The sequence below is a fragment of the Aegilops tauschii genome, chromosome 1 (assembly GCF_002575655.3).
Source record: "Aegilops tauschii subsp. strangulata cultivar AL8/78 chromosome 1, Aet v6.0, whole genome shotgun sequence".
NCBI lineage: Eukaryota > Viridiplantae > Streptophyta > Magnoliopsida > Poales > Poaceae > Aegilops > Aegilops tauschii.
In genome coordinates this window covers 363654247-363726009 of record NC_053035.3, presented here as the reverse complement: position 1 = coordinate 363726009, position 71763 = coordinate 363654247, and the positions used below count along the sequence as shown (strand labels likewise).

The 71763-nt window shown below is 46.1% G+C and overlaps 3 protein-coding genes across 4 annotated transcripts; 1 reads left to right on the top strand and 2 right to left on the bottom strand.

Annotated features, from left to right (window-relative positions):
* Positions 1 to 5232: 5232 nt before the first annotated feature.
* LOC109779325 (beta-hexosaminidase 3) lies at positions 5233 to 10517 on the bottom strand. Of its 2 annotated transcripts, XM_020337930.4 has the most exons (15): positions 10231 to 10517; positions 9734 to 10077; positions 9553 to 9627; positions 9000 to 9035; positions 8789 to 8900; positions 8152 to 8222; positions 7789 to 7919; positions 7435 to 7500; positions 7123 to 7223; positions 6880 to 6939; positions 6761 to 6794; positions 6562 to 6660; positions 6427 to 6486; positions 6072 to 6322; positions 5233 to 5569 (listed from the first exon to the last, which is right to left on the bottom strand). In XM_020337930.4, the coding sequence occupies exons 2-15, from the start codon at positions 10046 to 10048 to the stop codon at positions 5403 to 5405; spliced, it is 1578 nt and encodes a 525-aa protein (XP_020193519.1). In that variant the 5' UTR covers positions 10049 to 10077; positions 10231 to 10517; the 3' UTR covers positions 5233 to 5402. The 2 variants fall into 2 exon arrangements, with proteins under 2 accessions (XP_020193519.1, XP_040242915.1); XM_040386981.2 differs by lacking the exon at positions 10231 to 10517 and having other exon boundaries at positions 9000 to 9111; positions 9734 to 10022.
* Positions 10518 to 24880: 14363 nt separating this feature from the next.
* On the top strand, positions 24881 to 27134 carry LOC109779324 (uncharacterized). The gene is made up of 3 exons (XM_020337929.4): positions 24881 to 25240; positions 25339 to 25398; positions 26739 to 27134. The coding sequence occupies exons 1-3, from the start codon at positions 24953 to 24955 to the stop codon at positions 26913 to 26915; spliced, it is 525 nt and encodes a 174-aa protein (XP_020193518.1). The 5' UTR covers positions 24881 to 24952; the 3' UTR covers positions 26916 to 27134.
* A 17588-nt stretch (positions 27135 to 44722) lies between these two features.
* LOC109779322 (uncharacterized) lies at positions 44723 to 45915 on the bottom strand. Its single transcript, XM_020337926.1, has 3 exons — positions 45838 to 45915; positions 45492 to 45641; positions 44723 to 44953 (listed from the first exon to the last, which is right to left on the bottom strand). The coding sequence occupies exons 1-3, from the start codon at positions 45913 to 45915 to the stop codon at positions 44723 to 44725; spliced, it is 459 nt and encodes a 152-aa protein (XP_020193515.1).
* Positions 45916 to 71763: the final 25848 nt, after the last annotated feature.

Here is a 71763-nt window from a genome sequence, read left to right as displayed (position 1 = left end):
TTCAAAACGTCGTTGAAATCCCGGTTCTAAGCTGTAAAGCATGGCACACTGAACTATCGAGTAGTCATCAGCTTTGCTCTGCCAGGCGTTCACAACGTCTGGTGTTGCTCCTGCAGCGGGTCTTGCACCTAGCGGTGCTTCCAGGACGTAACTCTTCTGTGCCGCAATGAGGATAATCCTCAAGTTACGGACCCAGTCCGTGTAGTTGCTACCATCATCTTTCAACTTAGCTTTCTCTAGGAACGCATTAAAATTCAAAGGAACAGTAGCACGGGCCATTTATTTACAACAACATCGACATACAAAATACTATCAGGTACTAAGTTCATGATAAAAATTAAAGTTCAATTAATCATATTACTTAAGAACTCCCACTTAGATAGACATCCCTCTAATCATCTAAGTGATCATGTGATCCGTATCAACTAAACCATGTCCGATCATCACGTGAGATGGAGTAGTTTACAATGGTGAACATCACTATGTTGATCATATCTACTATATGATTCACGCTCGACCTTTTGGTCTCAGTGTTCCGAGGCCATATCTGCATATGCTAGGCTCGTCAAGTTTAACCCGAGTATTCTGCGTGTGCAAAACTGGCTTGCACCCGTTGTATGTGAACGTAGAGCTTATCACACCCGATCATCACGTGGTGTCTCGGCACGACGAACTGTAGCAACGGTGCATACTCGGGGAGAACACTTGTACCTTGAAATTTAGTGAGATATCATCTTATAATGATACCGTCGTACTAAGCAAAATAAGATGCATAAAAAGATAAACATCACATGCAATCAAATAAGTGATATGATATGGCCATCATCATCTTGTGCCTTTGATCTCCATCTCCAAAGCACCGTCATGATCACCATCGTCACCGGCTTGACACCTTGATCTCCATCGAAGCATCGTTGTCCTCTCGCCAACTATTGCTTCTACGACTATCGCTCCCGCTTAGTGATAAAGTAAAGCAATTACATGGCGATTGCATTTCATACAATAAAGCGGCAACCATATGGCTCCTGTCAGTTGCCTATAACTATTACAAAACATGATCGTTTCATACAACAATTTATATATCATCACGTCTTGACCATATCACATCACAACAAGCCCTGCAAAAACAAGTTAGACGTCCTCTACTTTGTTGTTGCAAGTTTTACGTGGCTGCTATGGGCTTCTAGCAAGAACCGTTCTTACCTACGCATCAAAACCACAACGATTTTTTGTCAAGTGTGCTGTTTTAACCTTCAACAAGGACCGGGCGTAGTCAAACTCGATTCAACTAAAGTTGGAGAAATAGACACCCACTAGCCACTTGTGTGCAAAGCACGCGGTAGAACTAGTCTCATGAATGTGGTCATGTAATGTCGATCTGGGCCGCTTCATCCAACAATACCGACGAATCAAAGTATGACATGCTGGTAAGCAGTATGACTATTATCGCCCACAACTCTTTGTGTTCTACTCATGCATATAACATCTACGCATAGACCTGGCTCGGATGCCACTGTTGGGGAACGTAGTATTTCAAAAAAAATTGCCTACGATCACGCAAGATCTATCTAGGAGAAGCATAGCAACGAGCGGGGAGAGTGTGTCTATGTACCCTCGTAGACCGAAAGCGGAAGCGTTTAGTAACACGGTTGATGTATTCGAACGTCTTCGCGATCCAACCGATCCAAGTACCGAACATACGGCACCTCCGCGATCAGCACACGTTCAGCTCGGTGACGTCCCTCGAACTCTTGATCCAGTTGAGGCCGAGGGAAAGTTCCGTCAGCACGACGGCGTGGCGACGGTGATGATGAAGTTACCGTCACACGGCTAAAAGATCAACTTGTGTGTCTATGGGGTGCCCCTGGCCACGTATATAAAGGAGGGGAGGGAAGAGGGGGCCGACCCTAGGGGGCGCGCCAGGTGTGGGGAATCCTACTAGGACTCCCCAGTCCAAGTAGGATCCCCCTCCTCTTTCCTATTCCTAGTAGGAGAAGGAGGAGGAGAGAAGGAAAGGCCCCCCCAACCCTAGTCCAATTCGGTTTGGGATAGGGGGGCGCGCGCCACTCCTTGGCCGGCCTCCTCTCTTCCACCACTAGGCCCATGAGGCCCAATAACTTCCGGGGGGGTCCGGTAACCCCCGGTACTCTAAAACTCATCCGAAACGACCCGAACCATTCCGGTGTCCGAATGTAACCTCGTCACGTCACGTCCGTGATCTCATACGGGACTCCGAAGAACCTTCGGTCATCAAATCACATAACTCATAATACATATCGTCATCGAATGTTAAGCGTGCGGACCCTACGGGTTCAAGAACTATGTAGACATGACCGAGACACATCTCCGTTCAATAACCAATAGCGGAACCTGGATGCTCATATTGGCTCCTACATATTCTACGAAGATCTTTATCATTCAAACCTCATAACAACATACGTTGTTCCCTTTGTCATCGGTATGTTACTTGCCCGAGATTCGATCGTCGGTATCATCATACCTAGTTCAATCTCGTTACCGGCAAGTCTCTTTACTCATTCCATAATGCATCATCCCGTAACTAACTCATTAGTCACATTGCTTGCAAGGCTTATGTGATGAGCATTACCGAGAGGGCCTAGAGATACCTCTCCGACACTCGGAGTGACAAATCCTAATCTCGATCTATCCCAACTCAACAAACACCATCGGAGACACCTGTAGAGCATCTTTATAATCATCCAGTTACGTTGTGACGTTTCATAGCACACTAAGTGTTCCTCCGGTATTCGGGAGTTGCATAATCTCATAGTCATAGGAACATGTATAAGTCATGAAGGAAGCAATAGCAATAAACTTAAACGATCATAGTGCTAAGCTAACGGATGGGTCTTGTCCATCACATTATTCTCTAATGATGTGATCCCCTTCATCAAATGACAACACATGTCTATGGTCAGAAAACTTGACCATCTTTTGATTAACGAGCTAGTCTAGTAGAGGCATACTAGGGACACTCTGTTTGTCTATGTATTCACACATGTACTAAGTTTCCGGTTAATACAATTCTAGCATGAATAATAAACATTTATCATGATATAAGGAAATATAAATAACAACTTTATTATTGCCTCTAGGGCATATTTCCTTCAATTGTCACCACAATGGACCACAAGCTTCAAGGATGATCTCTTCGTGATGCACCACTTGAACTTGCACACCGCAATATTGATGATGATCACCACTTGATGTCATCCTCCATGGGTTGTATGAGATATTCCTCTTGATGCGAACCCATGGAAACATATCTAACCCCACATAGAACTCACACGTATACCATGGGTTAGTACACAAAGTGTAATGGACAATGCTTACCATACCATGGGATCACTTGACCCCTCTCGCTACAACTTGTGCGCTTTGTGTGTTGATCAACTTGAATCACTCTATGTACTTAGTCTTGATCAACCTTGAATATTTCCAACTCTCTTCATTAGGATGATGTCTTGAAGGTAAACATTAATGTTCACACAATATTTTTCTTCAAGACATGCTTACAATAAGCTCAACTCTCACATGACCAATCTTTGGATAATTCCTTGAAAAGCACTTTGGCTATCTCATAAACTCCTTGAAACCAACACATGGTCTTCAAGAAAAGCCTATGGACAAATCCTTCAAATATAACTCAAGGCAACCATTAGTCCATAGAGATTGTCATCAATTACCAAAACCAAACATTGGGGCACCGCATGTTCTTTCTGTTGTCTTGAAGGACTTGCACATAATTTCTTATTCTTATAAGGGCATATTTATGTAATATATTTGGCATTGTGCCTTTTCCACAAATAAATGACGACGAAAAGCAAAAGGAGAAAACAACGAAATAACTAAAGGAAAATAAAAGATAGAAACATGCATATGGCCAGCCCACTTATACGGTTGCCTAAGGGTTTAGGTTTCCCGTTCCCACACCAAGTTTTGAAAAATCTTATTACCCCCATTCCCACCTCTGGTGCTGTTGGGCCGCCCAACGCGGGGTGTCAGTTTTCATTTTTGCTTTATTTTTTCAGGTTTCTTCTAGTTTTTTCGCCGGCTTAGTTCATCTCCCTTTATTTTCTTTCCTTTTTTCTGTCATTTTCTTCTTTATATTTTTAGTTTTGATTCTTGATTTATTGTTTTAATGCATATATTTTCTAAGTTTGAATATGGTTTCCTTTGATATCTGAACACATATTCACGTGTGTACGGTCAATTTTCATAATATACAAAAATTTAAGTACATAATTATTTTGATATATGAACATTTTTAAATGCGTGATGAACTTTTTTACAGATATGTGGTAACTATTTTTCCACATACGAGATGAATAATTTTAGAATTAAGACAAGTGTTGTCTAAGCAACCTTTCCTCCCACATATTTCAAAGAAATACTAAGTGAGAAAAAAAAACGTATCCTAAAGTGTTAAGTGATTGAGCATCACCGAAGACTTGATCGAAGCCCAACTTGGACTTGTTACTCTTGAGAATTCTGCAGTCTCTAAATGGTTAGGAGTCGTTCAAGAGCATCCAAGGTGTGGTATGCGACGAATATTTTTGAAGTAATGAACATTTAGTAATACATGATGGAACACTTTTTACATGCATGGTGCACATTTTTCAAACACACAATGGATAATTTTCAAATACACGATGATTTTTTCTAAATACAGGACAAACATCTATACGGACCGACATACCTTTTTTCAGTAATATTTTATCTCCGTTTTAAACCTTCTTATGTTTTTAAAATGCATGAATTAACAAATTGGGACAAACCGGCAACCCGTACTTGGGCCGCGGCCCACTGTGCCTGGGTGCGCGTCACCCTCCTATTCCGCGCCGTACCGCGCGGGTCTGGCGTGTTTTGGCGCCCGCGAGGTGCCCGGTCCTGCTGAAATCTATGGCCCTGTTGGCATCGTCTAACTGGAAACCCTCGCGGCGCGGTGAGGCGGCCGCCGCGGAAGCAGAGCTAGCACCGGATCTCCTGCTCGACGGGCCGCGGCGGCCGTGCCCGTCTAGCAGTAGATCCGGTGCGCGCTCCCCTTCGCGTAGCCGCGTGAACTGCTTCCAAGGATCTGCTTTATTTCATTGCGAGGCTGACCAAGGATCCTCCATCTGAAATTCTGAATGCCGTGGGCAATTCTTTATCCAGGCAGTTATTTGGGTGAATTTTCTTGAAACAGGAGCGCATATTGCAAACAGGATACAGTTACCAAGTTGAAAGAGGGACGCAATATCATTGAAACATCCCCTTGCATCACAGAACATCCTGAATCAGTACATTTTATCCGGGCTTCATTGCCCAGAACGGTGGAAAAAAGGATGCCTCGGCTGATGTTTATTCCTGTATGAATGGTATTTACCCCCATTATGAATATCCTACTGCCTTACACAGGATCCTGGCTCCGACGGAGCTGTGCGGCCATATCCAGCTAGCGGTGCCGCAGCGACCCCTCTTTCATTCAGCAAGCACCTGAAGTGTGCCAATCTTGCAGTGACCGCCGTTGTGTCCTTCGCGAGCTTCTCAACCGGAGTCCACAGCCGCTCTTCAAAACAATAAGATAACTGGTGAGTCAAAGCAACATGATGGAGAGGTAGCTTCGCGCGTTTATGCTATATGTTGACAATATTAAGTAGCATGCTTTATCATATAATTTCAGAATTCATAAGATCACACACCTATTATGTTCCTTTGATAACTTATAAAGCGATACACCACAAGCAACCAAAACTAAAATTTCCTCATGTACGTTATCGGCGCTCGACTCAAAAGATAGCATATTAATAGACTTGCATACTCATGATGCATTTGTGAGATGCTTAACTGTACGTTTATGGACTTACAAAATGCTATTGCCCTAGTTTTAGATGATGAACCATGACCACTACTTCATGTTATAATGTGTTGTGTGACTTGTGTCGTGGCATATAGATGTGAAATTTTTTGTAACTGCTACCCTGGTAGGCATAACTGCATGTCAAATGTCTGCTAAATATGTAATATTTTGACATAATTAGAAGCCTAAGAGAATATTATGCTTATTATACCTGCAGCTGCTGCAGCACGAGGCCAAATGGTTTGTTGAATGTCGGATGCATCTATGTGTTCGCCCCACATGCATACTTCTCCGCCAAGAATCAACTTCTGTTGTTCTGGGTTGTAGATATTTGTCAATGGCTCATTCATATAGAATCCTTCCCATGTAGCATCCAGGTGATCTAGGTACCACTTATCCTGGTTGCTCACAATGCATCTCAGACCAGCAGAAACCACTTTCTCTGCAACTCCACCTCCAAGCCTGATAGTTACGACAACAGAATATCAGTTTTCTGATGAACAAATGCTGGTTGTGCCTCTTAATTTTTTATATATAACTGAAGCCAATTGGCAGTTAGGAAATACCAGTTATGCACCACAGTTTTGCGGTCCAACTTGTCTCCAAAGTTGTTAAATGTTTCTTCCCTGCAAGCAAAGTGTTTATCAACAGCCAGTAGAAAGATCTGAATATGCAGAAACTGGCTATACCAGTCGCCCTACCAGTTTATTATCTCGTAGCCATGTGAAATTGCAATCTTTTGAGCCTTTAGGACAAAATATCTGTAGGCATCAGACTCATTCATACCATGTTGAACCAACCTGCACATCAGGAAAAAGACTTCCAAATGGATTAGATGACTGTAAATATTACCAAGGGTTATCACATCTTATTTTCCAAAAAACTCTCTAAAGCACATACCATGATTTAATGCGTGGTGTGGTAGTCCAGCAACCTGGAATCCATGGTAAAGAGTGAATAGGCTATTAACTTAACACATGTAGATTTTCTGCGCTACTGCGAGACATCTACAAACTTACTTGTATCGACTTCATCACCTCCCAAATGGACAAACTTGAACTTAAAAACCTTGCTAAAATCTGAATGGACAACAAAAAACAATATTACCACTGTATTATGTTCTGTTTAGCAAAATGCTCTATATTTATTCAGGCCATTCAACCATCTTTTGTTGTTGTTGCCAAGTTTAATATAAAATGTTGATTTTCTTCCTTTTTGCAATAACGAATTGAGATGGTGCAAGTTTAGAATTTGTGTATCACCTGAAAGAATTCCGTCGATCACTTTAAATGTAAAGTCGTTGCTGACATCAAGTGGTTGTTGACAGGTAGCTGATGGCCACAACGACGGATATCCAACACCCCTGAAGCAACAGAAATGTACCAAATGTTGAATTTTAGGCAGGGTTGATGTTATATATAAGTTAAATTCTTCTATGTGGTTTCAAACAATAATATTGTGAGTATCCAGTACAACAAGAACAACTCTATTTTGCATCAGTAAAACTTGTAGGTCACGGAGCATTACAGTTGCTGATGGCACAAATGCACAGGGGACAGAAGTAGATCTCTTACCATGAACCAGCATGGCCAGGGACATCAATCTCAGCCAAGACATTCACACCTCTTTTTTCAGCATATCTGCAAATTGTTGATAAACCATCTTAACATGGAATGTCAGACAGCATAGTGAAGTGATATCTACTCTGGACCGCATCAATCGCAGCTTTCTCAGGGAAAGTTAGCTGGTAGAAAATTATTGCTTATTTTCTGATTCCCTTTGCAATCTTATGTGGAAACTATTTTTCTCGCAAAAAAAGAAATGAAATGCATAGTTTTGCTGGAATACTCTCAGATTTTGGTACTGAATATTCTAGGTAATAACTGAAGAGAAGTACAACTAATATAATGACACAAGAGAAAACTCACTGCACAATGTGGATCGCATCATTGATTGTATATTTTTCTGAATAAGAGTATGCACCATTCGATAATTTTGGGTATGAAGGTATTTCAAGAGGAAATGACTGCTCATCCACAATGTGCCAATGAAGAACATTCTGCATGGTGAATGAGTAAACATATCATATGATGCAACTACTAACTTAAGGAGCATACATAGAAGTCCATTATGATGGAGGAAAGAAGTACTCCCTCTGTCCCAAAATAAGTGTCTCAACTATAGCACAAATTTGCATTAAAGTTAGTACAAAGTTAAGACACTTATTTTGGGACGGAGGGAGTAGCAGTTAGGATTAAAGAAGTGTTTTTGTGCAGAAAGGTCAAACATACCAACTTACTGTACACCATTGAATCGATTACACTTATGATTACCGGGACTGGAAGATAATGCCTTGCGGTATCTGCAACATACATTGCACAAGTAAATATCCAGAACTCTACTAATAGTGCAAGGGTAGAAATAAGGTATTTGTTCAAAACCTTAACATGAAAAATCAAGGTTTACTTGTAATATGCATCTATGGAGCATATTACATATTGGAAGTGTAACACATGTGCTAACCAAACTTGATATTACTTGGGATGTTGGTTGACTGGAAAAATGAATTATAGACTGAAAAGTTGTGCACAAGCAGAAATAGATTGAGAAATTTCAAGAGGTGTAAAAACAAGAGGACTACACTATGAAGGCACTTACTGTTGGACAATACATAGGTGATTATAGGAACAAAAGGGCAGTTGGAACCCATGGAAGTGGAGCTAAATTGACGAGTCTAATTTATAAGCTGTGTTACTCAACAAGTCTGAATTGTGAAGACACTCTTTCTAAAATGATAGTAAAATTCAGATTACATCTTACCAATAAGAAGCCATTGACGAGTCTAATTTATAAGCTGTGTTACTCAACAAGTCTGAATTGTGAAGACACTGTTTCTAAAATGATAGTAAAATTCAGATTACATCTTACCAATAAGAAGCCCTCGATAAGGAAATCTGGGCTTATCCACGATAGTCCAAGGAGCCCAATGTAGTCCAGTTACACCCAAAACAAAATCGAAGTAACACAATTGACTGAATGTCTGCAACAATACAAACGTATTGTCAGGTTATCTGAAATTAATATTGTGCCCACCTTTATCTAATGGTCCTGCATAATATCATAAATAATTTGATGTTACCTCTAAAGCATGAAGCGCTCCGAAAACTGTTTGGGCCTGCAAAATGTAGAAAACTGATTTGAACTGCGTGTCACAATTTGTATGGCGGAAAGTGTTTTGTGGTGGCCTGCACCTTTGTGACAAGAATGAGGTACTGTTATTGTCGCCGAACCTTCTTCAGACAGGTGGTGCAAAGTAAAAAATAAATATTGCAAGTCTTATTTTTCAGGTATTTACGCTGTTGTATGAAACACAAGATGCTGTTCTTATTCAGAAAAGCCAATGCTTAAGTAGTAATTTTGTATATGACGGATCCATCTGTTTGATGCTCAAGTACTTTTTATTTAGGAGTCCAGGTTCAGCAAAACGTCAGTATCGGCGAGGCAATGTCGGTGCCATATCATCTGGATACATACAGTCTTAACTAAATTTTGTGTGGCTCATACATTTTTGGCTCTGGTTCTCGCTAAAAATAGGATTTCGTCTCTCCTTTCTTCATGCATTCACAAAAGTAGAACATCTGCAGTCAAAAGAGTTGGTAGGCAGTGATTGAGCACAACATTTTTTTACTAACCTCAATTCGGGCATATATCGGATTCCCGGTTGCAGGCACGGTCAGCTTGTACGATTCGTCCACCCCGAACTTGAGCTGCAGCAGATCAAAATGCAGAGCATGTATAAAAACAAGGAGGCATCAAGAGCAATCAATCCTGCAGCACCGCCGCAGCTGAACAAACAGCACATAGTACACATACCTCGTCGTCCGGGGAACGGACGGCCACATTGACACCGGCGAGCACGGGCAGGCCGTGGTAGCTGCCGTTGATGGCGTGGTCGAGCTGGATGACGGCCACCATCCTCCTGAAGGCGTCGGCCAGGATGGCCTTCCCGTCCTTGTACCCGGTCCCGGCCGTGGACAGCCTGAGGTCCCTGGCGACGTAGAGCGTCCTGGCGCCGCGGGTCACGGACGCGGGCATTGGCCACAGGTCGACGCGGCCGCCGGGCTGCCCGGCGGCGCAGCAGCTCACCACCGCCAGCGCCAGCACCAGCCTCATCAGCGCCGGCGCCATCGTCTCCGCGGCGAAGCTGGTGGCGCTACCTGCACAGCACAGCCGGATTACGGGTGTGTGTGTGTGTGTGTGTGTGTCAGTCACCTCCGCTGCAGAACTAGACGAGTAGAATGAACGGGACGGCGGAATGCATGCAGATGGAGTTGCGGAGCGGGCGAGGGTGACGGGGATCCGGCACCTACCTGACGCAAGCCGCCGCCGCTAAATCCACCGGCGCCGGCCGCGCCGGAGCACGAGGCGCGTCCTCTTGCGTGGCGTGGGTTGGGAGTGGAGGCGAGACTAACAATAATGCGCGTACCAACCACTCGTAATAACAACGTAGTAATGATAAAGGATTGGCTCCACTTCACTGCCAACTTTTGGAGGAGAAGAAGCGATGGGTGATGATACTACTATCCTCTGCCCGCCTTTATGGGGTAGTAGGAGTAGGGCGAACGGGAGTGCGGAGGTTGACGAGCAGCACCAGCGCAGCGCACAAAGGCAGTTTTAGATGCGGTTCTTGGAGAGACGAGAGATCTGATCCGGGCTGGTGCAACTGCACGGAGATGGTGGTAGGGGTAGGCAATGTCTTGTCTGGTGAGTGGTGACTAGGGCAGAACAGGATGCTGGCGTGCCTCACTTTTGGAGTTCCCAGTTCGGGATGGCCAAATGCCAGGGGACGATTGATATATCTTGGAATCTGTGTTGCCTTGCGCGCTCGGGACGCGCACACGCACCTGCTCTAGGGGGATGGTATAAGATCGACCAAAACTCTGACGTATCATATGATTCTTGGCCGTGCGGTTATCGCCCACACTTTGTCGTGCGTGGAGGCGGAGCAGTTCCGATCTGCTACTACAAGAAGCAACGTTCGAAGAGGGGCATCCATTCCGAGGAGAAGGATCGGTCGCACCGATGCCAAAAGGGCAGTGCAGGAGCAATTTGCCTTGGTTTGGGGCTCACCGCTCACATGTGCTCGTCCTTTTCTCCCTGCTCCAGTATCTACCGGGTACCGGCACGTGTGTGTGATGGTCCTCTGCTCTGCCTCCATCGGATTATCTCGGTTTGCCTAACTCCCGCTCGCTCGAGAACAAAAGTGGCAGCGGAAAAGAAATGTTTAGCCTATCCATCCATGTGCAGCTGCGCCTGCATCCGCTTTCCTGCTGCAACCACCACTGTAATTTTCTGCTAATGCACACATGATTATGCTGCATTGGATCCATCGCAAAAAAAGGGGTTGAGCCTACGGTTTGGCAGGTCCCTTCTGTTCCTTGCTGACGCAGAGGCTTGACAGGATAACACGAGGACGGATCCTGGGAATCCTTAAATTAACAGCACGGCCTAAGCGCGGCCATTAGAGAATTCCGGGAAGCCAGATCTGGACGCTATGTAGAGTTATTTACCTAAAACCACCACATTTGTGCCAGGGCACACAAAACTACCAGGTTTGCGCATAACGAATAACGAAAAGCACTGATTGTCTGATTTGCTCATGAAAATAGCGGAACTGACACATTGGGCCCACCAGTCGGGCTGACGTGGCGAAGACCAAAAAGTTTGACCGACTGATGTGGCAAATGAACCGGGGGCCCCACCTGTCAATGACTAGAAAGTCATCTTCTTCACACCATTTTTTTTCTATGAAGCATTTCATCGAGCACCTTATGTGCGTTCATCCTCTGGCCAGTGAAGAAGTCACAACACGCCATGGCCACGCCGGAGCAGTGACCAAAGGAACGGCGGGAGTAGTGAGTAGAGGAACGCCTCCATCCCGTCCGCCAGCTCACGAAGCTGGCATACGCAGCGGCGCGGGCATGGTGCCGGTCGAGCCAAGTTGTGGCCACGCAGGGAAGGGGAGAGTGGCTCACCTTGAGCATGTATGCTTGCTCAGATGCGTCAACGCCATGCGTGAGCACGCATGCGTGAAGAAGAAGGTGAGCGCATATTTGTGTACAGGAAGAAGAAGGTGAGCGCAGACTCGGAAGCGAACGCCGTCGCGCCGCCCGACGGAGTCGCCGTGTCCAGGAAGCTCCGCGGGACCTGCGCCTCCTCGCTAGCCATGCCTGCAAGCCAGCAAGCCGACGCCATGCGTGAAGAAGAAGGCGAGGGCATACACGTCGTCGTCCATGGCGGATTCGCCAGCGAACTCCGTCGCGCCGCTCGACGCAGTCGCCGTGTACAGGAAGCTTCGCGGGATCTGTGCCTCCTCAATTGCCCTGCCCGCAGGCCAGCACGTCGACGCCAGGAGTAAGGTGGCCCTGCGCTAGCTTGAGCAGGGCTCGGCTGCCGCGGCCATGGTGGTCATGAAGCTCTCGGCTCGGCCGTCCATGCCGGCGGGGGCGGCGGCCAGATTCGATGGTTCATGGCGTGCAGGGAACAGGCTGAGGCGGCCCGGGCCTAGTTTGAGCAGGGGCTCGGCTGCCATGGCCATGGAGCTCTCGGCTCGGCCGCCCACAAGCTGCTCGATACAATGCTCCTAAGGAATAAAGATGGGATGAAGATGAACGCGTAGTCAATGACAGGCGGGGCCCGCATCTCATCTGCCACCTCACCTAGTCAACACATTTTTTTTGTACTTGGTCTTTGCCACGTCATTCCGACAAGCAGGTCCTACATGTCAGTTTGGCTGTTTTCGTGACCAAATCCTAGCATCAGTGCTCTGCGTTACATGTTAGGCGCAATTTCAATGGTTTTTTACCCTGGCGTAAATGTGGTATTAAGTTGTTACCCTAGCTCCAAGTGTGTGATGGTTTAGGATAAATAACTCCGCTACGTAGGGCACTGCCTGCGGCTGCGAGGACATTCAGTGGAGTGGAAATAATGCAAGCGGGGTTGCTCCCGAGCCATGGAGATCCTCCTGACTCCTGAGCATCGATTCGTGGTCTGACGGTGGGGCTAAGCTTGTGGTGGTGTCTGGCTATTTCCATGTGCAGCTACATCTCGTGCTAACAGGCCTGTCAGCCAGTACCGTATATAATAGTATTCGATATTTTCTCATATTTGTTATAGGGCAAAAGTATGATTCATATCCCCTTTTGGAACTGTATGATTTGGGGTGGTTAGTAAAAAAATCATCTCTGTCTGAAGTGAATTGCATAACTATTTTATTATCTTTTCTAGCAAAAAGTTGCAACTGTGCTTAGGTGTTTTTCTTTTTAGAAAGTGGGTATGATTTTACTAGTCCCCAATTCATTAACCCTTGAATATGATACTCTACTTGTAGCCCGTTTTGGTGGGTAAAAAGGCCCATTCTATGAGCTAGCTAGGCCTGAAAGTATTAGGAATAGGCATAAATAGTCTCCTTGTGCTTATCTTCTGCAGGGCCATGTTGGGTACTGCGGCGCCTCGAACACAGCAGTTTTCCCTCAAAAAAGAAGTTGCTAAAACAGCTATCTTTATTTTTTGGGGGGGTGCTAAAACAGCTATCTACTGTACTTGTGGTAAAAAAAAAGCGATCTACTGTGTTATAAAGTCTAAAAACATCTAATAAATTCCAAACAACAACAAAAAATGGAATGATAAAAGACTTTTCTAAGAAACAACGCAAGAATAAACCAAAGCGAGTCACATATGTAAGAGCAAACGAGTCACGTCGTATATGGTCTGTCAGCACAAATCGATTTATATTTAACTACAAGAAGGATAATTTCCATACCTTCCTATTCCTCTTTGATCCGTCCACCGGAGCCGTGTAAAATTTGTGTATGCAGCACTACTGAGTCTGGTCTGGTTCTCTCGGCCCCTATTCCATGACCCTTTTTATAGCAGCCGTGAGAAAGGCTTAACTGCAAGAATTTGAAACTGTTGAGTAAATAGGCAATTTCTCGATTAAATTAATCCACGAGTAAATCACTAGCATGGCATTGACATATATAATCGCATACTGATATTCAGTCAAACTAGCACATACTACGCTAATTGCAGAAAGATCTACGTATAACGCTAGCATGGCTAAAACAGAAAACAGTAGGAGCGGGATAAACGAGTTATACCCTCCAGTAGGCCATGCATAGGCCGCGGCTTTGGTGGCAGCAGCGGCGTCCTCGGCGGCCTTCTTGTCAGCTTCAGCTTTCTCGGCGGCGGCACGTTCGGCGGCGGTGGACATGGCGGTGATGAAGGCGACGCGGACGTAGAGGAAGTAGACGATCGGAAGTGAACAGTCGCGTAATCGCTGCCCAAAAACCTATTCGCCCCTCACCCCGTACAGGAACCAGAAGGGCGTGGTTTCAGAGACCTGCTCTCCCGTCGACCGTGTACGCGGCGGACGGGATGCAGTCACCGGCGGCAGCAGCAGCAAGGGAACCGGTGGGCGTGCGCGTGGAGCGGATGTGATCTGTTCATGGCGGCTAGGGTTAGGAGTGTTGGAAATATGCCCTAGAGGCAATAATAAAATCGTTATTATTATATTTCTTTGTTCATGATAATTGTCTATTGTTCATGCTATAATTATGTTATCCGAAAATCGTAATACATGTGTGAATACATAGACCACAACGTGTCCCTAGTAAGCCTCTAGTTGACTAGCTCGTTGATCAACAGATAGTCATGGTTTCCTGACTATGGACATTGGATGTCATTGATAACGGGATCACATCATTAGGAGAATGATGTGATGGACAAGACCCAATCCTAAGCATAGCTCAAAGATCGTGTAGTTCGTTTGCTAGAGCTTTTCCAATGTCAAGTATCTTTTCCTTAGACCATGAGATCGTGTAACTCCCGGATGCCGTAGGAGTGCTTTGGGTGTACCAAACGTCACAACGTAACTGGGTGACTATAAAGGTGCACTACAGGTATCTCTGTAAGTGTCTGTTGGGTTGACACGGATCGAGACTGGGATTTGTCACTCCGTATGACGGAGAGGTATCTGTGGGCCCACTCGGTAATGCATCATCATAATGAGCTCAAAGTGACCAAGTGGTTGGTCACGGGATCATGCATTATGGTACGAGTAAAGTGACTTGCCGGTAACGAGATTGAACAAGGTATTGGGATACCGACGATCAAATTTCGGGCAACTAACGTACCGATTGACAAAGGGAATTGTATACGGGATTGATTGAATCCTCGACATCGTGGTTCATCCGATGAGATCATCGTGGAACATGTGGGAGCCAACATGGGTATCCAGATCCCGCTATTGGTTATTGACCGGAGAGTCGTCTTGGTCATGTCTGCATGTCTCCTGAACCCGTAGGGTCTACACACTTAAGGTTCGGTGACGCTAGGGTTGTAGAGATATTAGTATGCGGAAACCCGAAAGTTGTTCGGAGTCCCGGATGAGATCCCGGACGTCATGAGGAGTTCCGGAATGGTCCGGAGGTGAAGAATTATATATAGGAAGTCCAGTTTCGGCCACCGGGAAAGTTTCGGGGGTTATCGGTATTGTACCGGGACCACCGGAAGGGTCCCGGGGGTCCACCGGGTGGGGCCACCTGTCCCGGAGGGCCCCATGGGCTGAAGTGGGGAGGGGAACCAGCCACTGGTGGGCTGGTGCGCCCCCCTTGGGCCTCCCCTGCGCCCAGGGTTGGAAACCCTGGGGGTGGGGGGGGGGCGCCCCACTTGGCTTGGGGGGCAAGCCCCCCCCTTGGCCGGCGCCCCCCCCCTCAGATGGGATCTCCAGGGGGCCGGCGCCCCCCCCCCAGGGCCCCTATAAATAGTGGGGGGAGGGAGGGCAGCCGCACCACAGCCCCTGGCGCCTCCCTCTCCCTCCCGTGACACCTCTCCTTCCCGCTTGTGCTTGGCGAAGCCCTGCCGGGATCCTCGCTACATCCACCACCACGCCGTCGTGCTGCTGGATCTCCATCAACCTCTCCTTCCCCCTTGCTGGATCAAGAAGGAGGAGGCGTCGCTGCTCCGTACGTGTGTTGAACACGGAGGTGCCGTCCGTTCGGCGCTCGGTCATCGGTGATTTGGATCACGGCGAGTACGACTCCATCAACCCCGTTCACTTGAACGCTTCCGCTCGCGATCTACAAGGGTATGTAGATGCACTCCTTCCCTCTCGTTGCTAGTAAACTCCATAGATGGATCTTGGTGATGCATAGAAAATTTTAAAATTCTGCAACGATCCCCAACAAGGAGACACCGCACACTTATCTCGGCTCAATCCCGCAGCCCGTGGCGCGTCGTGACGAGGCGTGGCGTGGCGAGGCGGGCGGTGGAGGAGGAGTGCGCGAGGGCCTCTTCTCTTCTCAAGCTCTAATAGCATGTAGAAGAGAAACCCTTATAAGGAGGTCCAACTCCTCTTCCACTTCCGGGGTGGGACTAAACTTCCCACTACACCTAGTGCCATATAACCCACATGGGCCCTTAGAGATTTTTCAGAAATTGCTATATGGGCCTAGAGCCCATCTCAAATTTCAGCAATCCCCCACCAGATCTCGAGGGCCCATTGTGTCCTCTGTTCCAATTACTGTTTCGATATACCAGTGTTTCAGTGAAGACCTGTTAAGGTTGAGCTTCACCTAGAGCAAGTAGCTACACTCCTTCACAACTGAACAATGGACTATGCCTTGAATTGTCAGTTTGGCGTAAAGAAGTTTCACCACATGTCTCACTAGTACTGGGCTGCCGAAGGCTGACCCCTCGGGTGGAGCATATAAGTCACACTCCTGGCCTATTCATGAGCTTACTAGAGATCACCCCAATCTCATAGAGTGTGACCAGCAGTCAGACTCATATAGGTGTGTTCCTCCAAAGATCGCTCTGTAGGATAGCATCTTGCTTATATAAGCTTCGGAACACATTAAGACAGTAGTCATCCTACCATACAGTATCGAGAGTATTGCATCTCCAACGGAGTGGGTTAGTATAGTTACTCTCCTGAGTTCACCACTGGCTTGTTTTCCCAGGTCCTAATTCACGGGATCTCCGATCACATAGGTTGGGTTACTACCATGGCAACTCATGTGGGTCTCATACCCATCTCCCTCGATGCATTATCTATCACAACACGTGATAGCCCTTTCGTAAAGGGATCTGCCAGATTCTTAGCCGTATGGACATAGTCCAACGCTATCACTCCGGAGTTTCTTAATTTTCTGACAGCTTTTAATCTCATTCTTATGTGTTTGGTGGACTTCATGTTGTCCTTTGAACTCTTCACCTTGGTGATGACAGTCTGATTGTCATAATTCATAAGGATAGCCGGAACCGGTTTATCAACCAATGGCAAGTCCATCAAAAGATTTCGAAGCCATCTCGCTTCAACACCAGATGTGTCTAATGCCGTTAATTCTGCTTCCATTGTCGATCTCGTTAAGATCGTTTGCTTGCAAGACTTCCAGGAAACAGCGCCACCTCCAAGAGTAAACATATACCCAGTTGTGGCCTTCATCTCATCAGCATCAGAGATCCAATTTGCATCACTATACCCTTCAAGTACCGACGGGTCTCCGGTATAGTGAAGTCCATAGTTCATAGTACCTTTCAGATAGCGCATAACTCGTTCAACAGCATGCCAATGTACATCACCCGGTTTGGAAACAAACCGGCTCAGTTTGCTCACAGCAAACGCGATGTTGGGCCTTGTTGCGCTTGCTAGGTACATCAGTGAACCAATGATTTGAGAGTATCTCAACTGATCTATAGCCGTGCCTTTGGACTTTCGAATCAACACGCTAGGATCATATGGTGTTTGAGATGGTGTGCAATCCGATGACTCAACACCTTCTCAACATAGTGGGATTGCAGAAGTGTAATCCCACCCTCATTATCTCTCAGTAGCTTGGTGTTCAAGATAACATCAGCCACACCAAGGTCTTTCATCTCAAAGTTCTGAGACAGAAACAACTTGACCTCCTCAATGACTTTGAGGTTGGTTCCGAATATCAGTATGTCATCAACATACAAGCACAGTATAACTCCTTCGCCCCCACCATGGCGATAGTATACACATTTGTCAGCCTCATTAACAACGAAACCAACATATGTCAGAGTTGTATTAAACTTATCAGGCCATTGCTTAGGTGCTTGCTTCAGGCCATATAAAGATTTCAGCAACCTACACACCTTTCTTTCCTGACCATCTATCACAAAGCCATCTGGCTGTTGCATGTAGATTTCCTCGTTTAGCTCTCCATTCAGAAAAGTCGTCTTAACATCCATCTGGTGGACGAGAAGACCATGCGAGGCTGCCAACGAGAGTAATACTCGAATGGTGGTCAGTCTAGCCACAGGTGAATAAGTGTCGAAGAAATCTTCCTCTTCTTTCTGGTCATAGCCCTTGGCCACAAGCCTAGCCTTGTACTTTTCCATCGTACCATCGGGCCTAAGCTTCTTCTTGAACACCCACTTACATCCTAATGGTTTGCAACCATAGGGACGTTCAGTGATCTCCCATGTCCCGTTAGCCATGATGGAATCCATCTCATTACGGACCGCATCCTTCCAGTAGTCAGCTTCTGGAGAGGCATACGCTTCTGAAATAGAAGTGGGAGTATCATCCACGAGGTACACGAAGAAATCATCACCAAAGGTCTTTGCAGTCCTTTGTCTCTTGCCCCTACCAAGGGTTTCCTCGTCATCCTCCTCAGGATTTTCATCATGTGTTTGTTCATAATATTCCATAGGGATGGCAGGTTCAGGAGTCTCCTCAGATTCCTGTCTAGAAGTGCTTTGCATATCTCTCATTTGAAAAATATCCTCGAAGAATGTAGCATCCTTAGACTCCATAATTGTACCGACCTTCTGGTCAGGTACCTCAGATTTCACTACTAGAAATCTATAGCCAACGCTGTTCTTAGCGTAGCCCAAATTAACACAGTCCACAGTCTTGGGTCCAAGCTTACGCTTTTTGGGGATCGGCACATTGACTTTCGCCAGACAGCCCCAAGTGCGCAAGTACGAGAGTGTTGTCCTTCTCTTTGCCCATTTCTCATAGGGAGTGATCTCATTATCCTTTGTCGGAACTTTATTCAGGACATGACATGCCGTCAATATAGCCTCCCCCACCATGCCTTGGATAAACCCGATGTATCTAACATGGCGTTAACCAAATCAGTTAGAGTACGGTTTTTCCGCTCGGCAACCCCGTTTGACTGGGGTGAATAGGGGGGCGTCCTCTCATGAATAATGCCGTGTTCCGCACAGAAGGAATCAAACTCACTCGAGAAGTACTCTCCACCACGATCTGACCGGACTCGTTTAATTTTCTTTTCAAGTTGATTCTCAACTTCTGCCTTATAGATTTTAAAGTAGTGTAGAGCCTCATCTTTAGTATTTAACAGATACACATAGCAATATCTAGTGGAATCATCTATCAATGTCATGAAGTATATCTTTCCACCTTTAGTCAACATACCATTCATCTCACAAAGATCAGAATGTATGAGTTCTAATGGTGCCAAGTGTCTCTCCTCCGCGGCATTGTGAGGCTTGCGAGGTTGCTTAGCTTGCACACATGAAAGGCACTTAGAGCCTTTGGCTAAAGTAAAACTCGGGATTAAATCCAACTTGGCTAGCCGCGTCATAACACCGAAACTAATGTGACAAAGACGTGAATGCCAAACTTTAGATTCATTAACATTCGAATGAACATGGTTCACGACTTTATTACAAAAATCTGCGAGGGAAAGGCGGAACATCCCTCCGCTCTCATAACCTTTTCCAACAAAGAGTCCATATTTCGTAACAACTAATTTATTAGACTCGAAAACCAACTTAAACCCTTCTCTACATAGAAGGGAGCCACTAACGAGGTTCTTCTTGATGGCGGGGACATGCTGCACGTTCTTCAGCTGCACGATCCTTCCCGAAGTAAACTTCAGATCGACCGTGCCAACACCATGAACAGAAGCACTCGCGCCATTCCCCATCAATACGGACCCGTGGCCTGTGACCTGGTAAGAAGTGAACAATGACATGTCAGCACACACATGTACACCTGCACCTGTGTCCACCCACCAATCGGTGGGCTGAAACACTGAAAAAAACAGTAAATAAATTACCGTACCCAGGTGCACCATTCTCATTGTTGTCCACAATCATGTTGACGGACTTGGAGTCCTGTCCTGACTTCTTGTACTTGTTTGGGCACTTGTTGGCCCAATGTTCAATCGAACCACAAGTAAAGCAGCCCTCGTCCTTCTTGTTCTTCTTGAAGGTCTTCTCACCCTTCTTCTTAAAGTCGGTATTGTGTTGGACATCGTTCTTTCCCTTGGGCTTGTGGGAGTTGAAGTTCTTCTGGTTCACCATGTTGGCGACAGAAGTCCCTTTGGCCCCTTTTCCGTGCGAGTCCTTTGCCCTTGAATTCTGCTCAACACTCAGATGGCCAATGACATCCTCCACAGAGAATTCACGCCTCTGATGTTTCAGAGTGGTGGCAAAGTTCCTCCAGGAATTAGGGAGCTTAGCGATTATGCAGCCCGCGACAAACTTGCCCGGTAACTCGCACTTAAGAAGTTCAAGCTCCTTAACAATGCATATTATCTCATGAGCTTGCTCCAATACAGGACGGTTTTCAACCATCTTGTAATCGTGGAACTGCTCTATAATATACATCTCGCTTCCAGCATCGGCTGCCCCGAACTTAGATTCGAGCGCCTCCCACAAGTCCTTGGAGACATGCACATGTAAATATGTGTCGACCAGTTTATCTCCGATCACGCTAAGAACTGCTCCGAGAAACACAACGGTAGCCTCCTTGAACGCCTTCTCCTGTTCAGGAGCAATCGTTCCCGTGGAGACACCGGTGACCCAGAACACGTTCATAGCCGTGAGCCATAACGTGGTCTTAGTCTGCCAACGCTTAAAGTATGTACCGGTAAACTTATCCGGTTTCAGTGCAGCGGCAAAGCCACTTGCCGAAAAATTCCTACACATAATAGGTTTTTGGATTGTTGAGTAAATAGGCAATTTCTCGATTAAATTAATCCACGAGTAAATCACTAGCATGACATTGACACATATAATCGCATACTGATATTCAGTCAAACTAGCACATACTACGCTAATTGCAGAAAGATCTACGTATAACGCTAGCATGGCTAAAACAGAAAACAGTAGGAGCGGGATATACGAGTTATACCCTCCAGTAGGCCATGCAGAGGCCGCGGCTTTGGTGGCAGCAGCGGCGTCCTCGATGGCCTTTTTGTCAGCTTCAGCTTTCTCGGCGGCAGCACGTTCGGCGTCGGTGGACATGGTGGTGATGAAGGCGACGCGGACGTAGAGGAAGTAGACGATCGGAAGTGAGCAGTCGCGTAATCGCTGCCCAAAAACCTATTCGCCCCTCACCCCGTACAAGAACCAGAAAAGCGTGGTTTCGGAGACCTGCTCTCCCGTCGACCGTGTACGCGGCGGACGGGATGGAGTCACCGGCGGCAGCAGCAGCAAGGGAACCGGTAGGCGTGCGCGTGGAGCAGATGTGATCTGTTCGTGGCGGCTAGGGTTAGGAGACACCGCACACTTATATGGGCGCAGCCGCGTGGAGAGACGTGGGCTCGACCCACGTCCGAGTCCGTGACAGCCCATGATCCGACGTCTCAGATCATGGCCCAGCTGTCAGAGAACTCTCCGTTAGTGACTGGCAAAAATAAGCGCGTAGGTGTGAGCTCGGCTCCGCTCAATCCCGCAACCCGCGGCGCGTCGTGCGAGGCGGGCGGCGGAGGAGGAGTGCGCGAGGGCCTCTTCTCTTCTCAAGCTCCAATAGCATGTAGAAGAGAAACCCTTATAAGGAGGTCCAACTCCTCTTCCACTTCCAGGGTGGGACTAAACTTCCCACTACACCTAGTGCCATATAACCCACATGGACCCTTAGAGATTTTTCAGAAATTGCTATATGGGCCTAGAGCCCATCTCAAATTTCAGCAGAAACTGATGCGGGCAGCATGGACACGTGTAGTGCACGCAAGATATCGGTACTGAAATCTTCAGTGCTTAATTACTTCATCATTTATTTCTCGGGTACTCCTTTAACACGGTAAATATTTCCGGCATTATCTTAACTTGCTGTTTAATGCGTGATATTAAATACCGACCTGCAAAACAAGTACTGCCAGAAGAAAAGAACTTCAAATAGTGCCATCCAATCTACTTCCTCCATTCTAGTGGAATCTCTACAAAGACTTATATTTAGTAACGGAGGGAGTACTACTGTATTACTAAAAGCATAATACCAAGGGAAAAAAGTTGTGCTAGAGATTCGAAAAAGTAAGGCATCCAGCTCTTCATCCTGTGGATCTCGATGTTAAAGAAACATATCACAACTATTAGATCTCCGTAATCATAAAGATCTGCATATAGTGTACCTAAGCATGTGGTAACAAATATTATATCTATATAAATGTATATAAAAGGATCATAACTACCTCGTTTTGAAAAATGGATCTATGTAGTTACACCTAAAACATATCACAACCTTAAGATATACGTACCTATCTAAACAAATCATAACTCCTATATCTAAAAATTGTACCTAAATTGAGCATAATCATTCGTTTTTAATCATACCTAAAACATCACAATCAAAGATCTTTAGTCATGCTCATATTCTTTCTAAGCACATATCTATTTGCCAAACTTAGCTAACGTTAAATTGTTCAGCTTTCCTATCCAAACATTAGTTATACGGAATAGTATACTGGTTACATAGAACCGCAACCCATGTAATGCCACTTTAAGCAAAAAATCAGCTCACTGGCTTGAACTTTAGTTTCACGTATTGACCTAAAAGAACCATGTTTACGGATTTTAAGAAAATGGATTTTATTTACTAATAAATACCTATCTGATAAGCATTTATTGGTTTGTCAAAGAAATATTCCTGGCATTATCTTAACATGCTGCTTTAATGCATGGATTAAATACTGCCACGCAAAAAGAAACTTTAGATATTCCCATCCAATCTACTAGTACTAAACTCCTAATACAAAGAATTTTTTTGTGCTAGAGAATCTAAAGGGAAAGTAAGGCATCCGGCACTTCACCCTTGGATCGATATTAATTAAATCACAACTATTAGACCTTTGTAATCGTAAAGATCTACATAATGTACCTTTTTTTGCATGAGAATACATTTCTCATTCATAAAATGAAAAGACAAGTTACTAGCCACATAGACACCAACTTCACGAAAATGAAAAGATAATAGAATACTAGCCTCTGCACAAAGAACGATCAGTCATACGTAGGCACGCGGTAGGCAGACCAATGGCAGTAAGGAGGTGAGATTTAGGGCTTAAAACAATGGTAGGTATAGGATGGATAGTGTATATGTTTTGCACGATCTCACTCCTTATCCAAGCACCTCAGACCCCTCTGAATAATCCGGTTGTCTTATGACTCTACAGAAAACAAAAATGAAAACTCTTGAGTCTTCGGATAACAATGCCTTTTTTCCTTTTTAAAGGCCGGGGGGGGGGGGTTTCAACCATCTCCGTAAGATGATCCTCGAGAGACCAATGAACAGATAAACTTAGTAACTATCATTAGTCTCACTAACCACATTGTCATCACATTAAAATACCATCAGGGACTAAATGCACTTTTACTTGGCAGCAGCGCACATCGTCTGGGATCTGCCTCGGTCGAAGGAAGGTCGAAGCCGCCCGGTCCACCTCGATGGAGGGAATTCAGGAGATAGAACGAGGCAGATCCTATCAAACCATGTGTCCAAAACGTCACTCTGGGTATTTTTGGGCTTTTCAGCTCAACAGGGAAAATCCCCTGAAAGCCCTCACAAGCAGTGGTGGAGGTACCAAAATATTATTGGGCGGGCCAGATTGAAGAAAAGCACACAAGTTTAGCTTCCCAGACCCAGTTTCACCTTATTCAATGATTTGGCCTAAGGCTGGGTGGACCACCACCCACTTTTGTTTCAACTAAGCTCCATCCCTACTCCCAATCCCGTGTGTACCAAACAACACGAGAGCTATATCTCACTCTTTACGAGGCGGTAGCTCATCTCGTCTCGCCCCTGGCACCGCTAGCATGCCGACCATGTGTGTTCTGTGGTTTTTGTGGGAGCGGTTTTAGAAAGCTAATATGGACCGGTTTGGACTAGTTGAAATTTTCGCGTGTTCTTTTCTACGTGTTTTCTATATCGTTTTTTCCTTTCGATTTTCTCCTTTTTTGTGCTCATTTATTTTTTATTGTCTTCCTTTCCTTTTATTTTTTCCTTCATTTCTGAAATACACGCAAACATTTTTCAAATGCACATAGAACATTTTTCGTATACATGATGATCAGTTTTCACATACACATTGAGTATTTCCAATTATGGGTTGAACATTTTTCTCAAATACATGTTGAACATTTTTTGATACACGATGAATATTTTTAACACACATTGAACATTATGCATAAATGCCGTGAACATGTTTTTTGAACATGCAAAACATTTTTTAACTGTTATATTTTTTTTAAATGCCACAAACATTTTTTTGAATATTCAGAACTTTTTTTACTTACCCAAATATATATATTAACATTGTATAAACATTTTTTTATATGTAGAGAACATATTTTTGAAATTTGGGGGCATTTTTTGAATGGTATAATTTTTTTATTAATCATGCATATATTTATTTACATTGTATACTTTTATTTAAATTTCTGAAACAAAATTTGAAATGCCCGAACATTTTTTAAATGTCACAAATATTTTTTGGAACGCATGATATTTTTTGGTTGCGTGATGAAATATTGTGAGATTTTGAACCAATTATTTTTGTTTTTAAAATATTTCAAATATATAAACAAAAGTAAAAAAAAGAAGAAAAAATGAGAGGAAAAAACGAACGAAACGTAGCGGACCCACGCGACCCTATTGGGCCCGCCTCGCTTGAGGTACAGACGCGCGCTCAAGGCCTCAGGAGCCGCGCCGATGCGCGCCCCGGCCCGCGCAGATCCCAACAAATGATAAGCTTCAGGGAGCGAAGCATTCGAGGATAAGAGGAGGAAGAGCCGTTGAAGGACAAAGAAGAGATGACCATGTTGTCGCCGGCCTCCACCCACCTCCTCCGCTCCGGCTCCGCGCCTGCGGCACCCCTGCTGCCTCGCCGCGCCTCCCTGCAGCTCTCCTGCGTCGCCGGCGGAGCCGCGCCAAGGAGTAGGAGACGGAGCGGCCGCCTGGAGGTGGTCCGCGCGGCCACCGCGGAGGTGGCCGAGGCCGCCGGCGCCCCCGCCTACACCAGCGAATCCCTCATCCTCTACTTCAAGGCGGAGGGCACCATGGAGGAGAGGGCTGTTCCCAAGATCACCCAGGCTCTCGAGGTGCATTTACTGTGATTTTTTGCTGACTGGGATGGACGATGAACGTCGGCCGGTAAACCAACCGTCGATTGAGATGAACATGTGCGTGTGTGTTGTAGGGGATGGACGGCGTCACTGACCTGGAGGTGCTCATCGAAGAAGGCATCGGAAGTGTTGTGGTAAATTTGCCCCCCTCTGCTCCTACTTTTCATCGTCAATTGCTCCCAGTATTCAGTGTGCACGTATACATACATGCATTTCTTTTGCGTGGAATATATCTGTCTGCAGTCATACGCTCAAACCATTATCCCAATTTTGTAAACACATTAGATTCTGTGAAGTGCACTATCTGGAAAGTGCAAACGCAAGAATAGACTGCCTTGCAAGCAGAGAGGGCGTTATCGTCAGATAGTATCCTTTTAGTAGTTTAATTTTCGTACAGATTTTGTCAAAAGGAAAACCCACAAATGCTTAAATTTTCTTTTTGTCTGGCACTCAGTTATCTGAAAGAATCAACAAAGAAAGCAAAACACAATTAGCTACACAGAGATCTCTGCAAGCCAGTTCTGTAATCCTGCCTATATTGCTGACAGATTAACCATGGATACATGATCATGGGAGATGAAAGCAGCGCTATAGATTCTTATATCCATTACTTATAGAGTGATTTGTGGTCACAACACTTAACAAACAAAAACGCTGTTATGGACAATGTGGTGAGGACAAGGAAAGCTCCTTGCAGATTTGCAGTGGCTCTATGCTCAGGGCACCTGGAGAGCACAGCAAACAATTATCAGTTTGGTGACTATAACTTTTTTACCACATTGGAAAACAATGTGCAGGGACTAATTAATTTCTTAAACACTTATCTGGTTTTTCACTTAAGCATTTGCAGGGCAGATATGTCCTCGTGTTAGATAACTAGTAAAAATACCACTTAAGTTGAAACTTGAAAACCATTTGTTTTGAAAACCAGATAAAGATCGAAACTCCAAATGGTTAAGATGTACGTAGGGCCGTTTGCACTGCTTTGTTGACGAGCTTCTATTTTCACCAAGAAGTCAAATCTATTTTCAAGTTTTCTCAGACTTCTAAACTTGATTTTCCTTATAGTGTGAGGAAATGAAATACGGCATAACCTTTAGTTTCGTGAAACACCCAAGGCCTAGCATAAACTGCAGTGTTTTGTTAGCCCAAAAAGTACAAAAAAAAAGTGTTAAACTTAGTTGCCAGTAACAACCAAAACATTGCAGTTGTGGAACAATTAAGATGCATGTGCTCATGTTTAAGAGAGTCTCCTCTACTCTGTAATATCTGCTTTATGTGTACAACAGATAATTCATTCCATTTCAGCTTCAAGAGCCTCGATGGCTACAGAAGCGAATTTTATTTAAAGCTCTATCTATGTTCTAATCATGCCATTTTATTTCGTAACGCGATGCGATACACATTATCACCGTTGATGTATGCCTTTTTTTTCCAACCGGGTTGATGTATGTTTTTGCTGGAGCAACTGCAGTTAACGAAGGCGACAACAGTTCAAGCTACTGGGGTCGCCTCAAACCTAGTGGAAGCCATCCAGGGAGTTGGCTTCAAGCTGCAAACTCTTAGCCTCAGCTTCGAGGACTTTGACAAGGCGGATGCTGCTGCTGCTGCTGTCACAGGAGAAGGAGCAGACGTCCAAGCCAGCGAGTGAGCTAAACAACTTCGTGCCTGCGCTGAGTGCACACGATGTGCTCTGATCGTTGGGGTTCAATCTTTCTTCAGACATTTTTTTCTTTAGTTGTCATACACTCGCTTCTAGCAATTTTTCAAGCTGCACGTTTTACCTTCTGGCATGACTACGTACCCTATGTGGGCTTTTAGAAATGCTTCATCTTCCCATCAAAGAAAAAGAAAAAGAAATTCTGCGTCTTGGGAGTTTCCCGTTTCCTTCGCATTGGTGTGTGTTCTTGGCCCGTTCTATCTGAAGTAGGAGGACAAACCGTCTGGTCCGCCATATTACGCGCTGGTTGACCACGCTGCGTCAGCAAACTCACTCAATACGCTTCCCCAGAAAAGAAGAGGATGCCAACCTGGGCCGGTCTTGTAGGAACCCAGTAGATATCACGCCTTGTGAATTCTGCTGCTCCCTTGGATCCATATTAATTAACGCTACTTTAGTACAACTTTATTAGAGCATCTTTAATAAAAGATGTAAAATAGCACGAGACCACTTTTTAATGATGTATATTTTACTTCAGTCATAATTTGATGATGTAAAATACATCATCTATTGAAGATACTCTTAATATGAACCCGAGGGAGTAATATCTTTGTTCATTTAGTTGAATTTAAAAGGATCGAAGGATACCCTCAAGGTTTCATTTACATGCCTAATCATCACAAAAAAATTGTAGAACTAGACTAACCCAAGGATAGACACATCAAACACTCTCTGAGATTCGCACACACATCTAATGGGTCGAAATTTGACCCAGCGTGAATTGAAAATCAGTCGACTAGAACGGTTGGGAAGTTTTTTTAGAGAGGTTCCCTTAATGCATCTCCAATCGGAGTGGGCAAATTTGATTCCCGGAGCGCCTGTCACCCCTTATACCCCCTCCCCTTCCATTTTCAAAACCTCAAACCCATGCAAACACACGCCGTTGACCACTGAATGATGCGAATACACGTAACGGTGAATATAACACACAAATAAAACTTATTTTCAGCGTGGATTCACATATGTTCCACAAGATCATTGAGTAGTTGCACGTGCATCTGTGTATCTTGAAATTGTCGATGCATCTCAAAGTTCACAACATGCTCTGCATCTTGTTCCAGGAGGCGGGCATGCACTTCGCCTTCTCAAAATCATGTGTGTGGGCTGCCACTTTCTCCCTCATCCTCCACAATCATGATGTGCAAGATTACAGAACATGTCATCACCTGCCGCAATGTCTCTGGATCCCACATCACTACACCTCCACGAACAATACCCCAACAAGCTTGGAGCACTTCAAATGGCATTTCCACATCCTCCCTCCCAACTTCTTGCATTTTTGCAAAGAGGCATCGTTTTTTTATCTTGGGAATTGGGTATAGTCTTCACAAACGTCGCCCACTGAGGATAGAAACCATTGACAAGGTGGTACCCCCATGTTATAGTCATACACGTTGATGGTGTAGTTGCACGCAGGAGCATCACCAATGCAAGGTCTCTTGAGCAGCGGAGATTCAAGAAGCACATTGATGTCGTTGTGAGAACATAGCATGCCAAAGAAAGCATGATAAATTCACAAGTTCTTTGACGCCACTACTTCAAGTATGACGGTGACCTCTTTGGTTTTCTCTTGGTACTGCCCGTGCAAACTGGTCTGACAATTTTTCCATCGCCAATACACACAATAGATTGAACTAAACATACCTAAAAGACCTCTTGCTACTCCAAATGTTAATAACGTTTATGTGTCCTTGATATTTGGTTCTTTTGAGTACTCTGTGTAGGTAAATTGCTCCATGGCCTCAATGCATGTGCTCTTCACAGTCGAACGTGCTCATCAACAACATTTATGGCTTTACCTTATGCAATATCCTCATAGTAGTCGTTCATTTCTGCAACTGAGAGAATGACAGTTGTCCGCAACAATCCTTCCTTGGTGTGAAGTAATGATCATATGCCTTCACCCCATTCACTATGGGCAAGAATAAATGAGTGCTCATCTCGAAGCGGCGCCCAAAAAAACCCTCAAAAAACATACCGGGTTGGGTTTGAAGTTATGCGCCACTTATCATATCCCTAGAAACAACGGTCTTGCTCTTTGGTCGAACCCTTGAAGTTGCAAACATGTTCCTCTTACTTCTCCATTTCTTCCTGGATGCACCATCATCATGTCAACATCTTCGTCAGCATCGATGGTTGAATTGAAAGAACCAATGAACCGTCTAAATATGTACTCATCAAGCTCTTTGTAACCAAAATCATCATCCGACAAATCCATCACTTGCCTACAAATAAGTAAAGAATATCAAAAATAGCTTAGACATTTCTTCGAACACATGGCAGGCAAGGTGTATATCCGGCGGAGTAGGGCGTACTAGTGCGACATTCGGGGTGGCTACCGTGTTTGAGGCGGCAATGACAGTCGTGAGGGGTTTGGGGCCCCTGGTGACGGCATCGCAGGATGGGGACATCGGCGAATCTAGGGTTGGAACGACACCAGAGCTAGGCAAGGGGCAATGCGAACAAGGAAGAAGAGTGGAAGAGGGCAGGGCAGAGGAGGTTTGGGGAAATTTAGAGAGATCTGGGGTGGATCCGACGTAATTGGCGTGGCACGTCCATACGAGCCTAAATCCACCCCACATATGAACTGGGTTTGAGAGATCTCGAACAACCCAGGTGATGACTCACAACTATAGAGGATCTATCGTAGTCCTTTCGATAAGTAAGAGTGTCGAACCCAACGAGGAGCAGAAGGAAATGATAAGCGGTTTTCAGCAAGGTATTCTCTGCAAGCATTGAAATTATAGGTAACAGATAGTTTTGTGATAAGATAATTTGTAACGAGCAACAAGTAACAAAACTGAAAAAAGTGCAGCAAGGTGGCCCAATCCTTTTTGTAGCAAAGGACAAGCCTGGACAAACTCTTATATAAAGAAAAGCGCTCCCGAGGACACATGGGAATTATCGTCAAGCTAGTTTTCATCACGTTCATATGATTCACGTTCGGTACTTTGATAATTTGATATGTGGGTGGACCGGTGCTTGGGTGCTGCCCTTACTTGGACAAGCATCCCACTTATGATTAACCCCTATTGCAAGCATCTGCAACTACAAAAGAAGTATTAAGGTAAACCTAACCATAGCATGAAACATATAGATCCAAATCAGCCCCTTACGAAGCAACGCATAAACTAGGGTTTAAGCTTCTGTCACTCTAGCAACCCATCATCTACTTATTACTTCCCAATGCCTTCCTCTAGGCCCAAATAATGGTGAAGTGTCATGTAGTCGACGTTCACATAACACCACTAGAGGAGAGACAACATACATCTCATCAAAATATCGAACGAATACCAAATTCACATGACTACTAATAGCAAGACTTCTCCCATGTCCTCAGGAACAAACGTAACTACTCACAAAGCATATTCATGTTCATAATCAGAGGAGTATTAATATGCGTACAGGATCTGAACATATGATCTTCCACCAAATAAACCAACTAGCATCAACTACAAGGAGTAATCAACACTACTAGCAACCTACAGGTACCAATCCCAGACTTAGAGACAAGAATTGGATACAAGAGATGAACTAGGGTTTGAGAGGAGATGGTGCTGGTGAAGATGTTGATGGAGATTGGCCCCTTCCCGATGAGAGGAGCGTTGATGATGACGATGGCAATGATTTCCCCCTCCCGGAGGGAAGTGTCCCCGGCAGAATAGCTCTGCCGGAGCCCTAGATTGGTTCCACCAAGGTTCCGCCTCGTGGCGGCGGAGTCTCGTCCCGAAAGCTTGCTTATGATTTTTCTTCGGACGAAAGACTTCATATAGCAGAAGGTGGGCACCGGAGGGCCCACAGGGGGCCCACAAGGCAGGGGGCGCGCCCAGGGGGTAGGGCGCGCCCCCACCCTCGTGGCCAGGGTGTGGGCCCCCTCTGGTATTTCTTCCGCTCAGTATTTTTTATTATTTCCAAAACAACTTTCGTGGAGTTTCAGGACTTTTGGAGTTGTGCAGAATAGGTCTCTAATATTTGCTCCTTTTCCAGCCCAGAATTCCAGCTGCCGGCATTCTCCCTTCTTATGTAAACCTTGTAAAATAAGAGAGAATAGGCATAAGTATTGTGACATAATGTGTAGTAACAGCCCATAATGCAATAAATATCGATATAAAAGCATGATGCAAAATGGACGTATCAACTCCCCCAAGCTTAGACCTCGCTTGTCCTCAAGCGGAAGCCGATAACGATAAATATGTCCACATGTTTAGAGGTAGAGGTGTCGATAAAATAAAATACGGACATGAGAGCATCATGATCAATCTTATAACAGTAACATATATGGATATTGTCATATGATTTCTTATGCTCAAGTAATAATCTATTCACAATGCAAAGTATGAATCAGAAACTTTATTGAGAACTAACAAACTATCATCTCAGTCATTGAGGCAATTGCAATTTATCATAACATCAGAAAGAGTCTATGTCAGAGCTTTTTAGCAAGTCCACATACTCAACTATCATTTAGTCTTTCACAATTGCTAACACTCACGCAATAATTGTGGTTACGGAGTTTTAATCGGACACAGAGAAAGATAGGGGCTTATAGTTTCGCCTCCCAACCTTTTACCTCAAGGGTAATGTCAACAATAATAGTTCATCCTAACTTACATCCAATTAGATATATGTATCAGGATCTTTCCAACACACTGTGCTTGCCAAAGGATAAAATGTAAAAAGGAAAGGTGAAGATCACCATGACTCTTGCGTAAGGTAGAAGATAGAAGTAAAAGATAGGCCCTTCGCAGAGGGAAGCAGAGGTTGCCATGCGCTTTCAGGGTTGGATGCACAAAATCTTAATGCGAAAGAACGTCACTTTATATTGCCACTTGTGATATGGACCTTTATTATGCAGTCTGTCGCTTTTATTTCTTCCACATCACAAGATCGTATAAAGCTTATTTCCTCCACACCAATCAATCATACATATTTAGAGAGCAATTTTTATTGCTTGCACCGATGACAACTTACTTGAAGGATCTTACTCAATCCATTGGTAGATATGGTGGACTCTCATGGGAAAACTGTGTTTAAGGGTTTTTGGAAGCACAAATAGTATCTCTACTTGGTGCAAAGAATTTGGCTAGCATGAGGGGGAAAGGAAAACTCAACATGTTGGATGATCCATGACAATATACTTTATCTCAAATATAAGAAAACATAACCCATTATGTTGTCTTCCTTGTCCAACATCAACTCTTTAGCATGTCATATTTTAATGAGTGCTCCCAATCATCAAAGATGTCTAAGATAGTATATTTATATGTGAAACCTCTCTTTCTTTATTACTTCCTATTAATTGCAACGATGACCAAAGCTATGTTTGTCAACTCTCAACAATTTTTAATCATCATACTCTTTCTATGTGAAGTCATTTCTCTCCATAAGATCAATATGATCTATTTGTTTCTTTTTATTCTTTTATCTTTTCTTTTATTCACTCAAGATCATAGCAAGATAATCAAGCCCTTGACTCAACACTAATCTTTATTATATAGCTCACGGACTCGATTACAAAGAGGGATCGTAAAGCAAAACTCAAAATTAAATCATACTAAAATTTTATTCTACTAGATCAAGATATTACTAATAAGGATCAAACTAAGAAAAACGGTAAAGATAGGAGATGTGGTGGTGATACGATACCGGGGCACCTCCCCCAAGCTTGGCAGTTGCCAAGGGGAGTGCCCATACCCATATGGTTATGTCTCCTTTGTTGGTGAAGAAGATGGTGATGATGGAGTTGTTGATGATGACAGTTGTGTCTTTAGCTTCTTCATACTGTAATTGAGAAGGGCAATTTCCTCCTTTAAATCATCGACCTCCGATTCCAGCTTCAAGATCTTATCACATAAATCTCCTTTGCTTTTCTGCCGAAAACGAGAAGGAATAGATCGGTTGTTAGATAGTTTAGCCCTCTTAGGGAGACTAGATTTCTTGAACTTCACGTGCATATCCCCAGGTTGAGGTAGAGGGACATCCTCCTCCTCCAAACTTGAATCATTGATCCTCATAAAATGAGCATCCTCCTCCTCATCCGTAGTTCGACCACAAGGAGATAGATCCCCATAGGTCTTTGGGTCAGCAATGAGGTGTGAGACATAGCTCTCTCCGTCGGAATCCTGAGATGACATCTTGCTCCAAATCTGCTACAGAAACAGCTCGAAACAAGAACAAAGGACAATTGTGTGGTACATGAGTCAAAACCTTCGGGAGATTATATAATGAATTTTTACCGACCAAAATACGTATCGTGAAAGAAAACGGAGTCCGGAGAGCACACGAGGTGCCCACGAGGCAGGGGGCGCGCCCTCCACCCTCGTGGAGGCCTCGTGTCCTTCCCGGACTGCTTCTTATTTTTCTATTTTTCTAAATATTCCAAAACGGAGAAAAATCGCCATTAGAACTGTTTTGGAGTCGGTTTACTTACCGTACCACATACCTATTCCTTTTCGGAGTCTGAAACGTTCCGGAAAGTGTCCCTTATGTATTCCTCCGGGGTTACGGTTTCAATAACATTGGTTTCAACATTTATAGGATTACCTAAGATATAATGTTTAATTCTTTGACCGTTCACCACCTTCGGATTTGTGCCTTCAAAGTTGTTGATTTTTATGGCACCGGAACGATAGACCTCCTCGATAACGTAAGGACCTTCCCATTTAGAGAGAAGTTTTCCTGCAAAAAATCTTAAACGAGAGTTGTATAATAATACATAATCACCTACATTAAACTCACGCTTTTGTATTCTTTTGTCATGCCATCTTTTAACTTTTTCTTTAAACAATTTGGCATTCTCATAGGCTTGGGTTCTCCATTCATCAAGTGAGCTAATGTCAAATAACCTCTTCTCACCGGCAAGTTTGAAATCATAGTTGAGCTCTTTAATGGCCCAATATGCCTTATGTTCTAGTTCGAGAGGTAAGTGACATGCTTTTCCATAAAACATTTTATACGGAGACATACCCATAGGATTTTTATATGCAGTTCTATAGGCCCATAATGCATCATCCAGTTTCTTGGACCAATTCTTTCTAGATCTATTAACAGTCTTTTGCAAAATTAATTTGAGCTCTCTATTGCTCAATTCTACTTGACCACTAGACTGCGGGTGATAAGGAGATGCAATTCTATGATTAACATCATACTTAGCAAGCATTTTACAAAAAGCACCATGAATAAAATGTGAACCACCATCAGTCATTAAATATCTAGGGACTCCAAACCTCGGAAAAATAACTTCTTTAAGCATCTTAATAGAAGTGTTATGATCAGCACTACTAGTTGGAATAGCTTCTACCCACTTAGTAACATAATCAACAGCAACTAAAATATGTGTATATCCATTAGAAGCAGGAAACGGTCCCATATAATCAAAGCCCCAAACATCAAATGGTTCAGTAACAAGTGAATAATTCATAGGCATTTCTTGACGTCTGCTAATATTACCAATTCTTTGACATTCATCACAAGATAAGACAAACTTATGGGCATCCTTGAAGAGAGTAGGCCAATAAAAACCGGATTGCAATACCTTATGTGCAGTTCTATCTCCAGCGTGGTGTCCTCCATAAGCCTCGGAGTGACACTTGCGTAGGATCTGTTCCTGTTCATGCTCAGGTACACAACGTCTAATAACACCATCTACTCCTTTATAAAGATGTGGGTCATCCCAGAAGTAATGTCTTAAATCATAGAAAAACTTTTTCTTTTGCTGGTATGTGAAACTAGGTGGTATAAACTTAGCAACAATGTAATTATCATAATCAGCATACCATGGAGCAGTATGGGAAGCATTTACGACATTTAGTTGTTCATGAGGAAAGCTATCATCAATAGGTAGTGGGTCATCAAGAACATTTTCTAACCTAGACAAGTTGTCTGCAACGGGGTTCTCAGCTCCCTTTCTATCAATAATATGCAAATGAAATTCTTGTAGCAAGAGAACCCATCTAATAAGTCTAGGTTTAGCATCTTTCTTTTCCATACGATATTTAATAGCAACATGATCCGTGTGAATAGTTACTTTAGAATCAACAATATAAGGTCTGAACTTATCACAAGCAAATACAACTGCTAAGACTTCTTTTTCAGTAGTAGCATAATTTCTCTGAGCATTGTCTAGAGTTTTACTAGCATATTGAATAACATTTAATTTCTTACCAACTCTTTGCCCTAGAACATCACTTACAGCACAATCACTAGCATCACACATAATTTCAAAGGGTAAATTCCAATCAGGTGGCTGAACAATAGGTGCAGAAATCAATGCTTTCTTAAGTATTTCAAATGCTTCTACACAATCATCATCAAAGACAAATGGTATATCTTTTTGTAATAAATTAGTCAAAGGCCGAGAAATTTTTGAGAAGTCCTTAATGAACCTCCTATAAAACCCGGCATGACCAAGAAAGCTTCTTATACCTTTGATGTCCTTGGGACATGGCATCTTTTCAATAGCATCAACTTTAGCTTTATCAACTTCAATACCTCTTTCAGAAATTTTATGCCCCAAGACAATACCTTCATTAACCATAAAGTGGCACTTTTCCCAATCCAAGACAAGATTAGTTTCTTCACATCTCTGCAAAACTCGATCAAGGTTGCTCAAGCAATCATCAAAAGAGGATCCATAAACGGAGAAATCGTCCATGAAAACCTCACAAATCTTTTCACAATAGTCAGAGAATATAGCCATCATGCATCTTTGAAAGGTAGCAGGTGCATTACATAAACCAAAAGGCATACGTCTATAAGCAAAAGTACCAAAAGGACAAGTAAAAGTGGTCTTAGCTTGATCATCAGCTGACACACGTATTTGAGAGAAACCAGAATAACCATCTAGAAAGCAAAAATGTGTATGTTTGGATAATCTTTCTAGCATTTGATCAATAAAAGGTAAGGGGTAATGATATTTTTTAGTAGCTTTATTTAATTTGTGAAAATCAATTACCATCCTATAACCTGTAATAATTCTTTGCATAATCAATTCATCTTTATCATTAGGAACGACAGTAATACCTCCTTTCTTAGGGACACAATGGACAGGACTTACCCACTGACTATCAGCGACGGGATAAATTATACCTGCCTCAAGGAGCTTTAGTATTTCCTTTCTTACCACTTCTTTCATCTTAGGATTCAGCCGTCGTTGATGATAATTAACTGGTTTGGCATATTTCTCCAAATTTATTTTGTGTTGACATAGAGTGGGACTAATGCCCTTAAGATCATCGAGAGTATATCCAATAGCAGCACGGTGCTTCTTTAGAGTTTTCAATAATTTTTCTTCCTCCTTTTATGAAAGGTTAGCACTAATAATAACAGGATATATCTTCTTTTCATCAAGATAAGCATATTTAAGGGTATCAGGCAATGGTTTAAGCTCAAACACGGGATCACCCTTGGGTGGAGGAGGATCCCCTAGGATTTCAACAGGAAAATTGTGTTTCAGAATAGATCCCTGTTTAAAAAACACTTCATCTATTTCCCTTCTTTCATTCATAAACATATCATTTTCATGGTCTAGCAAATATTATTCTAAAGGATCGCTAGGAGGTACGGCAATAGAAGCAAGACCAATAATTTCATCTTTACTAGGTAGTTCCTCTTCACGGTGTTGTCTACGAAATTTAGAGAAGTTGAACTCATGAGACATATCACCTAAACCAATAGTAACAACATCCTTTTCGTAGTCTATCCTAGCATTAACAGTGTTTAAGAAGGGTCTACCAAATATAATGGGACAAAAGCTATCTTGTGGGGAACCAAGAACAAGAAAATCAGCAAGATATTTAGTTTTCCCACACAAGACTTCAACATCTCTAACAATCCCAATTGGTGAAATAGTATCTCTATTGGCAAGTTTAATTGTGACATCAATATCTTCTAACTCAGCAGGTGCAATATCATGCATAATTTCTTTGTATAAGTCAATAGGTATTGCACTAGCACTAGCACCCATACACATAAGCCATGATAACAATGATCTCCTATTTTAACAGAAATAACAGGCATGCCTACCACAGGTCTATGTTTATCTTTAGCACAAGGTTTAGCAATTCTAGCAGTTTCATCACGGAAATAAATAACATGCCCATCAATATTATCAGCCAAGAGATCTTTAACAATAGCAATATTAGGTTCAACTTTAACTTGCTCAGGAGGTGTATAAGTTCTAATATTGCTTTTATGAACCACAGTTGAAGCTTTAGCATGATCCTTCATTCTAACAGGGAAAGGTGGTTTCTCAACATAGGCAGTAGGAACAATAGGATCATTATAAGTGATAGTTTTTTCTTCGACTTTAATAGGTGCAGCTACTTTTACTTCTATGGGAGGATGATATTTAAACCACTTCTCCTTAGGGAGATCAACATGAGTAGCAAAAGATTCACAGAAAGAAGCTACTATCTTAGAGTCAAGTCCATATTTAGTGCTAAATTTACGGGAAACATCGGTATCCATAAAAGATTTAACACAATCAAACTTAGGTGTCATACCTGACTCCTTACCTTTGTCGAGATCCCAATCTTCAGAGTTGCGTTTAATTCTTTCCAATAAATACCATTTGAATTCAATAGTCTTCATCATAAAAGAGCCAGCACAAGAAGTATCGAGCATGGTGCGATTGTTATCAGAAAGCCGATCATAAAAATTTTGAATAATCATTTCTCTTGAGAGCTCATGATTGGGACATGAATATAACATTGATTTAAGCCTCCCCAAAGCTTGAGCGATGCTTTCTCCTTCGCGAGGCCAAAAAAATATATATAATTACGATCACGATGAACAAGATGCATAGGATAAAACTTCTGATGAAATTCCAATTTCAGTCGTTTGTAGTTCCATGATCCCATATCATCACATAGCCTATACCATGTCAATGCATCTCCCTTCAAAGATAAAGGGAAGACCTTCTTCTTAATAACATCATCGGGCATACCTGCAAGCTTAAATAATCCACAAACCTCATCCACATAGATTAGGTGCTCATCAGGATGTAATGTTCCATCTCCTGCAAAAGGATTAGCTAGCAGTTTTTCTACACCCGAAGGAATATCAAAGTAGGCATTTTCATTTTCAGTAGGTTCAGTAGGTTGAGGAGCAACTCTTTGCTCTACTGGTCGAGGTGAAGATACCCCGAACAAGCCCATCAGAGGATTACTTTCCATAGTAACAAGTGACAGTAAATTTCAGCACACTATATAAATTTTTCCTTACCAAATTCCACTTACCAAAGGCGCTTCACTCCTCGGCAACGGAGCCAGAAAAGAGTCTTGATGACCCACAAGTATAGGGTATCTATCATAGTCCTTTCGATAAGTAAGAGTGTCGAACCCAACGAGGAGCAGAAGGAAATGATAAGCGGTTTTCAGCAAGGTATTCTCTGCAAGCACTGAAATTATAGGTAACAGATAGTTTTGTGATAAGATAATTTGTAACGAGCAACAAGCAACAAAAGTAAATAAAGTGCAGCAAGGTGGCCCAATCCTTTTTGTAGCAAAGGACAAGCCTGGACAAACTCTTATATAAAGAAAAGCGCTCCCGAGGACACATGGGAATTATCGTCAAGCTAGTTTTCATCACGTTCATATGATTCGCGTTTGGTACTTTGATAATTTGATATGTGGGTGGACCGGTGCTTGGGTGCTGCCCTTACTTGGACAAGCATCCCACTTATGATTAACTCCTATTGCAAGCATCCGCAACTACAAAAGAAGTATTAAGGTAAACCTAACCATAGCATGAAACATATAGATCCAAATCAGCCCCTTATGAAGCAACGCATAAACTAGGGTTTAAGCTTCTGTCACTCTAGCAACCCATCATCTACTTATTACTTCCCAATGTCTTCCTATAGGCCCAAATAATGGTGAAGTGTCATGTAGTCGACGTTCACATAACACCACTAGAGGAGAGACAACATACATCTCATCAAAATATCGAACGAATACCAAATTCACATGACTACTAATAGCAAGACTTCTCCCATGTCCTCAGGAACAAACGTAACTACTCACAAAGCATATTCATGTTCATAATCAGATGAGTATTAATATGCATATAGGATCTGAACATATGATCTTCCACCAAATAAACCAACTAGCATCAACTACAAGGAGTAATCAACACTACTAGCAACCTACAGGTACCAATCCCAGACTTAGAGACAAGAATTGGATACAAGAGATGAACTAGGGTTTGAGAGGAGATGGTGCTGGTGAAGATGTTGATGGAGATTGGCCCCCTCCCGATGAGAGGAGCGTTGGTGATGACGATGGCGATGATTTCCCCCTCCCGGAGGGAAGTGTCCCCGGCGGAACAGCTCTGCCGGAGCCCTAGATTGGTTCCGCCAAGGTTCCGCCTCGTGGCGGCGGAGTCTCGTCCCGAAAGCTTGCTTATGATTTTTCTTCGGATGAAAGACTTCATACAGCAGAAGATGGGCACCGGAGGGCCAACAGGGGGCCCACGAGGCAGGGGCGCGCCGAGGGAGGTAGGGCGCGCCCCCACCCTCGTGGCCAGGGTGTGGGCCCCTTCTGGTATTTCTTCTGCTCAGTATTTTTTATTATTTCAAAAAACAATTTTCGTGGAGTTTCAGGACTTTTGGAGTTGTGTCAGGACTTTTGGAGTTGTGCAGAATAGGTCTCTAATATTTGCTCCTTTTCCAGCCCAGAATTCCAGCTGCCGGCATTCTCCCTCCTTATGTAAACCTTGTAAAATAAGAGAGAATAGGCATAAGTATTGTGACATAATGTGTAGTAACAGCCCATAATGCAATAAATATCGATATAAAAGCATGATGCAAAATGGACGTATCACCAGGCATACGGACCGTTGAGAGCCCAGTTGCAATGGCGGAGCTATGTTGAGGCCGGGGGAGGGGGGACATTGCCTCCCAGCCTTGGGATTTTTTCTGAAGAATTTATTTATGTAGCCGCATAGATTGAAGAAAATATAGACTTTTACCCCTCCAATAGCTAATATTTTTTCATTAGTCTCCCCAGTCATCCCAAGCTAGCTCTGCCACTGCCCGATTGAGTGGCGTTTTATGACAAAGAAGATCTGCCATGATGATACGCCCGAACATATGGGGCAAAGTAGGGGGTCCAGTTGAAGATTCTCGTATCTCGTATTATCCCGTGTAGAGAAGCGCTGGCTCTAGCTAATGATCTCTCTATCGCGAGTGAATAGCAAAAAACTACCACAGTACGGGCTATCGTTGCAAAAAACTACCGTTTTTTTTAATTTTTCACAAAACTACTAGAAAAGTGGTGGGCTGTTCAAAAAAACCCTAGTGGCCGAACGGTTACAGTTTAAGTGTGTTTATGACACGTGGGGCCCGCCCGTCGGGTTTCTGTCGGCCATAGGCTGACGACGCGCGGGTGGACGGCTGTTAGGGCGTGCTGTCCCGACCAAGTCAAGACGACCGCGCCGTGTCCTCTGTTCCCCCCTCTCTCTCACTCCGTCTCCCTCTCCGACCTAGGCGATGGCGTCGGCGGCGGGGTAACCAGTCGACGACGACCACTTGACGGGTGGAGGTGGAACGGGGGATGGAGGCGGAGAGTACTCGGAGGTTGATAACTGGCTGGGGAGCGGTAGCTTCGCAACCCAGCCGGCGGCGGTGCCGCCACCGTAGCAGACACCACAGGCTTCACCGCCATCGCAGGCTGCGATGCCACAGGCTGCACCGTCGTCGCCTGAGAATCGCTAGTTCTCGCTTGAGTACAGAGCGGCAAGGTTTCTTGCTGGCGCTGTGCAGGCGGATCCGACCAACACCCACCACTGGGCCTCTGCATTTGGAGGGCTGGAGTAAGATTTTTTTCTTCTGTTCATCAGCTCCTTCAACACACTCTGCATTCGTGCTAGTTTGAGTACTCTGCTAGTTTAGTTCAAAGTTCAGGCAATCTTTAGTTAGGTTTTTAACCAAACCCTAGGTTAATGCAGCTGTGATTCATCTTAGAACATGCACTGGTTCAGAGTAGTTAGTTGGATGCACCAGTTGCATTTTGAAGTGAAGGATTAGTTGGATGTGGTAGAAATGCATGGTGGATTCATAGAAGCATTTTTTGGATTCAGATTCCTTACTGTACTTTTTAGTTAGTGTTAACTGAATTGTGTAGCAAAAAACACTTATTTAGGCCTTTGAAATAACATATTATGTAATGCAGGTTGGATGATGAAATTTGGGAGGTGAGGCTGCATTTCCAGGGTAGAGATAACATGGAAAGGAGATTTTCTGTTTTAGACATCACTTTTCTCAACTTGATAGCACTTACCGAAATTGAAGGCTATGGGTCAGATGACTACATGTATTGGGTAAAGAAGAAGGAATTGGACAGGAAGGTTTATTGCTTCTGGACAGTCAAGATGCAGTTGAAGAAATGTTAGATCACTCTGATTTCACAGTGCTGAATATTATTGTGGCCAAGGCAAATGAAGATAGAGATGTTGAATTTAACATGGGTCACAATGTTTGTGAAGAACAAGTTCCAATAGGCTGCCCATTGGGGGTCCTGATTTTATATTAAGCCTATCACAAGATGGAGTGGTTCACCCTCTTGAAGTTAATGTGAACACACAACAGAGCTGCAACTTGAACATTACAGATGCTCCTGGTGGTGATGATGGACAAGCTGGTGGTGAGGATGGATCTGATGGTGTACCAGATGATGATATTGACAAATCATCCTCAGACTTTGAGATTGATAGGGGTGACTATAGAGGGATAAAGATGTCTTACAAGGCTTGGAAGAGAGGTGAAGAAAATATTGTAAATGAAGAAGAAACAAATGATGCAGAAGACATACCACACTCTGAAGGTGACAGTGATGTTTCAGAGTTTTGGCAGGAGGAGAAAGAGGCTGACAGTGGAGAGGAGAGAGTTGTGGCAAAAGGCATGCCTGAGAAACTGAAGCCTGTTAGAAGAGCAGCAGTAAATCCAAGTCCTACTTCTAGAGCTCATAGTCAGCCAGAGATCCCCAAGCTTCAAGATTTTGTACCTGAAACTGATGAATATTGCTTCCCTGGTGATGTGGGCATTTCTGACTCAGATGGAGAGGCTCCAAGACTACCTTCTGGAAGGAAGAGAAGATTGAAGAAGAAGAAAGAGAGGAAATGGTATGACCCAAATCTACTAGATGAACATGAGCAGTTGTGCAAGGACCTTTGCTTCACCAATGTGTATGACTTTAGAAAGGCTTTGAGAAATTTTCATGTTAGGACTTTGAGAAACTTTCAGTACCATAGGAATGAACCAACAAGGATTATTGTTTGGTGCCCACAGAGGAAGAATGGCTGTGAATTTTTCATGACTGCCTCCAAAGTAGCCCATGATACATTCACAATCAAGAAGATTCACTTGGATCATAGTTGTGGAGCTTGCGAAGAGAGTACCAAGGTGACTACAGAGTGGGTTGCAGAAGCTGTGGAGGACACGGTTAGATCAAATGTAAAGGCTGATGTAGAGACAGTTCTGAAACATACTAAGTAGAAGTTTGGGGTGCATGTACCTAGGAGTTTGGCATATAGGGCAAGACTGATGGATGTTGATGTTGTGCAAGGTGACCATAGAAAGCAGTATCTCAGGTTGATCGAGGGACTGCCTACAATGCGTGCTTGACACAAACCCTGGAAGCAGGTGAAGGAAATATGCCCTAGAGGCAATAATAAAGTTATTATTTATTTCCTTATTTCATGATAAATGTTATTATTCATTACATGTGTTCTTCAGGATGGCCTAATGAGGCCATTTTAGGGTTGGTCGACAACTTGCCCCCCTGGATGGCCTACTTGAATCTAGGGGGCAAGTTGTCGACCAACCCTAAAATGGCCTAATTAGGCCATCCAGGGGGGCAAGTTGTCGACCAACCCTAAAATGGCCTCATTAGGCCATCTAGGGGGGCTTGTTGTCGACCAACCCTAAAATAGCCTAATTAGGCCATCTAGGGGGGCTTGTTGTCGACCAACCCTAAAATGGCCTAATTAGGCCATCTAGGGGGAAGTTGTCGACCAACCCTAAAATGACCTAATTAGGCCATCTAGGGGGCAAGTTGTTGACCAACCCTAAAATGGCCTCATTAGGCCATCTAGGGGCAACTTGTCAACCAACCCTAAAATAGCCTAATTAGGCCATCTTTGGGGGGCAAGTTGTTGACCAACCCTAAAATGTCCTACTTAGGCCATCTATGGGGCAACTTGTCGACCAACCCTAAAATGGCCTAATTAGGCCATCTTGGGGGGCAAATTGTCGACCAACCCTAAAATGACCTAATTAGGCCATCTAGGGGGGAAGTTGTCGACCAACCCCAAAATGGCCTCATTAGGCCATCTAGGGGGCTTGTTGTCGACCAACCATAAAATGGCCTCATTAGGCCATCTAGGGGCAACTTGTCGACCACATATAAATCATCCATCCACATAAAAATGCTTTCATTCATAAAACAAGATAGATCATTCATGAATTCATTCATACATACAAATAAGCCATCCTTTCATTCAAACACATAATACTAGATAGATCATTCATACATAGACATAAGCCATCTTTTCATTCAAACACATAATACTAAATAGATCATTCATACATAGATCAGTACATATAGATAGATCCTTCAATACATATATATCAGTTCAGTACATACAGATAGATCCTTCAACACATCAAGGAATGATTCATACATAGATCTAGGATTAATATAACATAACCAGAGCACTCCTCATGGGTACAGAATGCTGGTCCACCTCTGCCTAGTTACTTGAAATGGATGAAAGTTGGCCCTCCTTCTTGCCCAGTAGATGATATCATCATCTCTAGGGTTAGAGCCATTGGGGAATGCCTCCGGGAACTGCTCCTTGTCCTTGCGGTTGCGAGCTTCCAAGATCTTCTTAGCCAGACGGCGGTGATACTCAAGCCTGTACCTTGTTGCCGCCGCTGGCCTTCTCCCCCCTATGCTCTACTGCTCTTCTTCTCTCTCTTTGCATCTCTCCGATGGCCACCTCCTCTTCTGCATGTACAACCTATCCAGGGTCCATGCCCACTGAGCTACGGATCTAGGGATTTCTCTGGCGGCTGTGGGGAGGAGAAGGTAGGGGTTTGGGTTACAATAGGGTTTCTGGCTTAGGGTGGTATTTATAGATGGACACTGGGTGCTGGTAGGCAGGCTGCAAGTTTGGATAACAGCCCAGTTCCAGGCCCACATTGGATAAGTGAGACATTTAGCCACACTGTCAAATAAAATAGCAGAGCACTACAACACTTATTCACTGCAATAAAACAACTAGAACTAATAAAACAGTTCTTCACTGCATTATTAAGATAGGTTCTGAACACTGCATCATTTAACATAACTTAAACATTGGCACCTCCCTTCACTCCAGTTACCATAACTTATGCAGTTCATATAGTGCTGCACAAACTATACAACTACCACCATCAACTTGCATGGCCTGTTACATATAGTAGGCCAACTTACTTACTTATCAACCATAGTCTGATCTTCATGACTCTAGTATGGCCTTGATTTGCTCAAGTTTTTCCTTGCTCCCATGGCCAGCATTGAGCAGATCAGCTACAACTTTCTCCAGCTCTTTCTTCTCATGTGCAAGAATTTCCCTGTCCACCTTGATCTTTTTCATAGCCTTCCTAGTATTGTGAATTATGTCTGCCTGGGCCTGAAGGATACACCTCTGCTCCTTTTCTAGCCTAAGCTTCTCCATTTCCATCTTCATCTCCATCTCTAGCTCTTCATTCTGCTTCTCAAATTTTCATCAACCATTTTCGGAAACTCCTCACACAGATGATCCTTCTCCTTCTTCAATTTGGCTAACTCAGCATCATATGCATTCTTGTCTTGAATCCTGCCAAGGTTTTGCTCATGGAACAATTCCCACAGCTTGATGAGGCAGTTCTTCAGTATATCAGGGTGGACTGGATCAACCCACTTAACTACACCATAGTTCACACCTCCCTGCTAAGTCAAACAACAATATTAAATTCAGAAATAAATTTAGTTTGGTCAGACAACACATACTTAAGGAAATGCATATATTCAGTACTCATTCAGTTAAAACAGAGTTAATATACAAGGAGATGTACAAATTCAAAAATCTATGCAATTCAATACAGTTAATATACAGATGATATATACAGAGTTAAGCTAGAGAGGATACACACTCATAACTCAATCCAGTGCCAACTATTTTATATTAGAGATATTAGGTAGCATTTCTGCACTACTCTAGCTACAAAGACAGAGCATTTTCTGCACTCTACTTAACGCAAACAGAAACCAACACTTAGCATAATTGAATCACTGACTGTCTGCAATCTTCAAATCACTACACAATAACTGAATCCATCCAGCATAACTAAATCCACTAAGCATAATGATAACCACAAAGCATAAATGAATCACTAACTTCATATATAAAGTAGAAAACCACTCTCTGCAAATAAGAACACTCACTTCAGATAACAATGAGCTACTGATTTACTGCATTACTCACCTGAACAGGGCATCCATAGAACCTCCTCCTAGCATTGTCACCTTCAAAAGCAACACACTTCCTAGGCATCATCTGGTGCAGAGTGCACTTGGCAACCTCCTCCATGGGAGCACCACACCACAGTGGCTCAGGGACGGTGTCAGGTGTGTCCTACATGCAGTAGAAGGTAGATCAGACAACCAATGTGCATCCAACAGTTGCAGATCCATCAAGCACTGGCTACACCAAACCCTTAACCAAAGGAATCCATCCATACAAATATGCATATCATCAACCCTAATTCCTAAATCGATTGAACCCTAACCCTAACCCTAAATAATGGCAGAGGGAGGAGGGTGAGACTTACAAAGTACTCCATGTCCATCAGGTTGCCCCCCATGATGTCGCCGTCGGAGCTCTCATCTCCATCATTCCAAGAAGGCATCCTGGCCGGCGACGAGGAAGGGAGGTGGTCGGCGACGATGGCGAGCTCTCGGGAAGGGGAGAACAAAGCGAGGGGGAGAGTGGGAGTGGGTGACTAAGCACCTGGTCGGGACGGCGCCCTAACGGCCATCATCTCGCGCGCCGTCAGCCACGGCCGACAGAACCTGACGGGCGGGCCCCATGTGTCATAACCGGGCTTAAACTGTAACCGTTCGGCCACTAGGTTTTTTTTGGAACAACCCACCACTTTTCTGTAGTTTTTTGAAAAATAAAAAAGGGTAATTTTTTGCAACGATAGCCCGTAATGTGGTACTCCCTCCGTTCCAAAATAGATGACCCAACTTTGTGACTGAAATTGTACGGTTGTAGCTACAATCTCTATGATGATGTTGCCATGCATGCCTCTAGTACGATTGTTGATGTCATTCACAACCTCTTTGCAATTTGAAGCAATCAAAACATGGGCGACAGAGGAGTGAATAGCAAAAAACTACTCCCTCCGTTCCAAAATAGACCCAACTTTGTGATTGAAATTGTACGGCTGTAGCTACTATCTCTATGATGATGTTGCCATGCATGCCTCTAGTACGATTGTTGATGTCATTCACAACCTCTTTGCAATTTGAAGCAGGAGTAGTTTTTTGCTATTCACTCCTCTATCGCCCATGTTTTGGGAGTAGTTTTTTGCTATTCACTCCTCTATCGCCCAGTTTTGATTGCTTCAAATTGCAAAGAGGTTGTGAATGACATCAACAATCGTACAAGGGGCATGCATGGCAACATCATCATAGAGATCGTAGCTACAGCCGTACAATTTCAATCCTGCACCTTCATCATCGAAGGTAGAAGTTTGAGCATCGAGACACATAGCCTCGGTAAATATGCTATAGGTCTTTTCGAAGGACGCCATCCGTGGCTTCTTCAACCTTCGATCTACTTCCTCTATTCCATAATATAAGAGCATTTTTAACACTTGTGTAATGTCAAATTATGGGACGGAGGGAGTACTAAATTGTATATGTATGAACATTATTATTTAATTAATTAAGTGGAACGTGTTTAGCGTGAAGAAACACCACGCCCCGGTCCAACCTTTCCCTCAAGCATGTCGGCATGTCGCCGCGTACTTCTTCGGGTTTCTACTGCCCCTTCCCCACGCCGTAGGGCCTCGCCGGCATGCTGTCCCGCCCCCGCATCCCTGCGTCCTCGCCGCCGCCTGCGTCCGCGGAAATTTTCCATGGCACGAAGCGGAAACAGTCTCTGGTGAGAAAAATGAGTCTGAAACAGCTGCTCGGCGTGGAGTGTGAGCGCAGACCAGTGCACCACTCTTATCTGCTGTCATTTCCATCCTTTGTTGACTGCTCTGGCCAATGCCTCATTCCCAGTGGCATGCTTCCTTGACCAGGCAGGCAGCAAAAACAAACCCCAAAGACGGGCTAGTGCTCCAGGAATCTCAACACCTGAAGTCCTGAGCACCCGGTAAAGGGTGATGGCCCGTTTACAAGTGAAACGGTTACTTATCAGGTTACCGTCACATCTTGTGAAAGACGGGGCACCACAAAATCAAAAGACCACTAGTTGGTGTACTCAGAAGTCTCGAGAAATCTTGACGCACACATCCGGCGACAAAGCTACGAATATCCGACTCAGCAACCGCCGTGACACCGAGAGTCTGAGACAAATCCATTCGATGGTCATGCCAAAGGAAACCAGCCGGAGCATTCCAAGCACCACGTAAGCGCGGTTCAAGGCCTGCCATGGCAGACAGGAACGTGAGAAACCCGCGAAATTTGACTCGGCCAGCCGCGCCGCGCCGCGCCTCCATCCATCGGTGTAGCATCTCCGGCTCTCGGAGCTAGCTCAGATGCTGTGTGTGTGATCGACAAAAGGAGAGAGGTGCAACGAGAGTAGTAGACCGTACAAAGGCATTGCTTATAGAAGTACATGTGGGTCATGGTCACTACGCCCGATGGCAATTGTAAATGCCCCCCAAGAGGTTTTAGAGATGGGATACAAAATTAACCGGTCCTAGGTGACGTGGTTCGTGCAAGCGGGGAACCAAAAGGGAGCTCCGGCATCTGCCCCGCGCAAGAACCTCGATGCTGGTAGAGTATTAAAGAACGGAATCGTACACAGACACATCAAGTTACAAGAGAAAACCAGGTTGAAATATGGTCGTGAAATTTAAAGGACTGCTTCATGATTGCCGGCTGAAATGGCCTTAGCCGGAAATTCACAGGGCACGCACCTGCCCAGCTCTTCCTGGTCGCACGATTGCTTCACTATCCACGGAGTCGTTGGATTCCACGCGAAGGCAATGTCAAATTTTAAGCTTTAGTATTTAAAGCTTGATGGTTTTGTCGTACATTCATATCAAAGTTTCACACTTGAAACTTGGTGAAATTTTAAGAACTCTGTCGGCGTTCTGTGAACGGGGATCCCCAGACTTGCCTGCCTGCGGCCCACGGCGTGGCTCTGCGCGTGGGCCCGTACGGCCCATCTTCATCAACAAGGCATTCAAGACCTCGCGAGGGGCCAAGCCTCGCGAGGCGGACGACACAAGACCTCCTCAGGAGCGGCCTCACCAGGTTGGCTCGCGAGGAGCGGAGAGATCAAGGCAGGGCAAACCTCGCGAGGTTCTCGTGACGTGAGCCATGACGATCAAGATCAGGCGGGCGCCAGCGCGCGCAGTGTAATTGTTTCTCATTTGGTGCTAAGGAAGCAAGCGCAGACGCGGAGTACCAAGGCGTCAAGCAAAGATTTCCATATCGGTGCAACGAGACCAAGACCAGCAAGACGGCAAGACGGAGGTCACCATGGAGCCCAAGGCGGCGTCACCACCAGAGCCTTTGGCAGGTGAAGACCGCTTTTGTCAGGATAAGCTGTACTAATTGTCCTCTTTCAAATTGGCCGTTATTGGCTCCCTTCCCGCTCAATATTTGGGGAGATGACCAAGGCCTATATAAGTAGGACTAGCCACCACCGTAGGGGCAGCTGTACCTGATCCAGAGTAAACCTCACCCACACACAGAGCACAAGAACACCTCAACCTCAGGAGGCTGTTCTTCCCCTTGTATTGTTCATCATCAGCCCAAGAGGCAATCCACCACCACCACACTGGAGTAGGGTATTACACCACAACGGTGGCCCGAATCAGTATAAATCTTGTGTCTTTTGTGTTGTGAGTTTGTTGAGTTCGTCCGCGAGATCTTAGCAAGTTAGGGCATGGATCGGTAGGGAGAGAACTTCGCGTGCACCCCAGAGTTCGAACCTCAAGGGTTTTGCCGGAACCCGTGATCCGACATTTGGCGTGCCAGCTAGGGGTGCGCCGAAGCTTCCCTTCCGACGCTCCGCGTCACGTCACTTCATCGTCTCCATGGCGGACGCACGCCGCGCCCACGCCGAGCGCCAAGCTGCCCTCGCCACCTGCGTTGCTCAGACGGCCCCTGTCGGCGGGCCACCCCGTCGTTCTCCGCCACCACCGCGCTCCACCCTCGTGACGGGCGTCTCGCTCCCGGCTCCAGTGGCAGTCACTGATGACGGGGCCAGGGGGCTCCGAGCCCTGGCCCCCGCCTTGCGGCGGGTACAGTGGCCGCCCAAGTTCAAGCCGGAGATGCCGCCGTGCTACGACGGCGCGGCGGACCCGTCAGCTTTCCTGCTGGCATATGAGGAGGCCGTCCTCGAGGCCGGGGGCGACGAGAAGGTCATGGCCAACTGGCTTCCCATGGCCCTCACTGGCACGCCGCGCGCATGGCTGCTCAACCTCCCCGGATCCATGGTGGCATCTTGGGAGGAGCTGCGCGGCCTCTTCACTGCGCGCTACGCAGCACCGGCGCACCACGTGGTCGCGGCCCTGCTAGGTGGCTCTCAAGCACCGCCTTCAGATCGCCACATCAAGCCGTTCCTTCGCCAAATTGGTGCCGCTTCCAAGCGCTCGGGGGCTCCGCCGGGCTGGGCCGCGCCCGAGGCCGCCCTCACCTTCGATTCGGAAGACCACCCCATCACCACCGCCGGCTCGGGTATGCTCCCGATGCTCTGCACGCCCACTATTTGCAACATGGCCGTTACCAAGACCCTCATCGACGGCGGCGCCGGCCTCAACGTGCTCTCCGTGGAGGCCTTCAGCCTTCTTCACGTACCACTCGAGTGCCTCAGGCTCAGCAAGCCTTTCTCAGGAGTTGGCGGCGGTGTCGCCCACTCCCTGGGGCAGTCGCCTCCCTGTCACCTTGGGCACGCGCGATCACTACCGCACCGAGCTGGTCGACTTCGACATCGCCCGCATCGGCCTCCCGTACAACGCCATCCTCGGGTACCGAGCTCTGGCCCAGTTCATGGCAGCGACCCATCCGGCCTACAACCTCATGAAGATGCCTGGAAGCAAAGGCGTCCTCACCGTCAAGGGGGACGCCAAGGAGGCCTTGACGGCGCTTAAGCTCGCCCTCAAGACCGCCGCGGCTGCGCAGCCCGCCAGTGCGGGCACCCCCGAGGCCAAGGGAGCCGCACCAACCAAGAAGCAGTTGTTCACCCAAGACAAGGCGGAAACCAAGCAGGTGCCGGTGGTGAGAACGGGTCCTCAGGAGCCACCTTTACCATAGGCGCCGGCCTCGACCCAAGCCAGGAGGAAGCATTGGTGAAGTTCTTGCGCGCAAACAAGGAGATATTCGCATGGGAACCCAAGCAACAGGTGGGGGTCCCGAGAGAGGTGATTCAACATCACTTAAGGGTGTGCCCCAACGTGTGCCCCGTGAAGCAGCGGGTGAGACGGCAGTCCACGGAGAAGCAGGCCTTCATCGTCCAAGAAACCCGCAAGTTAGAGGCGGCGGGTGCCATTCGTGAGGTTCGGTACCCCGAATGGCTGGCAAACCCCGTCGTTGTGCCGAAGAAGGGCGAAAAGGAGCGAATGTGCGTCGACTTCACCAACCTCAACAAGGCCTGCCCCCAAGATCCGTTCCCGCTTCCACGCATCGACCAGATCATCGACTCCACCGCCGAGTGCGACCTACTGTGCTTCCTGGATGCGTTTTCAGGGTATCACCAAATCAAGATGGCGGTAGAAGATGTAGAGAAGACAGCCTTCCTGACCCCGTGTGGGGTGTACTGCTACACCTGCATGCCCTTCGGACTGCGCAACGCGGGCGCGACCTTTCAGCGGTTGATGCACATCGCCTTAGGGCGGCAGCTCGGGAGAAACACAGAGGCCTACGTCGACGACATTGTGGTGAAGTCTCGGGAGGCTAGAACCTTGATCCAAGATCTGGAGGAGACCTTCGCGAGCCTGCGCGAGGTGAACTTGTGACTTAACCCAGAGAAGTTCGGTGTCCCTTCGGGCAAGCTGGTGGGTTTCCTCGTGTCCCACAGAGGGATCGAGGCGAACCCGGAGAAGATCAAGGCCATTGAGGACATGAGCCCACCGCAGACCCTCAAGGAAATGCAGAAGCTGGCTGGTCGGGTAACTGCGTTGGGATGCTTCATCTCCAAGCTGGGAGAGCGCGCCCTACCCTTCTTCAAGCTGATGAAGAAGAAGGGCCCATTCGAGTAGACCCCGAAGGCCGACTGAGCTTTTCAAGACCTCAAGAGATACCTGACCAGCCCTCCGGTGATGGTGGCGCCACGACCTCTCGAGCCTCTAGTACTCTATCTTGCCGCCACCCCGTACTCCGCCAGCGAGGCGCTGGTGGCGGTTCGGGAAGAGCACCAAGCCAAGGGCGCGTCGCGCCAAGCTACGCCGCCAGCCGGGATGACGCAAGATCAAGAAGGCGCAGCAAGAGCCGTAGCGGCATCAACAGAATACCAAGCTCGGCAGGACGACGTCACCAAGATTCCCGCAAGCGATCAGGCGTGGGGAGTTCCACCACCTCAGGAGACACCCCAACTTCTGCAAAACACGAGCCTCACCAACGCGCCAGCCCTCGTCGAGCACCCGGTGTATTTCGTCAGCACGGTGTTGCGGGACGCGAGAGCACGATATCCCATGCCTCAGAAGCTCCTGCTCACGCTCTTGGTGGCCTCGCGCAAGCTGCGGCACTACTTCCAGGGCCACCCCATCATGGTCGTCTCAGCCTACCCATTGGAGAGAGTGCTCAGGAGCCCTAACTCTGCTGGAAGGGTCGCTGAGTGGAACATCGAGCTGCAGGCATTCCAGTTGGAGTTCAGCACTACCAGGGTCATCAAGGGAGCCGCGCTCGCTGATTTTGTGGCGGAATGGACGGATGCCCTGACGCTTGAAGTAGGCGAGGACCGGTCCACCTCACCAGGAAGTGAGGCGCCAGACGGCTGGGTCATGTATTTCGATGGCGCCTTTGTGCACCAGGGCGCGGGGGCTGGAAAAGTACTCATCTCCCCCGCTCAAGACAAACTCTACTACGCCGTGCAGCTCTGCTTTCAGCAAGGCGAGAAGGTCTCCAACAACATCGCAGAATACGAAGGCCTCATAGCTGGCCTGAAGGCCGCGGCAGCTCTGGGGGTGAAGCGCCTCACCGTTAGGGGCGAGTCGCAGCTCCTCGTCAAGTTCTCCAACAAGGTATACGAGCCGAAGGACGAGCACATGGAGGCATACCCCGCGGAGGTGCGCAAGATGGAGAAGCAGTTCCTGGGCCTGGAGTTGCAGCACGTGCCCCGGGGCACCAACAAGGAAGCCGATGACATCGCCAAGAGGGCATCCAAGCGGCAGCCCCAAGAGCCCGGCGTCTTTGAGGAACGACTCTTCAAGCCATCAGCAACACCACCACTTTCAAGAACGGCTCAGCCTCGGGAGGAGCTCCCGCAGCGGCCTGCCTCAGGAGCCCCAGCCTGTGGCCCGACCTCAGGAGTGCGCCTACTCTTGGTGCTCGAACCCCAAGAGGGATGCTGGACCAAGGAATTCGAGGAATACCTGATGCAAGGGGCGCTGCCGGAGAAGGAGGAGGACGCAGAGCGCGTGGCCCGGCAAGCCACGACATACTGCATCCGGGACGGTGAATTGTACAGGAAGCGACCAAATGACGTTTCACTGCGTTGCATCTCCAGAGACCAGGGGAAGGAGTTACTATCTAACATACATGGAGGGGACTGCGGGTGTTGGTGTCAAAACTGGCGGATCTCGGGTAGGGGGTCCCGAACTGTGCGTCTAAGGCGGATGGTAACAGGAGGCGTGGGACACGATGTTTACCCAGGTTCGGGCCCTCTCGATGGAGGTAATACCCTACTTCCTGCTTGATTGATCTTGATGATATGAGTATTACAAGAGTTGATCTACCACGAGATCGTAGAGGCTAAACCCTAGAAGCTAGCCTATGGTATGATTGTTGTTGTCCTACGGACTAAACCCTCAGGTTTATATAGACACCGGAGGGGGCTAGGGTTACACAGAGTCGGTTACAAGGGAGGAGATCTACATATCCGTATTGCCAAGCTTGCCTTCCACGCCAACGAGAGTCCCATCCGGACACGGGACGAAGTCTTGAGTCTTGTATCTTCATAGTCCAACAGTCCGGCCAACGGATATAGTCCGGCTGTCCGAGGACCCCCTAATCCAGGACTCCCTCAGTAGCCCCTGAACCAGGCTTCAATGACGATGAGTCCGGCGGGCAGATTGTCTTCGGCATTGCAAGGCGGGTTCCTCCTCCGAATACTCCATAGAAGATTTTGAACACAAGGATAATGTCCGGCTCTGCAAAACAAATTCCACATACCACCGTAGAGAGAATAATATTTCCACAAATCTAATCTGCTGACGTATTTCGCAGCATGATATCACACCACGGCCCGGTCATTATTCGAACCGTTTTTCACAACCAGCCACTACACATATCGCGAGGCGGTTTCCTTGGCACGTCTTGTCGAAGCAGAGACCGTGTCCCCTTATCACGGGATTCTCATCAATACAGGTGTGGGTAACCCAACCGCGCCATTAATTACATCGCTTGGGGAATAAGCGAGTTTATCAGGTAGGTGGGGAGGCGCATAGCTTCTTCCGCCCTTAAAAAGGGACAAGGTTCACCCTTTTCACCCACGCCTTCCTCCTCCTTGCTCATCCATTCTTGCGCACTCGAGCTCCAGCACCCAAGTTCGCGTTTTTCTCCTCAAACCACTCCAAGCATGTCCGGAGCGGGAGGCAAGTGGATGGTCTCCTCCGTTATGGAGGAGAACATCACAAAGCTGCGGGGAGACGGATATCTGGCCGCGGATATCGCACACCGGCTGCCAGATGTGGGGCAGATCATCCCTACTCCAGAACCCCATGAGAGGGTGGGTTTCCTTACCCACTTCGTCTGCGGACTGGGATTTCGCCTCCACCCGTTTGTCCGCGGGCTCATGTTCTACTATGGGCTGGAATTTCACGATCTGGCCCCCAATTTCATCCTCAACATCTCGGCGTTTATCGTCGTGTGCGAGGCCTTCCTCCGCATCAAGCCCCACTTCGGCCTGTGGCTGAAGACCTTCAATGTTAAACCGAAGGTGGTGGTCGGCCAGCAAGCGGAGTGCGGAGGTGCCATGGTGAGCAAAATGCCCAACGTCACCTGGCTAGAAGGCTCCTATGTGGAGACCATAAAGGGGTGGCAATCGGGATGGTTTTACATCACCGAGCCGCGCGACACCAAATGGGTGGCGGCCCGCAAATTTTGATCCGGAATCCCCATGCGGCTCACCTCTTGGAAAGAGAAGGGCCTGTCCTGGGGTTCCCCGGTAGAGCTGACCGGACTCCAGACATGCATCAAGAACATGATGAGCAAGAAAATCAAGCTTGTCAACGTGGTCCAAGTCATGCTCTTCCGCCGGATCCTCCCGTGTCAAAGGCGCGCGCTCAATTTGTGGGAGTTCGACCCGGCCAAGCACCAGACGCTGCGAGAGCTCTTCGACACGACGCACAAGGACGTCTGGAAGGTGCTGTTCAAGGGCGCCGAGGTACCTCCTCCCCTTACCGAGGACCGCGGACTCAGCGCAAAGCGCCCTGCCAATCCGATAAGTCGTTGATATCTCATAAGATGTTCATTTTCCCCAGCTTAACCATGTGCGGGATATAAGCTTCCACACTATTTAACATGACTGGGTAGAGACAGCGGAGCAGATCGATTGTCCAGCCCCCCTGCCCGAAGATCCAGCAGACGCTCTCCTAACGGAGATGCTGGTTCCGGCGCCTTATGAGGTGCCGGCGAAGAAGGCCACGGGGACCAGGAAGGGTCTCCGGCGCAAGGTTATATCAGACTCATCGTCCGAAAACAGCGAGACGCACTCCTCCCACGAAAAAAAGGAGGAGGAAGAAGAAAGTTATCCCCCCCCTGCCGGGGGAGACAAGAAAAGGAAGGCCGCCCCGTCTGGGGAGGCCAAAGGGTCCAAGAAGGGAAGGACTCTCCTTCCGGACTGCTCCAGGACGGCCTCCTATAGCGACGATGAGTGGTTGCCCAGGGACAAGCCCCTGGCGAAGTCGTAAGAATCCGGATACCATAATAATTCTTGGTATGTTTTATTGAACTGCTTCTCATCACGCCGAACATGATTATGCAGTCCGTCCCAAGCCCATATCGATGTATCCTCATCGGATGGTTCTTTGGACCCGTCGGATCTGAACAACGATTCACTTTCGACCGCCTCCTCCCCTCGCCCTACGGACAACGTCGAAGTGTTGTCTCAAAGGGCACCGAGCCGAGGGGAGGTAGTCCTGGAGGCGCCTCAAGGCGACATTCCGGATGCTGGGCGCAAGGGGAGCAAGACTCCCATGGGCTCTGATGATGAGGGCAGCAAATTCGGCCCCCAGCCGAATACTGCGTCGGAACCTCCAGTGGTTTCGGACTCTGTCAGGCAACCCCTTGCTAAGAGGGGCAAGCCGCCTGTGCCGATGGCCTCTGTCCATCCAGAGGCATCGGACAACTTGCTGGAAGCGCTTTGCGGCGCTTCCATCGATGAAGAACACCGCACTATTATGAGTGCGGTGGTCAAGAAAGTTCAGTCCGCCAAGAGTGGACTGACTGAAGCCTGTGCCAGCCTCCTAACAGGCTTTGAGGTAAGTAACCAGATTATAAGAGAATGTTACCGCATAGACACCAGCCCCTGATGCTATGTTTGGCGTTTGCGAAGAAAGGCCGAATAGAGGATCAAATAATAACCACAGGAGTCTAATCGAAATATGTCTATGTGCATATGCAGGCTTCACTGCTAGCCGCTGCCGCACGTACTGCGGAGGTCGCCGCACTGAAGCGGGACCTTGAGCGGTCCAAGGAAGAGCTCGGCCTTGCCAAAAGGCAGCTCGAAGAGAACAAAGGTAAGTTATACCCCGTCTGTATATTATAAAAAAATTGGTTTTAGAATAATAGGATCGTCATGAATTTTGCTAGGGGCCACGACCGAAGTGGCGACCCTGCAGAAGGCGCTATCCGAGGCCGAAGACAAAGTGGCCAAGGAGCGCATTGAGCGAGAAAAGCAAGAGGCCCGGGTGGGCGAGGTGCAGCAAGAGCTCCAGGCTCTCGTAAAAAAACACGAGTCCTTGGAGCTTGACTCTAAGACACGAGAGTCCGAGCTTGCGAAGGCCCTCGAAAGCGCACAACATGCCAAGGCCAAAGCCCAAAAGGCCCTCCAGGAAATTGAGGTGGTTAAGAAGATAGCGGCGGGTAAGGCATTCATTATACAAAGCAAGCATGTGAAAGAAAATTTCCTTTTACTTACCCGAGTTCGGAGATCTCCAGGAGCGTTCGCAGATCTACCCCGCAGTGTGTCAGATGCCGCGGAATTCTACCGGGCCGAGGAGGGGAGCTCGACGGAGAAGTTGTTCTGGTCTCAGTATACTGGGACCGAACACCCCATGCCCTTGAGCGACCAGCTGAAGCAACTGGTCGAGCTCCACAAGGCGGCCGAACAGGCCATGAAGGGTCTTATAGTCCGGATGTGGCCTGGCGATCCCCTGCCTGATAGCTACTTCGGCCTGGTGAGGCGGCTTGTGAATGCCTGCCCACGGCTTGAAGTCATAAAGTGGTATGTCTGCATCGAGGGTGCACGCAGGGCTTTTGCCCGGGCAAAGGTGCACTGGGCGAAGCTGGACGCCGAGAAGCTGGTGAAGGAGGGGCCGCCGGAAGGCAAGGAGCATCGCCACCCTGAAATGTATTATAACAGTGTCCTGAAGGGTTCTCGCCTTGTGGCGGAGGAATGTGCTAAGGATGTAATATTCGAATGAATGTACTCATGTGATCCTGTAATATGAAATGAGTTCATTTGTGCTATGCAACGCTTGTGAATTTAAAATATTACCTTCTGTGTGGCCGTTTATAAAATCTGAGAGTTGGCCAGTCGTCGGCTTCTGCCCCCATGTAACTAGTACTGAGGTGTTCGGGATAAACCTGAGCACTCTTTATCCCAATTTTGGGTCCTTCGAGGGAGGTGTTCAGCACAACGAACCAGGCAATCGGACTATAAGGCTTTATCACTCTCACTTAGCCATAGAAGTCTACAATTTTAAACTTTGGCAAAGCCCTAGTATTCGGAAGGCCGAATTTGGGGCGCTATATACGCCTAAGTCGGGCAAGGCCGACTCCTCGCCCGAAGCGGAAAAAGTCTTTAAGGACTTGAGACCTCTCGAACAGCGACCAGCTCTCGCCTTATCATGACAGTCAGTTTTCGGCTTTCTCTACTGAGGTGCTCGTCCGGAAGAACCGGGACACAGTCGCAGTAGTTCTCCCAGCGCTACCTTAGCCGATATTGCGGAACGTAAGGTACCAAAACATGTGAGCCGGGCAAACCCAACTATTGACCCAAGACATGATTCGGAGCTGATGCATATAATGCTATAAGTTCGGGGTGCCGCACTGTCGAAAGTGTTCGGACTTCTCACGCCGTATTATGGGGTATACTGAAGCCCCTGGCGCGCTGGTCGTACCAGAGTGTACGGTGCAATTTTTTTAAATAAGCAGACAAGGGGAAAAAATGTAATGCGATAATAGACTAACTCTATGCATTGTTATTAAATAATACGTCTAAGCGTACGGGTACAAGTAGTGTAATAAGCAAAAAATAGGAATATTTGACATGTCCTATCCAAGGGCAAGTTGCGTATGGGTATTTAAAATGGGTACTTCGATCGTTATTAGAGACAACCTGGGGATTCCCTTGTACGTCTTAGCTTCTTGCCTCCTTGGTTTTTCCTTCCCGTAATGTGTCCAGCAATCAAACTGCCGAAGAGGGGCTTCCAGAGAGCAAGGACCTGAAAGAGAAAAAATGATAAAGATATACAGCCCCTGGGGCGGTTGAGCCGCATTGTGGGACGTGCCCTGGTCGTGCCCCCACCTATGCCCATGGTATTTTTAGTGCGTAATTATGTACGCGCGGCACAAATTTCGTCGCTTGACTGGGACTAGGACGGGGGCCGAATTGCTAGGCAAGCTCTGAACGTGCCAGGCGATCCTGCTGCAGGTTACTCCGGACTCGCTTGAAGGTATCCAGGGGCTTTATCGCCGAATTGTCGGTTTGCCTTAAAAGGCTGCTTTGTGCCTCAGCTGCGAGGGCCGCAGTGTGCTCCTCTGTGTGGAGCGAGCGTTCTGTGTTTCCATTGACTGTTATAACCCCACGAGGTCCTGGCATTTTGAGCTTGAGGTACGCATAATGCGGTACCGCATTGAATCTGGCAAATGCGGTTCGCCCGAGCAGTGCGTGATAGCCACTGCGGAGCGGGACGATATCAAAGATTAACTCCTCGCTTCGGAAGTTGTCCGGAGATCCGAAGACCACTTCCAGTGTGATTGAGCCCGTGCAATGGGCCTCTACACCAGGGATGACACCTTTAAAGGTGGTTTTAGTGGGTTTGATCCTCGAGGGGTCTACACCCATTTTGCGCACTATATCCTGATAGAGCAGGTTGAGGCTGCTGCCGCCGTCCATAAGGACTCGAGTGAGGTGAAATCCATCGATGATGGGGTCAAGGACCAATGCGGAAGATCTGCCATGACGGATACTAGTGGGGTGGTCCCTGCGATCGAAGGTGATCGGACAAGAGGACCATGGGTTGAACTTTGGGGCGACTGGCTCCATCGCATAGACGTCCCTTAGTGCATGCTTCCGTTCCCTCTTGGGAATGTGGGTTGCGTATATCATGTTCACCGTTTTCACTTGTGGAGGGAACCTCTTCTGTCCTCCTGTGTTCGCCGGCCGAGGCTCCTCCTCGTCGTTTCTATGCAGCCCCTTGTCCCTATTTTCGGCAGTCAACTTGCCAGCCTGCTTGAACACCCAGCATTCTCTGTTGGTGTGATTGGCTGGCTTATCGGGGGTGCCGTGAATTTGACACGAGCGATCGAGTATGCAGTCCAAACTGGACGGGCCCGGATTGCTTCTTTTGAACGGCTTCTTCCACTGACCGGATTTAGAGCCGCTGAATCCGGCATTGACTGCCGTGTCTTCGGCGTTGTCGCCGTTGTTGCGACGCTTGTGTCTGTTACGACGTGGTCTGCCGTTAGTATCCTTTGTATCTGAAGTGCCATGACTTCTTGATGTATTGTTGCTGCGCCAGCCAGCTGTCTTCGCCCGCGCAAAAGTGGGCCATGAGCGTCGTGAGGGCTGATACGTCTCCAACGTATCTATAATTTATGAAGTATTCATGCTATTATATTATCCATCTTGGATGTTTATGGGCTTTATTTTACACTTTTATATTATTTTTGGGACTAACCTATTGACCCAGAGCCCAGTGCTAGTTCCTGTTTTTCCCTTGTTTCAGTGTTTTGAAGAAAAGGAATATCAAACGGAGTCGAAACGGAATGAAACCTTCTGGAGAAGTTATTTTTGGAAGGAAAGCAACCCGGGAGACTTGATGTCCACGTCAAGGAAGCAACGAGGAAGGCACGAGGCAGGGGGGTGCGCCCACCCCCCGGGCGCGCCCTCCACCCTCGTGGCTCCCCTGACGTATTTCTTCCTCCTATATATACCAATATACCCTAAAACCTTCGGGGAACAGAATAGATCGGGAGTTCCGCCGCCGCAAGCCTCTGTAGCCACTGAAAACCAATCGGGACCCTGTTCTGGCACCCTGCCGGAGGGGGGAACCCTCACCGGTGGCCATCTTCATCATCCTGGCGCTCTCCATGATGAGGAGGGAGTAGTTCACCCTCGGGGCTGAGGGTATGTACCAGTAGCTATGTGTTTGATCTCTCTCTCTCTCTCTCATGTTCTTGATTTGGCACGATCTTGATGTATCGCGAGCTTTGCTATTATAGTTGGATCTTATGATGTTTCTCCCCCTCTACTCTCTTGTAATGGATTGAGTTTTCCCTTTGAAGTTATCTTATCAGATTGAGTCTTTAATGATTTGAGAACACTTGATGTATGTCTTGCGTGGGATAACCGTGGTGACAATGGGTTATTCTATTGATTCACTTGATGTATGTTTTGGTTATCAACTTGCGGGTTCCGCCCATGAACCTATGCATAGGGGTTGGCACACGTTTTCGTCTTGACTCTCCGGTAGAAACTTTGGGGCACTCTTTGAGGTTCTATGTGTTGGTTGAATAGATGAATCTGAGATTGTGTGATGCATATCGTATAATCATACCCACGGATACTTGAGGTGACATTGGAGTATCTAGGTAACATTAGGGTTTTGGTTGATTTGTGTCTTAAGGTGTTATTCTAGTACGAACTCTAGGGCTGTTTGTGACACTTATAGGAATAGCCCAACGGATTGATTGGAAAGAATAACTTTGAGGTGGTCTCGTATCCTACCATAATCTCTTCGTTTGTTCTCCGCTATTAGTGACTTTGGAGTGACTCTTTGTTGCATGTTGAGGGATAGTTATATGATCCCATTATGTTATTATTGTTGAGAGAACTTGCACTAGTGAAAGTATGAACCCTAGGCCTTGTTTCCTAGCATTGCAATACCGTTTACGCTAACTTTTATCGCTTGCTACCTTGCTGTTTTTATATTTTCAGACTACAAAAACCTATATCTACCATCCATATTGCACTTGTATCACCATCTCTTCGCTGAACTAGTGCACCTATACAATTTACCATTGTATTGGGTGTGTTGGGGACACAAGAGACTCTTTGTTATTTGGTTGCAGGGTTGTTTGAGAGAGACCATCTTCATCCTACGCCTCCCACGGATTGATAAACCTTAGGTCATCTACTTGTGGGAAATTTGCTACTGTCCTACAAACCTCTGCACTTGGAGGCCCAACAACGTCTACAAGGAGAAGCTTGCGTAGTAGACATCAAGCAGTTTCTGGCGCCGTTGCCGGGGAGGTTAGTGCTTGAAGGTATATCTTTAGATCTTGCAATCGAATCTTTTAGTTTCTTGTTTTAGCACTAGTTTAGTTTATAAAAGAAAACTACAAAAAAATGGAATTGAGTTTGTCTCATACGCTTTATCTTTTTAATATCTTTCGTGAGTATGATGGAAAGGAAAATTGTGCCAAAGTGCTAGAGGAAGAATGCATTAAAATGTTTGGTACTAAATCTTTGAATGATGAGAATGATTGCAATGTTGTTAGTATGAACTCCTTGAATATCCATAGTACTAATGATGATTGCATTAGTTATGATGAAAATATCTCCTATAAGCATGTCAATTTTTGTGGAGTGTATTGGGTTTGCAAGTACACACCAAATAGAGAAGATAGATATTGCAAGAGGCATAAGCATTTAGAAACTAAATTGTTGCAAGAAAGGGTAGATGTTTGTGCTGAAAATTTAAATTTTCTTAGCCGTACTTGTGAACTTTGCAATGAAAGTGGTCATTTAGCTATCCGATGCAAATTGTTTCATGATCTAATCGTGTCCAAAAATTGTGATGAGTTGATTTCCCTTGCACATTATAATGAACTTAGCTTGCTTATGGGTTGCGAAGAAATGAAACATATAACTAGGCATCTTCCAGAATTTGCCCGTTACAAACTTCTTGGTTTTGATTTAGAGAAAATTTATATGTATTGTGCGGTGAATTGCATTGAAAATCCTTATATTGCCAATTACATAAAGAAAAGAAAGCAAATAGAAGATGAAGAGAATGCTAACGAAAGGGAAGAGACTTCCCAATATTCTCCTATTGTTTCTTATGATGAATCAGGTAACGAGGAGGAGCCTTCTATTCAACCAATCTCATTAATAAGGAGCTCCAAAAAGAGGATTAAACCCACACATGAGGTGAAGAAGAAGAAAAGAAAAAGGAAGAGAGGTAAAAATGTATCCCTCCCAAATAACGTTGCTCCTATTATTGTTGTGCCCCATGAAAATGAATCAAAAATAATTGTGGAAGATGATGCACTTGATGATGATCTCGTTATGCCTATTGCTTGTTGTGATGATTATGATTGGGAAGATAATGATACTTCTTATGATCTTGAAAATATTTTTGGCACTTGCTTGGAAGAATATGATAATTGCTATACTATTGGTGCTATCCATACTATTAATGATGAGAGTGATTATGCTTATGATATGAAAAGGCCCAAGCTTGGGGAAGCTATGTTTGATGAGGATGACATATTTGAGAATATATTTGCTGAAATTAATGTTTGTCCCAAGCTTGGGGATGCTATGTTTAATAATGATGATATTTTTAGCCTCCCAAGTTTTGATATGCAAAGTTGTTATGATGATAGCATGCCTTCTACCTATGATGATTATAGTGATGAAAGTGGGTTTGGAAGAGTGTCAACTTTAGGAATTAATGATCCCACTATTTTGGAGGATGTTGAATCTTATAATATTTATGAAAGTGGATTTGGAGAGGTCATGACTTTATTTAGTGATGTATCCACTATTTCGGAAGAGGTTTCAATCGATTATGATGAGAACAAAGTTGCTACTTATGATGATTATTGTGATGAAACGTATGCTATAAGAAGTAGTGATGATTATATTTATAAGACTTGTCATAATTATGATTATCCTTTTTCTGAACATTACTCTTTTAATGTGGAAACAATTTATAGTATTCAAGTCTCTTATGATACTCCCACTATTTCGAATGAGAAGAATTTTGCTTATGTGGAGAGTAGTAAAATTTCTATGCAAGTAGATCATGAAAAGAATGATTTAGGTGCTGGTTATATTGTTGAATTCATTCATGATGCTGCTGAAAATTATTATGAGGGAGGAATATATGCTTGTAGGAATTGCAATAATATCAAGTTTCCTCTCTATGTGATTAAAGTTTTAAAGTTAAGCTTGTTTTGCCTTCCTATGCTAGTTGATTATTGCTCCCATAAGTTGTTTGCTCACAAAATCCCTATGCATAGGAGGTGGGTTAGACTTAAATGTGCTATTCATATTCTTCATGATGCTCTCTTTGTGTTTCAATTCCTATCTTTTATGCGAGCATCATTGAAATCATCATGCCTAGCTAGGGGCGTTAAACGTTAGCGTTTGTTGGGAGGCAACCCAATTTTTCTTTTTTCTTTTTGGTTCTGTTTAGTAATAAATTTTTGATCTAGCCTCTGGTTAGATGTGGTTTTATGTTTTAATTAGTGTTTGTGCCAAGTAGAACCTTTGGGAAGACTCGGGTGAAGTCTTTATGATCATGCTGTAAAAAACAGAAACTTTAGCGCTCACGAGATTAGCTTCAACTTTTTACTGCAGAGTGCTATTTAGTTGATTCTTTATGAAGATGATTACTAGACAAATTCCTCAGTTCCACCAATTTATTTTAGAATTTTTGGGGTTCCAGAAGTTTGCGTTAGTTACAGATTACTACAGACTGTTCTGTTTTTGACAGATTCTGTTTTTCGTGTGTTGTTTGCTTATTTTGATGAATCTATGGCTAGTAAAATAGTTTATAAACCATAGAGAAGTTGGAATACAGTAGGTTTAACACCAATATAAATAAAGAATGAGTTCATTACAGTACCTTGAAGTGGTGTTTTGTTTTCTTTCGCTAACGGAGCTCACGAGATTTTCTGTTAAGTTTTGTGTTGTGAAGTTTTCAAGTTTTGGGTAAAGATTCGATGGACTATGGAATAAGGAGTGGCAAGAGCCTAAGCTTGGGGATACCCAAGGCACCCCAAGGTAATATTCAAGGATAACCAAGAGCCTAAGCTTGGGGATGCCCCGGAAGGCATCCCCTCTTTCGTCTTCGTTCATCGGTAACTTTACTTGGAGCTATATTTTTATTCACCACATGATATGTATTTTGCTTGGAGTGTCATTTTATTTTCTTTAGCTTTGCTTGCTGTTTGAATAAAATACCAAGATCTGAAATTCTTAAATGTTAGAGAGTCTTCACATAGTTGCATAATTATTCGACTACTCACTGATCTTCACTTATATCTTTTTGGAGTAGTTTGTCATTTACTCGTGTGCTTCACTTATATCCTATGAGTAAATAATTGAATGATTTGAATGTCATAAATTGGAAATTATATATGTTTCATATGCCTTTCCCATGGGGAGTAATGCCTTCACATATAAGAAGTAGAGGTGGTAAATTTATTTAAGGTTAGCAAACTTTGTATTGGTCACTTGAACAATTCATGAAAGAATATTGAAGGAAGAGAGATTTCACATATAATACTATCTTGGACATCTTCTATGATTGTGATCCCCATTAATTATTTTCAAACCTGAGCAAATTAGTTGAAGTTGGACAAGGAAGACAACATAATGATTTATGCTTGGGTATATTTGTATAGAAGTTATATTGTTATGGATCCTCTAACATGTGGTGCTTGCTATTTAGAATCCTTTTCTAGCCAAAATATCTGTACTAAGCGGGAATACTGCTTGTGCATCCAAATTCCTTGAACCAAGTTTCTTCCATGAGTGTCCACCATATCTACCTATATGCGGTATTTACCTGCCGTTCCAAGTAAATTTGCATGTGCCAAACTCTAAACCTTCAAATAATAATCTGTTTTGTATGCCCGAATCGCTCATGTAGCGACTAGGGGCTAGTAGTATCTTCCATGCTATGTGGGTTATTCTCACGATGAGTGGACTCCGCTCATCATTCACGAGAAAATGGCTGGTAACTGGGATGCCCAGTCCCATGATCAAAAGATCGAAATCAAATAAAAAATAATTGCAAACAAAACTCCCCCAGGTTTGATGTTAGTTGGAGGCACCCGTTGTTTCGGGCAAGCCATGGATTGATGATTGTTGGTGGAGGGGGAGTAAAAATCTTTACCTTTCTGTTTGGGAACCGCCTATAATGTATGTAGTATGGAAGATATTGGGAACTCTTGGTAGTTATGTTGACAATGAAAGCATACCTCTCAAAATTATTTTCATCTCTGTTTTTGCTTTGAGCCCTGGCACCTCTGCAAATCCCTGCTTCCCTCTGCGAAGGGCCTATCTTTTACTTTTATGCAAGAGTCAGTAGTATTCCTTCTCATTCCAACCTACTCTTTAGTTGGCAAGCATCATGTGATGGAAAGATCTAAGCATATATGGCCATTCAAATATATTTGAGCATGAATTATTATTGTTGACATTACCCTTGAGGTAAAAGGTTGGGAGGCGAAACATTAAGCCCCTATCTTTCTCTGTGTTCGATGAATACTATTTGTTCTAAAAATATGCTTTGAGTGGTAGCAATCATGGAAGACTAAATGATAGTTGAGTATGTGAAGTTTGCTGAATCAAAGCTCTGACGTAGACTCTTCCTGAAAATAAGATGAATTGTAATTGTTTGATGACTAATAACATGGTTTGTTAGTTTTCAAGAAAGTTTATGATCTATACTTTAACATGTGAATAGTTTGTTACTTGATCATGAAAAGTTCTATGAGTTGAGCTACTGTTATGACATATAATGATGCTAGAAAAGGTGATTGAAATTATCGTTGATCAAACTTATGCACCTGCTAGCATTCACACTTCATAAATTCTTTCTTTTATCATTTACCTACTCGAGGACGAGCAAGAATTAAGCTTGGGGATGCTGATACGTCTCCAACGTATCTATAAATTATGAAGTATTCATGCTATTATATTATCCATCTTGGATGTTTATGGGCTTTATTTTACACTTTTATATTATTTTTGGGACTAACCTATTGACCCAGAGCCCATTGCCAGTTCCTGTTTTTTCCCTTGTTTCAGTGTTTCGAAGAAAAGGAATATCAAACGGAGTCGAAACGGAATGAAACCTTCTGGAGAAGTTATTTTTGGAAGGAAAGCAACCCGGGAGACTTGGAGTCCACGTCCAGGAAGCAACGAGGAAGGCACGAGGCAGAGGGCGCGCCCACCCCCCCGGGCGCGCCCTCCACCCTCGTGTGCCCCTCGTGGCTCCCCTGACGTATTTCTTCCTCCTATATATATACCAATATACCCTAAAACCTTCGGGGAACAGAATAGATCGGGAGTTCCGCCGCCGCAAGCCTCTGTAGCCACCGAAAACCAATCGGGACCCTGTTTCGGCACCGTGCCGGAGGGGGGAACCCTCACCGGTGGCCATCTTCATCATCCCGGCGCTCTCCATGACGAGGAGGGAGTAGTTCACCCTCGGGGCTGAGGGTATGTACCAGTAGCTGTGTGTTTGATCTCTCTCTCTCTCTCTCTCTCTCTCGTGTTCTTGATTTGGCACGATCTTGATGTATCGCGAGCTTTGCTATTATAGTTGGATCTTATGATGTTTCTCCCCCTCTAGTATCTTGTAATGGATTGAGTTTTCCCTTTGAAGTTATCTTATCGGATTGAGTCTTTAATGATTTGAGAACACTTGATGTATGTCTTGCGTGGGATAACCATGGTGACAATGGGTTATTCTATTGATTCACTTGATGTATGTTTTGGTGATCAACTTGCGGGTTCCGCCCATGAACCTATGCATAGGGGTTGGCACACGTTTTCGTCTTGACTCTCCGGTAGAAACTTTGGGGCACTCTTTGAGGTTCTATGTGTTGGTTGAATAGATGAATCTGAGATTGTGTGATGCATATCGTATAATCATACCCACGGATACTTGAGGTGACATTGGAGTATCTAGGTGACATTAGGGTTTTGGTTGATTTGTGTCTTAAGGTGTTATTCTAGTACGAACTCTAGGGCTGTTTGTGACACTTATAGGAATAGCCCAATGGATTGATTGGAAAGAATAACTTTGAGGTGGTCTCGTACCCTACCATAATCTCTTCCTTTGTTCTCCGCTATTAGTGACTTTGGAGTGACTCTTTGTTGCATGTTGAGGGATAGTTATATGATCCCATTATGTTATTATTGTTGAGAGAACTTGCACTAGTGAAAGTATGAACCCTAGGCCTTGTTTCCTAGCATTGCAATACCGTTTACGCTCACTTTTATCGCTTGCTACCTTGCTGTTTTTATATTTTCAGATTACAAAACCTATATCTACCATCCATATTGCACTTGTATCACCATCTCTTCGCCGAACTAGTGCACCTATACAATTTACCATTGTATTGGGTGTGTTGGGGACACAAGAGACTCTTTGTTATTTGGTTGCAGGGTTGTTTGAGAGAGATCATCTTCATCCTATGCCTCCCATGGATTGATAAACCTTAGGTCATCCACTTGAGGGAAATTTGCTACTGTCCTAGAAACCTCTGCACTTGGCGGCCCAACAACGTCTACAAGGAGAAGGTTGCGTAGTAGACATCAAGGGCTGCCATAGACTTCGGCTTCTCCTGGCCGAGGTGCCGGGCGACCCACTCGTCACGGATTTTATGCTTAAATGCCGCTAAGGCCTCTGCATCCGGACAGTCGACAATTTGGTTTTTCTTAGTTAGGAACCGGGTCCAGAATTGCCTGGCCGATTCCCCTAGCTGCTGAGTTATATGGCTCAAGTCATCAGTATCCGGTGGTCGCACATAAGTGCCCTGGAAGTTGTCAATGAATGCATCTTCCAAGTCCTCCCAACTGCCAATGGAGTCTGCTGGCAAGCTATTCAGCCAATGCCGAGCTGGTCCTTCGAGTTTTAGTGGGAGGTACTTGATGGCATGTAGATCATCACCGCGAGCCATGTGGATGTGAAGGAGGAAATCCTCGGTCCATACCGCGGGATCTGTTGTACCATCATATGATTCAATGTTTACGGGTTTAAAACCCTCTGGGAATTCGTGATCCATTACTTCATCAGTGAAGCATAGGGGGTGTGCGGCGCCTCTATGCCAGGCTATATCACGACGCAGTGCATATGAGTCTTGTCTGCTGTATTTGGCCCGGCCGGATTTGCTTTTAGTGTATCCGGCATGACAATCATCGTCGCGCGTTGGGGCGCGACCCCGTGATCCGTAGATTGATCTTGCATTTTTTGCTTTGTTTTCCAATACGTCTCGCAGGTCCCGCGTGTTGCCCCGGGCCTTGGTATTGTTGTTTGGATGGCGGCGGGGTGCGGGCTGGACTTCGGGCTGATATGCCTCTCTGTCTCGGCCACGAGGTGGCCGATCAGCCGCATCATACGCTGGTGATGTAGGTTTCAATGCTTCCTCCTCGAGTTGAGGTAGCAACCTGCGCTTTGGGTAACTCTTGGCTGGGTGCTCGAGTTCGTATTCCTCGGCTGCCAGGACTTCAGTCCATCTGTCTGCTAGCCGATCTTGATCAGCTCGAAGCTGTTGTTGCTTTTTCTTCAGGCTGTTTGCTGTGGCTATAAGCCGGCGCTTGAAGCGCTCCTGCTCGACGAGATCCTCAGGCATGACAAATTCTTCGTCGCCGAGGCTCACTTCGTCTTCGGAGTGAGGCATGTAATTGTCATCCTCTGATTCTCCGTTTACTACCTGTTCCGGAGGGCTAGCTTGTTCATCCTCCCGCTCGAGGTCTGGCTGGAGGGGATTGTCGTCGTCTTCGGCACTATATGGAGCGTTATTGTCTCTTGTGCCGGTATCGCTGCTTTTGCTATGGCGGGACTTAGAGCGGCGCCGCTGACGTCGGTGCTTGGATTGCTTCTTGGAGGGATTATCCTCCGTTGCCTTATCGCCATCGCCTTCTTTGGGGGTGTCCACCATGTATATATCATAAGATGAGGTGGCAGTCCAGCACCCTGTGGGCGGTGGTTCTTGTTCGTCTCCTGCATCGTCATCCATACTGTCGATGTCTTCGGAGCCGAAGTCGAGCATGTCGGTTAAATCGTCGACAGTGGCTACTAAGTGGGTGGTGGGTGGGGCGCGAATTTCTTCGTCGTCCGCATCCCATTCTAGCCGGACATAGTTCGGCCAAGGGTCTCCTGACAGGGAGAGAGACTTCAACGAGTTTAGTACGTCGCCAAAAGGCGAGTGCTGAAAGATATCCGCGGAGGTAAACTCCATGATCGGTGCCCAATCAGATTTGATGGGCACGGACGCAGGCGGCTCGGAGTCCGTGGCCGGGGACGAATCCAACGGTTCGGCAACACGGGTCTCATAGGAGGTGAAGTCAGTATTCGGCTCTATCGCCACTGAGTGTGCAGCCTCCGTGGCGGGGTCCATCCACCCATCCTTAGATGGCGCAATTTGTTCCGGATTGAGGGCTAGAGTGGTTGCAGGTGTGATCTCCCAAACACTGTCCGACAGCAGAGCTAAATCATGCTCGTCGTGATTGTGCGGCGCACCTGACATGGGCTCGAATCCGTCGAAGATCAAGTCTCCGCGGATGTCGGCAGCATAGTTCAAGTTTCCAAACCTGACCTGATGGCCAGGGGCGTAGCTATCGATCTGCTCCAGATGGCCAAGCCAGTTGGCCCGTAGTACGAAGCCGCCGAATAGGAAGATCTGTCCGGGGAGGAAAACCTCACCCTGGATCGCATCGTTGCCGATGATCGAAGGAGCCATCGAGCCTTATGGTGACGGCACAGTGGAACTCTCAATGAAAGCACCAATGTCGGTGTCAAAACCGGCGGATCTTGGGTAGGGGGTCCCGAACTGTGCGTCTAAGGCGGATGGTAACAGGAGGCGGGGGACACGATGTTTACCCAGGTTCGGGCCCTCTCGATGGAGGTAATACCCTACTTCCTGCTTGATTGATCTTGATGATATGAGTATTACAAGAGTTGATCTACCACGAGATCGTAGAGGCTAAACCCTAGAAGCTAGCCTATGGTATGATTGTTGTTGTCCTACGGACTAAACCCTCCGGTTTATATAGACACCGGAGGGGGGGCTAGGGTTACACAGAGTCGGTTACAAGGGAGGAGATCTACATATCCGTATTGCCAAGCTTGCCTTCCATGCCAAGGAGGGTCCCATCCGGACACGGGACGAAGTCTTGAGTCTTGTATCTTCATAGTCCAACAGTCCGGCCAACGGATATAGTCCGGCTGTCCTAGGACCCCCTAATCCAGGACTCCCTCAGCGGGCACCACTCGTCATCACGGACCCTCGTCGGCAAGGCATTCCGCAGTGGATTCTACTGGCCCACGGCGCTCAACGACGCAGCCGAGCTGGTGAGGTCCTGTGAAGCCTGCCAGTTCCACGCCAAGCAGATCCATCAACCGGCTCAGGGTCTCCAGACCATCCCACTCACATGGACGTTCGCGGTCTGGGGGCTGGATATCTTGGGCCCGTTCCCTCGAGCGCCTGGGGCTACCGCTACCTCTACGTTGCCATTGACAAGTTCACCAAGTGGGCGGAGGTGGAAGCCGTCCGCACCATCCCAGCTGGTTCCGCGGTCAAATTCATCAAGGGTCTCGTGAGCCGCTTCGGGGTCCCCAACCGCATCATCACTGATAACGGCATGCAGTTCACCAGTAATCTCTTCAAAACATACTGTGCCAACCTTGGAACGCAGATCTGCTATGCTTCGGTGGCACACCCCAGGAGCAATGGTCAGGCTGAACGCGCCAACGCGGAGGTCCTAAGGGGCCTCAAGACTGGGACTTTCAAGAATAAGCTGGAGGCATGCGGCAGGGGCTGGTACGACGAGCTCCAGTCCGTGCTTTGGTCCATCCGCACCACCGCCACCAAGCCGACAGGCGAGACCCTGTTCTTCCTCGTCTATGGAGCAGAAGCGGTCCTCCCTCACGAGGTTAAGCATCGCTCCGCACGGGTCCTGGCGTTTGATGAAATACAACAGGACGCCACGCGGGGGATGGACCTCGTGCTGGGGGAGGAACGCCGCCGCGAAGCCGCACTACAGGCGACAAGGTATCAGCAGGCGCTGCGGCGATACCACTGCCGCAACATCCACTCCAGGACACTCGAGGCGGGCGACCTCGTCCTGAGGTGGGTCCTTTCAAGGGAGGGGCTGCACAAGCTCTCACCCATGTGGGAGGGCCCATTCAAGGTCGTCCATGTCTCCAGGCCTGGCGCCGCGCGCCTGGAGACGCAGGACGGGGTGCCCATCCAGAACGCCTGGAACATCCAGCACCTTCGGAAGTTCTACCCATGAAGCAAGGCCTAGCGACTATGAAGAAAGGCCCAGTGCCTATGAAGAAGACCTAGTGCCTGTGAAGATTGCCGCCCGTGACACTCACGTAATAATGAGTGGGGTTGTACACACCCCGGAGTCTCAGGAGTGCCGCCCTCGGGCCTCGGGGGCTCCCTCCCACGTCTTAGTGGCAGCACTTAGCTCCGCGCTGGTGAGAAGACTTGAAGACTAGACTAGGTGCCGGACGCGGCTTTTCATTTGCTTTCCGTAGTTGGCTCACCTTCTTTTAATTGAAGTTTGCTTCTGGTGTTCCTTGCTGATTTGGTTCCGTTGCCTTTCGCCACTATTTCTGACTCCAGTTAACTTGTTTTCTCTCCCTCGCTTACCTCGCGAGGGGGCTAGGCAGGTGCCCTCGCGAGCGTTTTTCCTTCTCTCTGGCTTCCATGTGCTTTTTCGTGAGGCACCCTCGTTCGAGCCCACAAGCTGGCGCATCTTTCCTAATTTGTGCCCCTCGGGTACCGCGATATGAAGCGCTGGGTCAAGGCTTGGGTGAGCGATAAGTCTCCTAGCAAGCTTCCTAACAAATTTTTTGCAGTTCCTGAGCGGCCACTGAGTCAAGATGGGCACCAGGAAGCAAGTGCCTCGTGAAGAGGAGGCT

Bases quoted from the DNA above. Each gene is read 5' to 3' on its own strand.
- LOC109779325 (XM_020337930.4), bottom strand. From the start codon at position 10,048: ATGGCGCCGGCGCTGATGAGGCTGGTGCTGGCGCTGGCGGTGGTGAGC. The intron at 8,223-8,788 runs GTAAGATGTAAT...TGTATGTTGCAG, and splicing joins TTATCGAGGGCTTCTTATTG to ATACCGCAAGGCATTATCTT. The intron at 6,940-7,122 runs GTGATACACAAA...TTGTCCATTCAG, and splicing joins GATCGACGGAATTCTTTCAG to ATTTTAGCAAGGTTTTTAAG.
- LOC109779324 (XM_020337929.4), top strand. From the start codon at position 24,953: ATGACCATGTTGTCGCCGGCCTCCACCCACCTCCTCCGCTCCGGCTCC. The intron at 25,241-25,338 runs GTGCATTTACTG...TGTGTGTTGTAG, and splicing joins AGATCACCCAGGCTCTCGAG to GGGATGGACGGCGTCACTGA. The intron at 25,399-26,738 runs GTAAATTTGCCC...GAGCAACTGCAG, and splicing joins AAGGCATCGGAAGTGTTGTG to TTAACGAAGGCGACAACAGT.
- LOC109779322 (XM_020337926.1), bottom strand. From the start codon at position 45,915: ATGCCTTCTTGGAATGATGGAGATGAGAGCTCCGACGGCGACATCATG. The intron at 45,642-45,837 runs GTAAGTCTCACC...TACTGCATGTAG, and splicing joins TGATGGACATGGAGTACTTT to GACACACCTGACACCGTCCC. The intron at 44,954-45,491 runs GTGAGTAATGCA...TTGACTTAGCAG, and splicing joins TCTATGGATGCCCTGTTCAG to GGAGGTGTGAACTATGGTGT.